Below are 60,980 nucleotides of genomic sequence, written 5' to 3' on the forward strand. Positions count from 1 at the left end.
TCCTGTCATAGTGATTCCGGATAGATGTTGTTAAGAAACTGGTGAAATTGTATGAGTGTATCCATGGATCCTAACCAGATGCAAAAGACATCATCTGTATATCGTTTCCTTAATCGGCTATATTGTTGGAAAAGTGGATTTTGATAGATATCTGACTCCTCTATATCTGTCATGTAACTGTTAGCGTACGTTGGGGCTACGTTAGACCCCACTGCCGTTCCTTGTATCTGCATGTAGTAGGTATCTTGGAAAAGGAAAAAATTGCTATGTAGGACAAGAGTCAGTAGGTCTATGCTAAATGAGATGATGTCTTTGTCTATCTGGTTGCTCTGAAGTAGTTTGTGCACTGCGGAAATGCCTTTGGGCTGTTGTATCGAAGTATATAAGCTTGTGACGTCCCACGTCACTAATAGATTATCTGGGAGAGTGGTTCTAGACCGTGAATGATTTTAAGAAAAGATGTGGTATCCAAGAGAAAGGACTTAGTATTTCTGATCAGAGGGGTGAGTATCTTTTCGAGAAATATAGCTAAAGGAGACAATAGTGAGTCCGTTGAAGCCACTATTGGTCGCCCTGGTGGGTTGGTCAAATCTTTATGAATTTTGGGAATTACGTAAAATACTGGAGTGATGGAATGAGATTTTGTTAGAAAGGTAACTGTCTTTGTATCAATTATGTTATTGGTTTGGTAATGTTTTAGAACATCCTGTATCTTCTTAGTGATTAAGGATGATGGGTTACTGTCTAGAATTTTGTACACTGTAGTATCTTGGAGTTGACGATGAATCTCAGCGATGTATCTTGTTCTATCCATTATCACTAATGCACCCCCTTTATCTGCTGGCTTGATTATTATTTGTTTTGACTTTTGTAAAGTGGTAAGTGCTTGTCTTTCTATGTTATCAATGTTGTTTTTATATTTATATCTCCCTTTTCGGACGTCCTGTTTAAATGTCTCTACTTCTATTTGTACTAGCTCAATTAATGTTTCGATAGCAGAATGTGTTTTTGGCGTTGCAGAGGTGCTCTTATTACGCAATCCTAACTGGGTGATGGAGATTTTTGTAGAAACTTCCTGTGTAGTGTGTGACATAGTTTTTGAGAAATGAGCTTTTAGGCGTACATTTCTAAAAAAGCGTTCCAAGTCCAAGTCCAGCTGAAAGGTATCCAGATGATATGAAGGGCAGAAGGATAACCCTTTCTGCAGCAACTCCAATTCAGCTGGACTTAACAGTTCCGATGAGATATTGGCTAAGGAATGTGTTTTCTTATCTAATGTCACTACCTGTGATCTGGTTATCCTGGTGGTATTCAAGTTTGCATTTGGTTTCTCTGCCTCTGCTTCCTTGGTTGGTACCTCGTGTTCTCCGAAAACCGCGGTTTGGTTGTCTTGATTGTTCATTGCTAGAAGTAGACATTTGTGAGTCTCTAGATGAGGATCTGTCTCTAGTGCGTTGGTTTCCCTCTGACCAGTTGTAGACATTATTATTTCTGTAATCATCCCAATCCCGTAGGAATTTCTTCCTTTTGGTTGTTTCAATTTTCTTTCTGGCTGTCATTAAGGTTGAAGAGATTTTGTCTTGGAGCTTTTTATATTCCTCAGAGGATATAATTGAAGTTCAATAAAATGGATCTTCGTTTTTGTATCTGTTATAGCCATTTGTAGGTATTTGAGGGTAAGTGGCCACAATAGTGATGGAAAAGTTGTTTCAAGGGGACTAACACCTAGACTGTGGCATGCCGGAGGGGGATCCATGCCAAAACTCCCATGGAAAATTTATGCCAGTTGACGCAGAGTTGGGTTTTAATCCATAAAGGGCGTAAATCACCTAATATTCCTAAATTGTTTGGAATAACGTGCTTTAAAACATCAGGTATGATGTTGTATCGATCAGGTAGTGTAAGGGTTACGCCGCTTCACAGTGACAGACCAAACTCTGACAGACCAAACTCCCGGTTTAACGCACCGCAAACAGTCCATTTGCACAACCGCAAACTCCCCATTTGCACAAGGTTGGATACCAAGCTAGCCATGTCCCGTTCCTTGTCCTCACTGACATCAGTGAAGGTCTCTTCCTCCACCCAGCCACGTACAACACCAAGGGTCCCCGAAAGGTGACAACAAGCCCCCTGGGACACCTGCTGTGGTTGGTCTTCCACCTCCTCAAAGCCACCTTCTTCCTCTGACTCCTCTTCTTCAGACTCCTCTCTCTGCGTTGCCGCAGGTCCAGCAATCGACGACGACAAGGCTGCTTCTGGTGGTTGATGGTGACCACAACTCTTCTTCTTCATGCTCATCTACGGCCTGATCCATCACTCTTAGCAGGGCACACTCCAGAAAAAAACGTATATGGGATGAGGTCGATGATGTTGCCTTGGGTTTGACTGACCAGGTTTGTCACCTCCGCAAAAGGATGCATGAGCCTACAGCCATTGTGCATGAGCGTTCAGTAAAGCAGCCAAAACCATAGCCATACCCAGCTCTGCAGCGGCTGTCTTTTTTTTTTTTATAAAAAACAATCTGTTCTTACCGTCCAAGTTTAATCTGTTTTGTCCCGTTTTGCAACGCGTGCGCCGTGCAATGTACTGTGCAATCCCAATATGAGTGGTATGTTAAGTAATACTATTCCTATCTGTTTAATCCCCATTACATCCCCTATCAGGGGCCGGTCTATGGAATAGATTTTAGGAACCAGGAGATGGAAAAATATGCTTGGTTGGTCCTCCTACTTCCAATTTGGGGCACTGCACGTACGCCTTGCAATGTACTGTGCTACCAGATATGAGTGGTATGTTAAGTAGTACTATTCCTATCAGTTTAATCCCTGTTATGTCCCTTATCAGGGGCCGGTGTATGGAATAGATTTTAGGAAACGGGAGATGGAAAAAGATGCTTGGTCGGTCCTCTGCGCGTGCGCTGTGAAATCCCAATATGAGTGGTATGTTAAGTAGTATTATTCCTATCAGTTTAATACCTGTTATGTCCCCTATCAGGGGACGTGTATGGAATAGATTTTAGGAACCGGGAGATGGAAAAAGATGCTTGGTTGGTCCTTCTACTTCCAATTTGGAGCACTGCGCGTGCGCCGTGCAAAGTACTGTGCAATCCCAATAGGAATGGTATGTTAAGTAGTACTATTCCTATCAGTTTAATCCCTGTTACGTCCCCTATCAGGGAATGTGTATCGAATAGATTTTAGACAACCGCAAAGAGTTGTCAATAGTTGCCACACTCATGACATAAATTTTATTCCGCTATGCGTCAATCTTGGTGTAGTGATGACTGTGCTCGTGCGCACGTTTGGGAGATTGCAGGCGATGACGGGTTTTCAAAGCCTATGGCCGTGCTGAGGTAGTTTAGTGACAGTTAAGTGACCCAGAAAACAATGATTCTGCAGTGTGGGCCCATTGTTGGCCTAGTAGGCTTTAATGATCACCTTAGATGATCACAAAGAAAATTAATGTTTTTTCTATGCAAAATTATCCAGCCGATCGCTTTTGGTCTGTTTACAATGAAGCAACGACCTTATAATCTGGGGTGTGCCAACATTGCTATTGCCAACACACTCATAGAGGTGATCGCTTCATTGTGATACGCAAGTCCCTTCACCACAACAAGGTAATGATCACGAAGGGGAATTGACACATGTATGTGCCTTTTTTTTTGTTTTGGTTTTGCAGCCACAGTGCAGCACCAGAGGCCAGAAAAATTAGGCATGTACACATGCCTGAAAAATCTGGTATTGTTGCAGTCGCTGCTGTAGCAGCGGCCAGAAAAATTGATGTTTTCCAGGCAGAAAGTGCACTAAAACATTGCGGCTTGAACCCTAGTTGGTGGTAGAGAAGTCACGCAAGTCATCCGGAATGCAGAGATAAAATACAGCAGCGTGTGGACCATTTTTAGCCCAAGTCATCTCTTATCATCAGGCCTTTTTTAGTCAAATGTATCACCCACTATCAGTCCCTTCGGGATCCATGCCTCATTCATCTTAATAAAAATGAGGTAATCTAGACTTTTTTGACCTAGGCGACTTCTCTTCTCAGTGACAATACCTCCTGCTGCACTGAACGTCCTTTCTGACAGGACACTTGAAGCGGGGCAGGCCAGAAGTTCTATTGCAAATTGGGATAGCTCAGGCCACAGGTCAAGCCTGCACACCCAGTAGTCAAGGGGTTAATCGCTCCTCGTAGTGTCGATATCTGCAGTTAAGGCGAGGTAGTCTGCTACTTGTCGGTCGAGTCGTTCTCTGAGGGTGGACCCCCGAAGGGCTGTGGCGATGCGTAGGACTTAAAAAGCTCTGCAGGTCCTCCATCAACAACACGTCTGTAAAGCGTCCTGTCCTTGCCGGGGTGGTCGTGGTAGGAGGAGGATTACTTTCACCTCTTCCCCTGTTAGATTCCTGTTGAGCTGTGACATCACCCTTATACGCCGTGTAAAGCATACTTTTTAACTTGTTTTGGAACTGCTGCATCCTTTCCGACTTCCGGTAATTCGGTAACATTTCAGGCACTTTCTGCTTATACCGGAGGTCTAATAGCGTGACCACCCAGTACAGGTCATTCTCCTTCAGCCTTTTTATACAAGGGTCCCTCAACAGGCACGACAGCATGAAAGACCCCATTGGCACAAGGCTGGATGCCGAGCTACTCATGTCCCGTTCCTCGTCCTCACTGATCTCACTGAAGGTCTGTACTCCCCCCCCATCCACGTACAACACCACGGGTACCAGATAGGTGACAACGAGCACCCCGGGATGCCTGCTGTGGTTGGTCTTCCTCCTCCTCAAAGCCACATTCCTCCTCTGACTCCTCTTCCTCAGACTCCTCTTCCCTTGTTGCCACAGGTCGAGCAAGTGATGCTGACAAGGCTGTTTCTCGTGGTGATCGTGACCACAACTCTTCCTCTTCCTGTTCACGCTCATCTACGGCCTGATCCAGCACTCTTCGCAGGGCACGCTCCAGGAAGAAAACAAATGGGATGATGTTGCTGATGGTGCCTTCGGTGCGACTGACTAGGTTTGTCACCTCCTCAAAAGGACGCATGAGCCTACAGGCATTGCGCATGAGCGTCCAGTAACGTGTCAAAAAAAATACCCAGCTCAGCAGTGGCTGTCCTAGCACCCCGGTCATACAAATACTCGTTGACTGCTTTTTCTTGTTGGAGCAGGTGGTCGAACATTAGGAGTGTTGAATTCCAATGTGTCGGGCTGTTTCAAATCAAGCGCCTCACTGGCATGTTTCGCCGCTGAATATCTGAAAAGTGCGCCATGGCCGTGTAGGAACGCCTGAAATGGCCTCACACCTTCCTGGCCTGCTTGAGGATATCCTGTAAGCCTGGGTACTTATGCGCAAAGCGTTGTACGATCAGATTCAACACATTTGCCATGCATGGCACATGTGTCAACTTGCCCAAATTCAATGCCGCCAACAAATTGCTTCTGTTGTCACACACCACTTTGCCGATCTCCAGTTGGTGCTGAGTCAACCACTGATCCACCTGTGAGTTCAGGGTGGACAGGAGTGCTGGTCCAGTGTGATTCTCTGCTTTCAGGCAAATCAACCCCAAGACGGCGTGACACTGTCGTATCCGGGATGTTGAATAGCCCCTGGGTAGCTGGGGGGTGCAGTTGATGTGAAGCAAGACGTAGCAGCAGAAGAGGACTCAGCCGAGGAGGTTATCGAAGTAGGAGAGGTGGCAGCAGGCCTGCCTGCAAGACGTGGCGGTGTCACCAACTCCTCTGCAGAGCCACGCATTCCATGCTTGGCAGCCGTCAGCAGGTTTACTCAATGCGCAGTGTAGGTGATATACCTGCCCTGACCGTGCTTTGCAGACCAGGTATCAGTGGTCAGATGGACCATTGCCCCAACACTGTGTGCCAGACATGCCATAATTTCCTTTTGCACAATAGAGTACAGGTTGGGGATTGCCTTTTGTGAAAATAAATTTTGTCTGGGTACCTTCCACTGCGGTGTCCCAATAGCTACAAATTTTTTGAAGGCCTCAGACTCCACCAGCTTGTATGGTAAAAGCTGGCGGGCTAAGAGTTCCGACAAGCCAGCTGTCAGACGCCGGGCAAGGGGGTGACTCTGTGACATTGGCTTCGTACACTCAAACATGTCCTTGACAGACACCTGACTGTAGGCAGATGAGCACGAACTGCTCAAGGCGAGAGACGGAGTGGCGGATGGTTTAGAGGGGGCAAGGAGGACAGTAGTGGTTGACGTGGCTGAAGATGCTGGACCAGGAGGAGGATGGTGGCTTTGAGCTTGTGTGCTGCTTCTACTCGTCATCATGTGTTGATCCCATAGGCGTTTGTTATGTGCGATTATGTGCCTTCGCAAAGCAGTTCTACCTAGGCGAGTGTGGGATTTTCCACAACTCAGTTTCTTTTGGCACAGGTTGCAAATGGCATTGCTGTTGTCAGAGGCAGACAAAAAAAAATGTCACACTGCTAAGCTTTGCAATGACGGCATTCTGGTGGTGGCAACAGCATGCGTTGATTGCCGTGCTGTCTGGCTGACCCCGGGTGCCGATACATGCTGTCTGACTGTGCCACTATCGCCTTGCGACGACCTCCCCCTGCTTCCAACTCGTCTCCTCCTCCTCTCTCCGTCTCCCCATCTGAACTTTCCCCCTGTTATTCTTCTCTTCAAGCGGGCACCCACCTGACATCCACAGACACATCGTCATCATCAACCGCTTCACTTGTATCTGACGACTCAGCAAAGGAAGCAGCAGCGGGTACAACATCATCATCACCGCACCGTATGTCCATGTGTGTAATGCTGCCTGACTGAGACATATCCCTGTTATCTACATCCTTTTGCAATAATGGTTGCGCATCACTCATTTCTTCCAACTGATGTGTAAATAACTCCTCTGACAGATCAAGTGAAGCAGCTGTGGTGCTAGTGTTGGTGGTGGTGGCAGGTGGGCGAGTGGTAACTTGAGAGGTTCCCGAAGCTGAGCTGGAGGAGAATGATGCGTCAAGGTTCCGAGCGAAAGCTGTAGAAGATTGGGTGTCCTGTGTTAGCCAGTCAACTATGTCCTCAGAACTTTGAGTTCAGGGTACGTGGCCTCTGAACACTGGGCATTATTCAAGGCCCAAAGGGAATCACAGCACCATGACCACGACAGCCCCTGCGGGGTGGCCTGCCTCTGCCGGTCAGTTTTTTTTTAGATTAGTTTAGTTGTACTATGCGTGCAAGCTACTGTGACACCAGATATGAGAGGCACTGTGCACTGGCAAAAGTTGGCAGAGTAGACGCTGTAGGCCTGACACACACGCTTGCAAGCAACTGACTGCTATTCTATTACAGTCAAAATTGTTGTTGTTCTTTTTAAATGTAATACACTCTGACACCAGATAGGAGTTGCACTGGTGAGGTGACACTCTGCACTTGCAGGGCCTGAAACACACACGCTTGCAGGCAAATAAATGCTATTCTATTACAGTCAAAATTGTATTTTATTTTTTATGTAATATACTGTAACTCCAGATAGGAGTTGCACTGGTGACACTCTGCACTTGCAGGGCTTGAAACACACACGCTTGCAGGCAACTGACTGCTATTCTATTACAGTCAAAATATTTATAATTTTTTTATGTAATATACTGTGACACCAGATAGGAGTTGCACTGGTGAGGTGACACCCTGCACTTGCAGGGCCTGAAAAACACACGCTTGCAGGCAAATAAATGCTATTCTATTACAGTCAAAATTGTATTTTATTTTTTATGTAATATACTGTAACTCCAGATAGGAGTTGCACTGGTGACACTCTGCACTTGCAGGGCCTGAAACACACACGCTTGCAGGCAACTGACTGCTATTCTATTACAGTCAAAATAGTTATCATTTTTTTATGTAATATACTGTGACACCAGATAGGAGTTGCACTGGTGAGGTGACACCCTGCACTTGCAGGGCCTGAAAAACACACGCTTGCAGGCAAACTGCTATTCTATTACAGTCAGAATTGTAGATGTTTTCAAATGTAATATACTGTGACACCAGATAGGAGTTGCACTGGTGACACTCTGCAGTTGCAGGGCCTGAAACACACACGCTTGCAGGCAACTGACTTCTATTCTATTACAGTCAAAAAAAATAATTTCATGTAATATACTGTGACACCAGATAGGAGTTGCACTGGTGACACTCTGCACTTGCAGGGCCTAAAACACACACGATTGCAGGCAACTGACTGCTATTCAATTACAGTCAAATTTATATATATTTCTTTATTTTTCAGTTTTCTTTGTATAATCACGTAACAAAGAAGCATTAGGATGATACATAAATGAGAGCAAAAGGTAACAATACATGGAAATGTCAGCATTCAAGTGCAAATAGTACCAGTCAGTGCTGATTGGGTGCATAGTAGGGTCACCTCCAGCATTCTCTAAACTGGTCTCATATACTTTACAGCACCATGGTAACACTTAATAGGAGAAGAAGGAGAATAAGAGAGGTAAAAATAAAAGAAGAAGGTAGAAAGAGAGATAGGTAGAGGAGGGAGAGGGAGAAAGACAGAGGAGGAGGGGGGGATGCTACTAGGCAGCTACGTCATAGATATAGGCGACATCGCCACCGTTTGGCTAGGATCCATCTACGTCAGGGCTCTCCAAGGGCTCCAGACCTTAGTGAATTGGTCATGCGTTCTGTCGATCCAGCTGGTCATTTCTTCAAACCTGCAAATTTGAGTAATCTTAGCTTTCATCTCCTGTACAGTTGGAGGGTGGACATCTAGCCAATGCAGAGGGATTAATGCTTTGTCCGAAGCTATGATATGCGAGATAAGATTATTTTTTGAGGGTGAATACTGGGGTGTTGGCAGTGCCAGTACCACAATTTCTAGAGTGAGCTGCTTAAAATTTGAAGTTGCTAGTTTTTGAATCAACGCTTCAATCTCTTTCCAGTAGAGTTTGGTCTTAGGGCAGTGCCACCAGATATGTGATAAAGAACCCACATCAGTTCCGCACCTCCAGCATTCCCTTGTAGGTGTCAGTCTTCTCTTGTAGAGGAAATCTGGAGTTTTGTACCACCTCGTCAGGAGCTTATAGTGACTCTCCTGTAGGCGAATGCAGCGGGAGAAACCGTGAGAGCATCTCAATATATGCCTCATTTCGGTGTCAGTTATAGTCCTATCTAATTCTTTCTCCCACTCTCTGATATAAATTGGCCTCCGAAGTTCACCCTCGCCTCCCACCACCTGGTAGAGTTTTGAAACTTTTCTAGCAGCGATGAGTGGTGATTGTATTAGCTTCTCAAAATCAGTCAAGGGCCTCTGGAGAGGGTACCGCGCCTTCATCTCCCCACACACAGCTCTAATATGCGGTTTTACAAGGAAGAACCCTGTATACATGCATTAAATCTTCCTATAATCGGCATTAGACATGAACTACTGCCCAGAAGGTGAGTATATTCGCATATGCAGGCAAGTAAACTGAGCAAAGCTTAAAGTGGGGAGGGGGAGGGGAAAGAAAGGGAGATTTGTTTCTAGTCTGCGCAAGAGTGTTTAGCGCACTAAGTAGGGAGAGGCCGGAGTCAATACCAGTTAATCGCATATCGAGTATCTTATATGCAATTTTCCGTCTGCGATTCTCTGAGAAGAAATAGCAAGCGCAATTAAAAGAGATTTTTTTTCTCTGATTATTGCTTCCCAGTAATCGCGTCGGAAAGATACTAAATAGGCGCTTGCTACTAATGGTCTTCTAGGTCATTTTCACAGGCGAGGTTAGAAGATTGGCATTAAGATCAATTAATGACATAACTTGCGAATTGTTTTTGTAAGCCATCTCCATTATGCAGACGTCATGGATCAGGTGGATGCAGTGAAGTCTGTAGTTACTATAAATGAGTCGGAAACATGGAGCCTGGGCACGCTAAGAAGCCTGATCCGGGTCATACCAATGATCAGCAAAAGGAATTATTAATTCGCGTACGTGTCCCAGACTTCACGCATGCGACTTTTCAGGACAACATGCAGTAAAGATAATATAGACATTCGCATCTAAACTTTGAACTGAAAGTTATAGTTAAACGAGATACAAGGGTACCAGAACACTTAATTAAGATAATGGTTATCATGAGCCCATGATAAGTATTGCGACTAAGTCGCATAGCCTACTGCTGTAGGGAAGTGGAATATTCCACTATACATAGAATGCAGGCTAAAGTAAATGCACATGCGAACATAACCTGAACAAGATAGGGATAATCAAGAACCCTCTCGTGTCCTGAAAACATACTGGACCCGCACTCAGCGTGAATGTCCTCAGGTTGGGAGTTCAGCGGATCCCGATAGATGCTTGGCCAGCTTCCCGGGCTTGGGACGGTGAACCTTTCTCCATGGCTCCAGCTGCAGCAGTTTCTGCAGCGACGTCGGATAGCTCACCGGCAGCCATGTAGGTATGTCCATGGGCTGTATTTCTATGTGTTCCCATGCTTTATCCAGATCTTCGGGTGGGTGGAATACGATGCGCTTTCCATTCTTGTTTATGCAGAGTCCGAACGGGTACATCCAGCTATATGGGATCTTTTTCTTTCGGAGCGAATCAAATAAAGGTTTAAGTATGCACCTTTTTGCTAGTGTCGAGGGCGCGATGTCTTGATATAGAGCGATGTCTGAGTCGCCATATGTGATCTGTCCTTTAGCGCGAGCCGCTTCCATGATGCGCGCCGTGTCCACAAAGGACAGCAGACCGCAGACCACATCTCTTGGTCTCTCGTTGGGTCTCGGCTGGGGTCTCAGCGCCCTGTGGATGCGTTCGATGACAATTGATGTAGCAGAGTCGGAGTCTAAGATGCTCGCGAATATCTCCATAGCCACCGCAGGCAGAAATTCAGTCGCCCAAGTTTCGGGAAGACCTTTTATGCGGATGTTACGCCGTCTGCTTCGGTTCTCTTGGTCTTCTAACAGCAGGAAGGCTCTATTAAGTTCCTCAGCGTGAACGTTAAGGCACTCTGTCACTCCGTTCGCATGCAATCTTAGCTCTTGCGTCGTTTGCTCTAGGGCCTCGACCCTATATCCAACCTGGGAGATTTCAGTTTTAATATCGGCCAATTCAGTTAGGACTGGTCTTAACAGCCTTATCCAGCGCTTGGCTGAGCACTTTAGCGAGGCAGGATTTAGACACTGGTGTTGGGTCTTGCTCTTCTGCTGTGCCGCCACGTTCCACGTCCTCTACTTCCGTCTCCTTCATGCACGCCGACGCCATCTTGGCGCCATGTCCCGGCGAGTGAGAACTTCTTTTTTTCAAGAATTTCTGCATATCTTGCTGTCCCTTATGGAATCGAGGTGTGTCTGGGGGGTCTAGTCCCCTATCTCTGCCATATTTGACCATTTTTGGTCCGGTCACCGCTACTTATTAAGCTGTAGATGTTAGGACGTGGAGGAGCAGTTCTCTCACACAGTCATCCACGCCAGCAGCCAGGCTCCGCCCCTCAAATTTATATATTTTTTTAATGTAATCTACTGTGACACCAGATATGAGTTGCGCTGGTGACACTCTGCACTTGCAGGGCCTGAAACACACACACTTGCAGGCAACTGACTGCTATTCTATTACAGTCAAAATTGTTGTTGTTTTTTTTTTAAATGTAATATACTGTGACACCAGATAGGAGTTGCACTGGTGAGGTGACACTCTGCACTTGCAGGGCCTGAAACACACATGCTTGCAGGTAAGTGACTGCTATTCTATTACAGTCAAAATTGTTGTTGTTTTTTTAAATGTAATATACTCTGACACCAGATAGGAGTTGCACTGGTGAGGTGACACTCTGCACTTGCAGGGCCTGAAAAACACACGCTTGCAGGCAAACTGCTATTCTATTACAGTCAGAATTGTAGTTTTTTTCAAATGTAATATACTGTAACACCAGATAGGAGTTGCACTGGTGACACTCTGCACTTGCAGGGCCTAAAACACACACGCTTGCAGGCAACTGACTGCTATTCTATTACAGTCAAATTTATATATTTTTTTTTAATGTAATATACTCTGACACCAGATAGGAGTTGCACTGGTGACACTTTGCACTTGCAGGGCCTTTAACACACACGCTTGCAGGAAACTGACTGCTATTATATTACAGTCAAATTTATTTATTTTTTAAATGTAATATACTGTGACACCAGATAGGAGTTGCATTGGTGACACTCTGCACTTGCAGGGCCTGAAACACACACGCTTGCACAGGCAACTGACTGCTATTCTATTACAGTCAAAATTGTTGTTTTTAAATGTAATATACTCTGACACCAGATAGGAGTTACACTGGTGAGGTGACACTCTGCACTTGCAGGGCCTGACCCTGGGTTCACACCTGAGCGTTCTGAAAGGAGCGCTCTGTATGTGCGATTGTAACGGCGTTTGCAATCGGTCATACAGAGACAAGCGAACGCCTATTGTCGCGCATTCCCGAAAGTCTATGTACGGGAACGCGCGACAAGACGCCCCAAAGAAGCTCATGTACTTCTTGGGGCCTAGGGCGTTTTACAGCGCGATCGTACGCGCTGTAAAATGCCCAGGTGAGAACCATTCCTATTGGGAATCATTGGTTTCTCCTTGTTGAGCGTTTTACAGCGCGTAGGAATGCGCTGTAAAACGCTCAGGTGTGAACCCAGCCTGAAACACACACACTTGCAGGCAACTGACTGTGACTGCTAATCTATTATAGTCAAATATATATATTTTTTAATGTAATATACTGTGACACCAGATAGGAGTTGCACTGGTGAGGTGACAGTCTGCACTTGCAGGGCCTGAAACACACATGCTTGCAGGCAACTGACTGCTATTCTATTACAGTCCCAATTTTTATTTTTTTCAATTTAACCATCTGCTGTTACACTAACACCGAAAGGCGTCAATGCGGCGGCTCTCCCAGGTCACACTAACGCTGATTGGAGTCAACTCGTGTGAGCCGAGATTTCCTGTGAACGCGCGCACACAGGAGCGCACGTTCACAGGATCGCAAGGTAAACAAGTCGATCTACAGCCTGCCAGCGGCGATCATTCGCTGGCAGGCTGTAGATGCGATTTTTTTTAACCCTTGAAAGGTATATCAGACACTGTTTTATTAACAGCGTCTGATATACCTGCTACCTGGTCCTCTGGTGGTCCTTTTTGCTTGGATCACCAGAGGACCAGGACCACCAGAGGACACAAGCAGCTCTGTAAGTAGCACCAAGCACCACACTACACTACACCCCCCTGTCACTTATTAACCCCTGATCACCCCATATAGATTCCCTGATCACCCCCCCTGTCATTGATCACCCCCCCTGTAAGGCTCCATTCAGACGTCCGTATGTGTTTTGCGGATCTACGGATCCACGGATCCGCAAAACTCGGACACCGGCAATGTGCTTTCCGCACATTGCCAGAACTATATAGAAAATGCCTTTTTGCGGACAAGAATAGGACATGTTCTATAGGCTCTGCAAAAAACGCAGTGTTTGCCCGATCAGGCCTGATCTTGTGCGCACACTTGCGTTCAGTCCGCCCCACCGCAGTGACAGAATCTTTTTTCTTCTGATCACTGCAAAAATACTGGAAATTCACTGCGGCGCTATAAAGGTTCACTTTTGAGGGTCATGGCGAGTTCATAGAAGATTTTTTTTTGGGGCACAAGTTAGCGGAAATTGATTTTTATTTTTTTGTTTTTTCTTACAAAGTCTCATATTCCACTAACTTGTGACAAAAAATAAAATCTCACATAAACTCACCATACTTCTCACGGAATCCAAATGCGTAAACATTTTTAGACATTTATATTCCAGACTTCTTCTCACGCTTTAGGGCCCCTAAAATGCCAGGGCAGTATAAATACCCCACAAGTGACCCTATTTTGGAAAGAAGACACCCCAAGGTATTTCACAAGGGGCATGGCGAGTTCATGTAAATTTTTTTTTTTTTTGTCACCAGTTAGTTAGTGGAATATGAGACTTTGTAAGAGAAAAAAACATATGTATATATATAGTTTTCCGCTAACTGGTGGCAAAAAAAATATATATTCTAGGAACTCGCCATGCCCCTCACGGATTACCTTGGGGTGTCTTCTTTCCAAAATGGGGTCACTTGTGGGGTATTTATACTGCCCTGGCATTTTAGGGGCCCTAAAGCGCGAGAAGTAGTTTTGAATCCAAATGCATAAAAATGCCATCCTAAAAGGTACTCATTGTAATTTCGGCCCATTTGCGCACCCAGGCTGCAAAAAAGTGTCACACATGTGGTATTGCCGTACTCAGGAGAAGTAGGGTAATGTGTTTTCAATGTGTTTTTGGGTGTCTTTTTACATATACCCATACTGTGTGTGATAAATATCTCTGTAAAAGACAACTTTAAAAAAAATGTTATACAAAGTTGTCACTTTACAGAGGTATTTCTCTCACCCAGCATGGGTATATGTAAAAATCCACCCCAAAACACATTTCCCTACTTCTCCTGAGTACGGCGATACCACATGTGTGACATTTTTTTGCAGCCTAAGTGCGTAAAGAGGCCGAAAGTCCAACAAGTACCTTTAGGCTTTACAGGGTTGCTCACAATTTACCCCCGCCCAAAATGCCAGAACAGTAAACACACCCCACAAATGACCCCATTTTGGAAAGTAGACACCGCAAAGGTATTCACTTAGGGGCATAGTGAGTCCGTGGGAGATTTTTTCATTTTTTTTTGCCAGAAGTTAGCAGAAATGGAAACTTTATTTATTTTTCTTTTTTCTCATAAAGTGTCATTTTCTGCTAACTTGTGAAAAATTATTGAATCATACATGAACTCACCATGCCCTTACGCAAATACTTCGGGGTGTCTTCTTTCTAAAAATGGGGTCATTTGGGGGGTATTTATACTATCCTGGCATTCTAGCACCTCAAGAAACATGACAGGTGCTCAGAAAGTCAGAGCTGCTTCAAAATGCGGAAATTCATATTTTTGTACTATAGTTTGTAAACGCTATAACTTTTGCGCAAACCAATAAGTATATACTTATTGGCTTTTTTTTTTATCAAAGACATGTAGCACAATAAATTCTGACACAAACTTGTATAGAAATGTAATTAAATATATATTCATTTGGGTGCCAAGTTGCATGACCGAGCAATAAACCGTTAAAGTTGTGAAGTGCCGATTTGTAAAAAAGATCCTGGTCACTAGGGGGGTATAAACCTGTGGTCCTTAAGTGGTTAATATACTGTGACACCAGATAGGAGTTGCACTGGTGATACTCTGCACTTGCAGGGCCTGAAACACACACGCTTGCAGGCAACTGACTTTGCGTGGTTGCTGACTCCAACCCACTCCTTACTATTCAATGCCTTTGGGGTGCATGAACATAGGTGTATTACAATTGGAACTACCGTGATATGGGATCTAATTAATTCTATATGAACCCCTAGTTAGTTAATGTCATCCAACTTTATTCATGAGGATGGTTATCACTATATTTGCTATATTGTTGATAAATTTCCCTCTAACAAGGGGACTCCAGAAAGATTTATCAACAATATAGCAAATATAGTGACAACCATCCCCATGAATAAAGTTGGATGACATTAACCAACTAGGGGTTCATATAGAATTAATTAGATCCCATATCACGATAGTTCCAATTGTAATACACCTATGTCCATGCACCCCAAAGGCATTGAATAGTAAGGAGTGGGTTGGAGTCAGCAACCAGTAGTGATACAAGTAATAACCTCATACCTCACTGCATACTGATATTTTTAACTGTTTTTTATTTTGTGTGTGTTTGTCTTTAAATGAACTTAATAAAGATAAGATTTTAAATATCAGTTAGAAACCCCTAAAGGGATTTTTGGTCCTATAGACCACTTTAGTATTGCAGATATGTCGAAGCCCTAAATTAAGATTTGGTGGAAACAGGTATATAAATCCACTTAATCAGTATTTTGCGGAAGCAGGCATCTCGTAGGCCTCAATCAATATTTGGTGGAAGCAGGTATATCAATCCCCTTAATCATTATTTTGTGGAAGCAGGTATATCGTAGGCCTCAATCAATATTTTGTGCAAACAGGTATTTTAACCCCTTAAGGACCGAGGACGTACCGGTACGCCCTATTTCCCGAGTCCTTAAGGACCGAGGACGTACCGGTACGTCCTGACTAAAAAATCTGAATTCCGGCGCCGCGGGGGTTAATCGAAACGGGATTTCGGCTGAAATCATTCAGCCGGCATCCCGTAACAACGCAGGGGGGGGTCATTGGACCCCCCCGTATCGGCGATCGCAGAAAACCGCAGGTCAATTCAGACCTGCGGTTTTCTGCGTTTCCGGTCCATTCGGGTGTCCTGTGACCCGATGAACCGGAAAAAGACTGCGATCGGTGGCGTAATTTTACACCACCAATCGCAGTCCGAGGATTTGCAGAGGCGGAGCTGGCCCTGGTGCTGAACGCCGCTGTCCAGGGTGCTGATTGGTGCAGGGGAGAGAGGTGCGAGATTCAAACTTCCTGCGCTCCTCTCTCCCCTCCTCTTCCTGTCCAGCACCCTGACCGTGCAGCATCGTCCAGCACCAGCTCCTGTGTCCCCCTAAATCGGCATCCATCACCCTCCTGCACCCATTGCCACCCAGGTAGGTTAGGGTCAGTGAGGGAGAGGCACCTTTAGGCAGGGATAGAAGGGAAAAGTTAGAAAAAAAAAAAAAAAAAAAAGCACATTTATTCCAAACTTTTTTTTTTCAACTTTCAGACCCCAGACCCCCCCACTTGCCCCCCCCGCATCCCCCCCACCACCAAGTCCTCACGCCATATAACGCCATGCGCAAAACCCGGGCATGGTACAAAAAAGTTGCGGTCTACATGGTGCAGGTTGCCATGTACAACTCTTTTGTACTATCCCGAAGCGCTGGCAGCACAGGGACATTCCTCCAATTCTATGAGGCAGTCCTCAAAGACCTGATCTTTTCGGACCGGGAAAGAGCAGGCCGGAGTACCTCGGGAACTGGAGGCGCCCGGATCGTCCCTGGCCAACACTTTCCAGGTGTGGTCCCCCATACTGGAAAGAAGGGACGAACCCAAAAAAAGTGCAGAGTGTGTCACAAGAGGGGGATACGGAAGGACACCACAACTCAATGTGACACGTGCCCCGATCATCCGGGCCTCTGCATTATCGATTGCTTCAGGGAGTATCACACTTCCATGGAGTACTAAATTTTTATAATCCCCAACAGTTCACTAGAGAACATAAAACACTATGGCTCTCAGACTTTGGAGACACGAAAACAATTTTTCTTTCCCCAAAAAATATTAGTTTTAGTGCAGGCATCCTCAAACTGCGGCCCTCCAGATGTTGTAAAACTATAACTCCCAGCATGCCCAGACAACCTACAGCCATCATCAGGGCATGGTGGGAATTGTAGTTTTACAACATCTGGAGGGCCGCAGTTTTAGGATGCCTGCTTAGTGTCTCCAAAGTCTGAGAGCCATACATATTGGGCATCGTCGCGTGCGTAAAAGTCGTCGCTATAAAAATAACTTTTTACCAAACGCCTCGGATGAACGGTGTTAAAAATATAAAATAAAAACGGTGCCAAAACACCTATTTTTGGGCAAAATTTAAATTTAAATCCATTTTGCCGGTAATAAAGCAAGGGTTAACAGCCAAACAAAACTAAACATTTATTGCCCCAATTCTGTAGTTTGCAGAAACACCCCATATGTGGTCGTAAATGGCTATATAGCCGCACGGCAGGGCATAGAACGAAGGGAACTCCATACGGTTTCTGGAAGGCAGATTTTGATGGACAGTTTTTTTTTTTACACCATGTCCCATTAGAAGCCCCCCCTGATGTAGCCTAGACTAGAAACTCCAAAAAAGTGACCCCATCTAAGAAACTACACCCCTCAAGGTATTCAAAAATTACTTTACAAACTATGTTAACCCTTTAGGTGTTCCACAAAACTAAATAGCGAATGTAGAAACAATTTTAGAATTAAATTTTTTTGTTACATTGCCTCAAAAAAGAGTAATATAGAGCAACCAAAAATCTAATTTACCCCAAAAATTGTCCCAAAACAACAACCACCTTATCCCGTTGTTTCCTAGATGGGGTCACTTTTATGGAGTTTCTACTCTAGGGGTGCATCAGGGGGCTTGAAAGGGTACATGGTGTAAATAAACCAGTCCAGCAAAATCTGCCTTCCAAAAACCGTATGGCGTTCCCCTTCTTCTATGTCCTGCCGTTTAGCCAAACAGTAGTTTACGACCACATTTGGGGTGTTTTTGCAAACTACAGAATCAGGGCAACCCATTTTGAGTTTTGTTTGGCAGTTAACCCTTGTTTTACTCCTGGAAAAAACTGATTATATTGGAAAATTTTCCAAAAAATATAAATTTCTAAATTGTTTCTCCATCTGCCATTAACTCTTGTGGAACAGCTAAAGGGTTAACAAAGTTTGTAAACCCAGTTTTGAATACCTTGAGGGGTGTACTTTCTTAGATGGAGTCACTTTTTTGAAATTTCTATTCTAGGGGTGCAACAGGGGGCTTCAAATGGGACATGGTATAAACAAAACCAGTCCTGCAAAATCTGCCTTCCAAAACTCATATGGTGTTCCCCTCCTTCTATGTGCTACCGTTCGGCCAAACAGTAGTTTACGACCACATATGGGGTGTTTTTGCAAACTACAGAATCAGGGCAACCCATTTTGAGTGTTGTTTGGCAGTTAACCCTTGTTTTACTCCTGGAAAAAATTGATTATATTGGAAAATTTTCCAAAAAATTTAAATTTCTAAATTGTGTCTCCATCTGCCATTAACTCTTGTGGAACACCTAAAGGGTTAACAAAGTTTGTAAACCCAGTTTTGAATACCTTGAGGGGTGTACTTTCTTAGATGGAGTCACTTTTTTGAAATTTCTATTCTAGGGGTGCAACAGGGGGCTTCAAATGGGACATGGTATAAACAAAACCAGTCCTGCAAAATCTGCCTTCCAAAACCCATATGGTGTTCCCCTCCTTCTATGTGCTACCGTTCGGCCAATCAGTAGTTTACGACCACATATGGGGTGTTTTTGCAAACTACAGAATCAGGGCAACCCATTTTGAGTGTTGTTTGGCAGTTAACCCTTGTTTTACTCCTGGAAAAAATTGATTATATTGGAAAATTTTCCAAAAAATAGAAATTTCAAAATTGTTTCTCCATCTGCCATTAACTCTTGTGGAACACCTAAAGGGTTAACAAAGTTTGTAAACCCAGTTTTGAATACCTTGAGGGGTGTACTTTCTTAGATGGAGTCACTTTTTTGAAATTTCTATTCTAGGGGTGCAACAGGGGGCTTAAAATGGGACATGGTATAAACAAAACCAGTCCAGCAAAATCTGCCTTCCAAAACCCATATGGTGTTCCCCTCCTTCTATGTGCTCCCGTTCGGCCAAATAGTAGTTTACGACCACATATGGGGTGTTTCTGTAAACTACAGAATCAGGGCAACCCATTTTGAGTGTTGTTTGGCAGTTAACCCTTGTTTTACTCCTGGAAAAAATGTATTATATTGGAAAATTTTCCAAAAAATAGAAATTTCAAAATTGTTTCTCCATCTGCCATTAACTCTTGTGGAACACCTAAAGGGTTAACAAAGTTTGTAAACCCAGTTTTGAATACCTTGAGGGGTGTACTTTCTTAGATGGAGTCACTTTTTTGAAATTTCTATTCTAGGGGTGCAACAGGGGGCTTCAAATGGGACATGGTATAAACAAAACCAGTCCTGCAAAATCTGCCTTCCAAAACCCATATGGTGTTCCCCTCCTTCTATGTGCTACCGTTCGGCCAAACAGTAGTTTACGACCACATATGGGGTGTTTCTGCAAACTACAGAATCAGGGCAACCCATTTTGAGTGTTGTTTGGCAGTTAACCCTTGTTTTACTCCTGGAAAAAATTGATTATATTGGAAAATTTTCCAAAAAATAGAAATTTCAAAATTGTTTCTCCATCTGCCATCAACTCTTGTGGAAGACCTAAAGGGTTAATAAAGTTTGAAAAAACAGTTTTGAATACCTTGAGGGGTGTAGTTTCTAGAATGGGGTCATTTTTGGGAGGTTTCTATTATCTAAGCCTCACAATATGACTGCAAACCTGAACTGGTCCATAAAAAGTGGGATTTTGAAGATTTCTCAAAAATTTCAAAATTTGCTTCTAAACTTCTAAGCCTTGTAACATCCCCAAAAAATAAAATATCATTCCCAAACATGCTACAAACATGAAGTAGACATATGGGGAATGTAAAGTCATCACAATTTTGGGGGGTATTACTATGTATTACAGAAGTAGAGAAACTGAAACTTTGAAATTTGCTAATTTTTCAAAATTTTTGGTAAAAAATGTATTTTTTTATGCAAAAAAATTAACTTTTTTGACCCAATTTTAGCAGTGTCACGAAGTACAATATGTGACGAAAAAACAATCTCAGAACGGCCTGGGTAAGTCGAAGCGTTTTAAAGTTATGAGCACTTAAAGTGACACTGGTCAGGTTTGCAAAAAATGGCCTGGTCCTGAAGGTGAAAATGAGCCTGGTCCTTAAGGGGTTAAACCCCTTAATCAGTATTTTGTGGAAGCCGGTATATCGCAGGCCTCAATCAATATTTTGTGGAAACAGGTATATATCATACCCGTTAATCAGTATTTTGTGGAAGTAGGTATATTGTAGCCCTTATTCAGTATTTTGTGAAAGCAGGTATAGCAAACCCCTTAATCCTTATTTTGCAGAAGCAGGTATATTGCAGGCCTCAATCAATATTTGGTGCAAACAGGTATTTCAAACCCCTTAATCAATATTTTGTGGAAGTAGGTATCTTGCAGGCCTCAATCAATATTTGGTGGAAGCAGGTATATTGTAGGCCTTAATCAATATTTGGTGGAAGCAGGTATATAAATCCCCTTACTTAGTATTTTGTGGAAGCAGGTATATCGCAGCCTTCAATCAATATTTAGTGCAAACAGGTATATCAAACCCTCTAGGAAGCTGTTTGATGGTGGTTTCTAATTTGTCTATTGTAAATGGACCTTGTAGTGATTGTGCCTGTTGGTCAGATAGGGCAGGAAGGGAAAGAGAACGCAGGAAATATGTTATGGGCCCAGAAGGTGGGGGGGGGGGAGTCCGATTTGACAACTCTGTTTCTTTTAGGTTATATAGGGAATAATAAAATTCTCTGAACTGTGTGGCAATGGCCAAGGTGGTAAAAACCTCTCCGCCACCTGGTATTTTTATACGATGGATATAGTTGTGGGGCTTTCTTTGTTTGATGCGTTGCATCATGAATTTGGAAGCCTTATCGCCATGGGCATAGTATTTAAATTGTGAGTTAAGGTAATACTTAGCTGAGGCATTATTTAAAATCTTCTTTAGAGCTTCACATGATTCATTAAGTTCAGCAAGGTAGGTCTCTAATAAGGATTGTTTGTGTAGGGTTTTTAGCCGCTGAATATGGGAAAGAAGGGTATCTGTGCTCTTTTCCTTCTTAAGTTTAGATCCCATACATATGAATTGTCCCCTCATATATGCTTTATGGGCATCCCATATAACCTGGGGTGAGGTCTTCGGTTTGGAGTTAAGACAAAGTATTCTTCCAGTAACTTTTGAATATGAATGAGAGAGAGTCACCCAGGGATATAAGCTGCTTATTCAGGTGCCATTTCAAGGGGCAAGGCTCCAGGGTGGGTGCCGACAATGTCATGAATAGTGTTGAGCGCGAATATTCGAATAGCGAATTTTTTTCGCGAATATCGGCACTTCGCTAATTCGCGAATATTTCGAATATGGTGATATAAATTCGATATTTCGAATATTCGTTTTTTTTTTTTTATATTTTTTTCTTTCCCACTTCCCTAAAGTTGTTCTACCTGTCCCTTGGATTCCGGGCTTCCTGGCTGCTCCAGTCAGTGCCCGTTGCCGCTTCTGCCGACTTGCGTGCTCATGGAGCGTCCCCATCACCATGGGAACGTCTCCATATACTAGAATGTACTGTCGGATTTGAGAATTACGTTGAAATCGCAATTCGATTATTTCAAGTTATAAAAATCGAATTTCGATTTTTAACTTAGCACTGCTATATTCCATATTCGTTAATTCTAGCCTAATATGGACTATAGCAGTGCTAAGTTAAAATCGAAATTCGATTATTATAAGTTGAATTAATCGAATTGCGATTTCAACTTGGACCTGGTTTACTATGGTTGGCTTGGTAGAATTAGCGAATATGACGAATATATTCGTTATATTCCACAAAACGAATATGGCGAATGTATCCGTTATATTCCACAAAACGAAGATAACGAAATATTCTCCATCTCTAGCTAGCTACCTACCTATCCATCAACTTCGCTAATTCTAGCAATCATATAGCAAAGTTTACTATAGAGACAGCTAAGTTTAATTCGCTATTCGATTATATTATATATTTTTTTAAAATAAATACAATAATTATGATAATTATCAGGTATTATAATTATTCTATTTACTTTTCTAAAAAAATCAAAGTAATTTTCGCATAGCGAATTAAACTTAGCTGTCTCTATAGTAAACTTTCCTATGATTGCTAGAATTAGCGAAGTTGATGAATATGGAGCTAAAACGAAGATGCTGAATACTTCGTTATCTTCGTTTTGTGGAATATAACGAATATATTCGTCATATTCGCTAATTCTACCAAGCCAACCATAGTAAACCAGGTCCAAGTTGAAATCGCAATTCGATTAATATAACTCGAAGGAATCGCATTGCGATTTCAACTTAGAAGTAATGCTATATTCCATATTCATTAATACTAACCTAATGTATTTTGCTAAATCGTAATGCGATTACTTCAAGTTATATTAATCGCATTGCGATTTCAATTTGATGCTGCTGCTGCTGGGTCTTTAATGGAATGGGTCTAGAATTAACGAACTTTAACTGATATTGAATCTTGCAGTGGTAATTTTTAATCACAATGTGATAATATTTTCTATCATTAGTAACCACATTGTGAATCCAAATTTTATAATGCACTATTCTGACATACAGTAATATATTGGTTTTATTAGTTAATTCTACCAATACCACCTATAGCAAAATCTCCAAAGCAGGAATTGCAATGCAATAAAAATAAGTTGCATTTTGAATTCAACACTATTGCTAAAATATTCGTATTGCTGGTATTGTTATAGTTAACAAGTCACCACTACATCTTATGGGTTAAGATGTCCACCATCGGTATTACTGGTGGTCACGCACATTAGCCGTGGGTGTATGCAGCCACACAAAGCAGGTGGCCACTGCGCCCGCATAAGTATTAATCCATGTTTAATTATTCTGCTGGATGAAGTATAGCTACGTCATTGGGTGTGAAGCGGTAAATGATTATGGCACAAATTATGGTGGTTACATCACACTACAATGTCTGTAACATGTATGTATGGAGAGCAGACAAATGTCTCTCATAAGCACATAGCACCTCTATTTACGTGCTACACACTGTATATCCAACGCTATAAAATCCACACCAACCCCACCTCCCCCCTTAAACCCTCCACCACCTTAAACCCCCCTCCATCATGTCCCCCCCCCACCTCCTCACTCACACATACACAGTTTATGAGAAGTAAAGATTGACCTCCAGTATTTCAGTATTCGCTGGTTCATTTACCATAACCCAGGGTGCACAGCGTAGAGGCGAACCAGATGTACACCCCATACCGTACCGTCACCTCACTACACAGGTACACCTCTCCTCAGATGGCCATTGGCTAATACCCCATTGCTCATACCCCACACACAATGGAATGTTCTAACGGTAACCTAAAATCAATTTTTCTTCATTCATATATTTTTTTTTAATTTTGATGACATGATCACATTAAGTACAAATACTTGTATTTCCAAAGTTTTTGATTACATGTATGCATGTTGTGCAAGGTCTATGATTGGACCTGGTCCCGTCACGCGTGTTGCTAAGAGCGCCACAGTCCGCAGTATTCGGTTTGAATTGTGGCACACACATGACCACCGGCACAAGAAAATAGTCATAGTGAATAAGTGGTGCGACCATAAGCGGCGCCATGTCTATTACCCTGTTTCCATGTAACGGCGGCTGCTGTATGTAATGATAATGAATTATTACTTTGGCCCAGACTAAATTGTCCGTACTCTAACCCCATTGGTTAAAATAAAACAAAACACAATAAATGAGATAGTCAATAAATTTTTCAAAAACAATCTTTAAATAAAGAAAAATATTATTAACAAATAACAGAAGTAACGTACAAAAATAAAATGAAAAAAATTATGGAAGCCTTTTCATGTCTATCAGCTCTTGGATCCCTTCCTCAAAGGCCTTTTGGTTGGCCATCTCCATCACCGTTATCTCATGTGAGAATTGGAGCTTCAGCTCCCTCATCCTCCTCATTTGATTTGCCCTCAATTGCTTCATCCTCTCGAGCTGCTCCTGCTTCATCTTTTGAAATTTCCGTATACACCTGTTAAGCTCTGTAAAAGTAAAGGAAATGTACATTTTAAATCTACTTTAAAAGACAATCATTGATTGGTGTATAAAGCAGATGAATTCCTGTCTGACCCAGTAAGAAGTACATCAGCGACTTAAAAAGATTAAAATAGACAAATCGCCAGGACCGGATGGCATACACCCCCGTATCCTAATGGAATTAAGTAATGTCATAGCCAGACCCTTATTTCTGATATTTGCGGACTCTATACTGACAGGGAATGTCCCACAGGATTGGCGCATGGCAAACGTGGTGCCAATATTCAACAAGGGTCTAAAAACAGAGCCTGGAAACTATAGGCCGGTAAGTTTAACATCTGTTGTGGGTAAACTGTTTGAAGGTTTTCTGAGAGATGCTATGTTAGAGCATCTTAACAGAAATAAGCAGATAACGCCATATCAGCATGGCTTCATGAGGGATCGGTCATGCCAAACTAATTTAATCAGTTTCTATGAGGAGGTAAGTTCTAGACTTGACAGCGAAGAATCAATGGATGTCGTGTATCTGGACTTCTCCAAAGCATTTGACACTGCACCACATAAAAGGTTAGTATATAAAATGAGAATGCTCCGTCCAGATGGAGTGAAGACGTGATGACGTAGTGGACGTCACGCTCCCGGCTCTCCCCGCTGCTCTGCTACCTCGCTGCCGCTTTGAGTATGCCGGCGTCTGTGTGCCGAATTCTACATCTACCTTCTCTGTGACCGGGACCGCGTGATCTGCGCTGCTGCTCTTTGCCCAAAGCCTGCTACGGTGCCGATATCGGCTGTTGGGTTCAGGCTGCCTCCGGTTCCTTCTTGACTGTGCCGTGTCTGATGCTGCCGCTCCTGCCTCCTCTCCTGCTCTCCATTTCATTGCAAACAGTTTGCTGTCTGGAGGTTTTCTCTCCTCTACCTCCATTGAGTGTGCCTCCGGTTCCTGCCTGATCCGTTACCCCCCCTGGTTCTGATGTCAGTGAGTAACCTGCTGTTCCCTCATATTTTGAGGAAGCTATAAGTTTCTCTCCTCTAGTGATTAACCTCCCCATGACCGCTGACTCCAACTAACCTTGAATGGACTTTGAGTAAGTTGTGTATGTATGGTTACATATGATTATAAGCTGCACTTGATCATAAGATCACAAGAAAGCTAACTTTAAAGTCTAAAATATAAGCTGGAGAAGGGGAAAAAAAAAAAAAAAGGAAATAAGAGGAGAAAGAGTATAAAGAAGAGTGGACATAAAAAGAAAAATAAAAAAAAAAAAAAAAATAGGGAGGAGCGAAAAAAAAAAAGGGTTTAAAAAAAAAAAAAAAAACAAGAACTAAGAAGAAGGCACTGGAAAAAAAAAAAAGGGGGGGATAAGGAAAAAAAGAAAAAAAGGAAAAAAAAGCAAAAGAAAAGGAACAGAAAAAAAAAAAAAAGAAAAAGAGAAAGAAGGAGAGTAAGGAGAGTATAGGAGAGTACAGGAGAGTAAGGAGGCGGAATAAGGGAAAAAAAAAAAATAAATCAAAAATCAAATAAATATCCAAGAAAAAAATATTTAAAGAAAAAAATTTACAAAAAAAAAAAAAAAAAAGGCGGAATAAGATATGGGCCCAAAAGCCCCAAGGCGTTCGACCGATCTATCAGGTCAGAAACAGGGGTCTAGAACGGCTGAACCAACAAAACTTGACCAGTTTCTGAAATCCCCAAGGGTCAATACGAGGGGCGGACAAAAGGAATTCTCTGAAAAAAAGAATTATGAATTGGAGGTAACTGAGCGAGAAATACAAAAAGGCGCTAGTTACCCTGAGGAGGAGGATGGAATAATGGGGGAAGTTATCCCTGATGACAATTCGTCCCCGCTGGAAGAAATACTCCTAGCGGTTAAACAGAACGGAGATTTGATACAGGTGGTTACAACCCAACTTGGATCTATTCAAGTTGATGTGGGACTAATAAAAGAGGAATTGACCAAAATGCGAGTCAGACTCAACACCCTTGAAAGCTCTGTTACTTTTATACAGAAGGAATCCAAAAAAATAAATACGGAAGTTTCTATACTTAAAGTGGAAAATAATCTCCTGAAGAAAAAGGTAGTGGACCTTGAAGATAGGTCACGAAGATATAACGTGAGAATAATAGGCATTCCAGAGGGTGAGGAAGGAAAAAATCCAACTGAATTCGTACAGAAATTAATTCTTGAGAACTTTGGTAAAGAATCATTTTCTCCTCTTTTCATGATTGAAAGAGCTCATCGGGTCCCAGGAGGAAAACCAATTCCAGGGAGACAACCTCGGACAATTCTTGCTAAGTCACTGACTTCAGGGGACAGAGATGTCCTCTTGAGAAGGGCGAGGGAATCCTCACCGGTTGTTTATAATGGGATTAGACTGGCCTTTTTTCCTGACTTTTCGAAAGAAATACAAGAAAAGAGACGCACATTCATGATTGTTAAAAAGAAGTTAAGAGAGAGGGATATTAAATATTCTCTTATATTCCCGGCCAAACTGCGGATTATTTTTGAGGATAAAACTTTTTTTTTTGATACCTCAGAAGAAGCCGCGGACTGGATTGACCGAAACAATCAATGACTCAATTGGGTTATGAAATGACGGGAATAACTAGTAATATAGGGGGCTCACACCCCTAAATGAGTCTTCTTTGCTTCAAAATGGCGGCGGGGGGGTGGTTGACTGGGGGGAGGGTCGAGGGTTGGTCTTAGGAAAGAAATCTACTACAATATGTGGTGGGTTGCCTGTGGGAGAGGGGTGGGGGGGGGGGTTGGGTTGTGGTGCGTCAAAGTAGGTGTGGTTCCCTTTTTTTCAGTTTATTATTTTCCCTTTTCATCTTGTCTTCTCCTTTTTCCCTCTCTCCTAATCTTCCATTTAACCACTGGTGATGACGATGATTAGAATTTTTTCCTGGAATGTACGTGGTTTGGGGGAAAGAGGTAAGAGACAAGCGGTTTTTGACTTGACTCAGGTCCATCTACCAGCAATAATATGTTTGCTCGAGACCCATCTTACTGAGGAGACCACTAGAGTGGTCGACAGGGGATGGGCTGTGCATACGTATCATTCTACCCTCTCCAATTACTCGAGAGGGGTTACGGTGCTGATACATAGACTTATTGACTTCGTTTGCGAGGCATCCTCTGTCGACCAACAGGGAAGATTTATTTTTCTATACTGCAGGTTAGGGGGAGAGTTATGTATTTTGGCCTTTGTCTATATTCCTCCGCCATTTTCTCTGCTGGTTCTTAATTCTCTTCTAGTATTCATGGATAAATGGCCAGAATGTCCAACATTGATTATTGGGGATTTTAATTGTGTCATCGATCCTTTACGTGATAGGGTCTCTATGAGTGCTAAGGGGGACAGTACGGTTCAGGGGTCCCCCCTCGCACGATTCTGCCTGGAGGCTGGATTTGAGGACGCTTGGGAATATCTGGGACAGGGGAAAAGGGTTTTTTCATGTTCTAGTAAAGCAGGTAAATCATTGTCTAGAATTGACCTAGTACTGATAAATAGCAAATATATGAAATTGATAAAACGAATGAAATATGAAACAAGGTCAATATCCGATCACTCCCCGTTAGTACTTGAACTATGTTTCTCTCAGGTTAGATATATATCAAAACCTCCCTTTAGATTAAACCCCTACTGGCTATCAGTCATAAAGACACATGAAATAATTCGAAATGAAATAGGCCGATTCTGGGATATCAACGACGGCTCGGCAAAAATTCAAGTGGTATGGGATACCTTTAAGGCCTACATGAGGGGATTGATGGTTAGTAATATCACGAATCTTAGAAGAGAATATGGGAAAAAACAGAAGAATCTAGAGAAACATGTGATCACAGCGACAGAATCCTTTCATATAAATAAGACGGAGAAAAATAGGGAAAATATGCAAAAAGCTACACAAATATATGCTAATTTTTTACTGGATAAAGCTCAACAGAATCTTTTCTTTAAAGGGCAAAAATATTTTACAGAGTCTGGGCGACCCGGTAGGCTACTCTCCAGAGTAATCTCCAATCAACAACCTAAAAAACATATGGAGAGGGTTCGAGTGAGGGATGGTAGAATAGCTATTGGTCAGGGTCCGGTGGAGAAGGCCTTTTTTGATTATTTTCTTGATATGTATAAGGCTGATTCTAATATTACAGACGATAAGATAGATCTTTACCTAGATAGGATCAACTTTTCAACTATTAGTGAGAACCAAAAGAAAGCATTAGAACTGGAGGTCTCAATTAAGGAACTTGAGGGAGCTATTAAATTATGTTCACCCAATTCTACTCCTGGTTCAGACGGGCTTCCATATGAATTTTATAGCAAATATGGGGACTGTATTTTTCCTAGATTACTGGAGGTCTTTGCTGAATCAGTGGAGGATGGGAGGTTGCCGGATTCAATGATGGAGGCTACAGTGATATTAATTCCAAAAAAAGGCAAGGACCCTCTAGATTTAGAATCTTACAGACCAATTTCACTGCTTAATGCAGATGTAAAACTTTTGGCGAGGGTCCTCGCTACAAGGCTCTCTGGGGTCATCTCCTCCATAGTCCATCCGGATCAGAGCGGTTTTATGAAAAATAAGGGTACACATTATAATCTACACCGGCTCTTTTCTAATATCCAGGCCCCTGGGGGGACCGCCCGCTCCATCCTGTCATTAGATGCCTCTAAGGCCTTTGACAGGGTGGAGTGGCGCTTCCTCTGGAAGGTTCTTGCTAGGATGGGCTTTGGAGAGAGGTTTATACGCACTCTTAGGTTGTTGTATGGATCTCCAAGGGCTAAATTGAGTCTTAATGGAATTTTGAGTAGCAGTATCGAGTTAAATAGAGGCACCCGTCAGGGTTGCCCACTATCTCCCCTACTATTTGATATATATATCGAACCCCTTGCGATGGCCATTAGGCAGGACGATCAGATCAAAGGATTTGGTACGCTGGGAACACAAGATCGTATCTCACTATATGCAGACGATGTTCTGTTTTTTATAGACCATACGGAAACCACTCTCCCTAGGATTATTCAAATGGTTAAATTATTTGGTGAGGTGTCTGGTCTTCTCATAAACTGGACCAAGACTAGTCTGCTTCCAATAGACCCCCTACCACAGAAAGAGATTCCTGTTACACAGTTGGATATTGTTGATACCTTCCAATATTTGGGTTTGACGATATCGCCTCGGGTCGAAAATTTTGTAGAACTTAATTTGATTCCCATCATGGTAAAGATTAGAGCTAAAATAGGAATTTGGCTGAAACTTCCCCTATCTAGAGCTGATCGAGTTTCACTAGTTAAAATGGTGATATTACCACAATTGCTCTATGTGCTCAGGAATACACCTATTTGGATACAAGACAAACATTTTAAACTTATAGAGAGTCTAATTAATGATTTAATATGGGGAAGAAAGCGAGTTCGACTTAAGTTGGAGTATTTGTATAGATCAGTGGAGTGTGGGGGTTTAAATCTCCCCTACTTTAAGGGATACTTTATTGCAGCCCAGCTATTGAGGTGCTATGAATCAGAGCATAGCGCACTTCTGGGGAAGTTGGTAACTAGTCATGCCCACAATAATATTTTTTCCTTGTTGGAATCTGGCCTATTGAAGAGTTATGAGCAAGGCTATAGAGAGACTATAAAACTACTCCTTAAGGTGTGGGCTACAACTAGGACATGGTTGAAAGTTAAGGGTTCACTTACATTTACGCCTCTTTGGCACAATTTGTATTTAAAAAGGCTGGATGAAATTGCAGCTGACACATTTTGGCAGAAGAATAAAATTTTATATATTTCACAGGTAGCTAAAGATAGAGAAATTAAATCCTATATGGAAATGACACAAAATTTAAAAAATCTTTCATGGTTTAGGTATTTCCAATTGCGTTCTGTGTTATCCAGCTTGGATGATAAGCGGCTGTTGGATATAGATAATGTTTCCTTTCTGAATGATTGGGTAGGAGGTACACATTCTAGAATAAAAATCTCAAATATATATAAGTTATTAATTAAAGCACGGTTTAGTGATATACACTCTCCAGGACAAAAAGCGTGGGAGGCGGACTGTCCGAATGTACAAATAGAAGGGTGGGATAATATTTTTGGGAACCTATCTTCACTATCCCAGAACTTTAACCATGTCCTGATACAATTTTATATCTGCCACAGATTATATATTACTCCACTGTGGATGAACAAATGTGGGTTAAGAGACACGTCCAATTGTCCCAAATGTGACACTGTAGGAGCAGACTTTCTCCATATAATATGGACCTGTCCAGAACTTATAAACTACTGGAACGGTATCAATAACTATATTATGTGTAAATTAAAAATTCTAATCCCTTTTGAACCACAAGTATTTATTCTCAATGATCTCTCCAAATTAAAAATTCATAGTTATCAAAAGATTTTCTTGAGTAGAGTATTCATGTTGGCTAGAGTTTTGATCAGCCGCACCTGGTTTGCCCGATCCACTCCAAATAAAAACACATGGATAAATTTAATCGATAAGGTAAAGAACTACGAAAAAATTTTATATAGACGGAGGGAAAATGAATACCAATGGACCAGGATATGGGGTGGTTGGAGGTCTGGTTAGCTGAGATCAAGTTGTTTTATTTATAAGGGGTCCTACTTTGACGCACCACAAACTGGGAGGGAGGGAGGGGAGGGTTTTTCTAAATATTTTGAAAAGATGAGTGGAATATACGCACATATAATTACTTGGGTTACTAAGAATTGAGAGATTGTAATAAATTTTTTATTGTAAACGTTATGTAGTTTTCCCAATAAAAAGGAAAAAAAAAAAAAAAAAAAAAAAAAAAAAAAAAAAATGAGAATGCTCGGACTAGGAGAAAACGTCTGTATGTGGGTAAGTAACTGGCTCAGTGATAGAAAGGGGTGGTTATTAACGGTACACACTCAGATTGGGTCACTGTCACTAGTGGGGTACCTCAGGGGTCAGTACTGGAGGGGTCACTGTCACTAGTGGGGTACCCCAGGGGTCAGTATTGGGCCCTATTCTCTTCAATATATTTATTAATGATCTTGTAGAAGGCTTGCATAGTAAAATATCAATTTTCATAGAACACACTAAACTGTGTAAAGTAATTAACACTGAAGAGGACAGTATACTGTATATATACTACAGAGGACAGTATACTGCTACAGAGTGATCTGGATAGATTGGAGGCTTGGGCAGATAAGTGGCAGATGAGGTCTAACACTGACAAATGTAAGGTTATGCACATGGGAAGGAATAATGCAAGTCACCCGTACATAGTAAATGGTAAAACACTCGGTAACACTGACATGGAAAAGGATGAATGAATTTTAATAAACAGCAAACTAAGCTGCAAAAACCAATATCAGGCAGCTGCTGCAGAGGCCAATAAGATAATGGGTTGCATCAGAAGGGGCATAGATGCCCGTGATGAGAACATAGTCCTACCACTTTACAAATCATTAGTCAGACCACACATGGAGTACTGTGTACAGTTCTGGGCTCCTGTGAACAAGGCAGACATAGCAGAGCTGGAGAGGGTCCAGAGGAGGGCAACTAAGGTAAAAACTGGAATGGGGGGCGGTGGGCACACACACGACTACAGTACCCTTAAAGATTATGAAAATTAGGGTTATTCACTTTATAAAAAAGACGACTGAGGGGAGATCTAATTACTATGTATAAATATATCAGGGGTCAGTACAGAGATCTCTCCCATCATCTATTTATCCCCAGGACTGTGACTGTGACTGTGACGAGGGGACATTTTCTGCGTCTGGAGGAAAGAAGGTTTGTACACAAACATAGAAGAGGATTCTTTACGGTAAGAGCAGTGAGACTATGGACTCTTTACGGTAAGAGCAGTGAGACTATGGAGTTCTCTGCCTGAGGAGGTGGTGATGGTGAGTACAATAAAGGGATTCAAGAGGGGCCTGGATGTATTTCTGGAGTGTAATAATATTACAGATAGAGTAAAATGGTGGTTGGCTCACACTTAGATAATTACGGGCGGGTGCTGCAAACTCACAAATTGGGTGCCCGAACCCAAAAATAGATAGACAATATAGCAGAAAGAAAAAAGGAGTGAGCACTCACACTATCTGGACCATGGGGATAGATATTATTTAATTCTTAATTAATAATAACACCACTCAAATACATTAAAATCACATAAAATAACATAAAATAGAAAATGGTACCAACGTAAAATCACACTGGTGGGTGATAATAGCGCAAGCCTTATATGATAAATTCACACTTGTCACCACCTCAGATTGAATGGTGGCAATAGAACCGCAGACCGTGAATACAAAGTCCCAATATAGATTCGTATGGCTCCGGATTAAAGTGTCCACGTGTATAAAAATGTCTCTCAAACAAACAATCTCTCCACGGCTGGTACAGTATGTCCGCAAGGGGCTATAGGTATTAAATGCCCAAATCAAGTTCCTACCTTAGTCCAAAGTTCAAAGTTTTGCCAGCTGTTCTCCGCTGGGCTGTCCTGCCACGAGCAGCGAGTGTGCCGGCCGCTTCGGCGTCTCACGTCACAAGTCTCGTGTCGCTGACGTCACAGTATCGCGGGAACACAGAGTTTGGCTGGTATGGATGGTAGGCAAATAATCAGACCTGTATTCAGCTTCTATGTTTTGGTGGAGTATTGATAGGATTCCTTATCGCATGGCCATGCAATGTATTATCTCAGAATCCAGTAGATTGGGTGGGCGCTTCTTCCAGTCACCAGACGCGTTTCGGGGCGTTCTACACCCCTTCCTCAGTGGTAAGAGCGCAAGACCTCCCACTCCACCCTTTATAGTCCTCTCGGCACTCACAAAAATCCGGATTTGGGACAAATGCATTCCATTGCGGTTTCAATCCGATAATGATGCGGTTTTCCATAACCTCATTGCGTTTTATCATCAATCCAGTTGCAAACATGTTAAAATTTATATATACCCCATTCAAAAATCAAAATGACATGATATTATCAATGAAAATTATAAAATAGAAAATTTATGAAAAATTATGGAATAAAAACAATTGGTAACATTAATATACCTAAAACACTAAAAATATAAATAAGTCCCTAATCATGCAGATTCATATATATTACGCTGAGAAATCCATAGTACAAAGTCATATGTATACATTTTCATGGAGAAACTGATAGCAGCATGGGAAGATCAAAACGGACGTGTTTAGTGTGGGAGCCCCAACTCCGAGGGAAAGTCCCAGAACCCAAAATGGTAAACTCTGGGACCCACCATCGGAGACGGAACCCCCACCTTATAGGAAGCCGAAAATCTCCAAATCCGAATTCAGGCCTGCCGGTAGTAGGCAGCCAAATTCATAGATTAGTTTAGATTCGGCTCTGGACATCCTCTTTATATAGTCCCCACCTCTCCAGTGTTTATTGACTTTCTCTAACGCTGTAAAAAATAATTTAGACGGGTCCCTATTATGTACCTCATCATAATGTTTCGAAACAGAATGTTTTGCATAACCCTTTTTGATGTTGGCAATGTGTTCACTGATTCTAATCTTTAGTGTTCTTTTGGTTCTACCAATATACTGGCGTTTACACGGGCACTGTAGTAGATATATAACTCCAGATGTGTTACATGTGAGACAATCATTTATCTCCCATGTAAATGTATTGTGTGTCGAATGTACAGTAACTGTCTTTCTTTCTTGGAGGCTCATTTTACAACCTATACATCTCCCACATTTGAAGAACCCCTTTAGATTTAGAAAAGAACCCATAATGGATGTAGATTTTTTCTCTTTTACTGATGGGGCAATTTTTAGTTTTAGATTCATGGCCTTTGTATATATTATTACCGGTGTACTTGGTAACTGTGGGCCAATCACCCTATCACTCAATATGTGATGCCAATGTTTTGTAATGATACTCTTGATCTTCTTGTAATTACTACTAAATGGTAGGATCATCTTAATATCAGTTTTGGAATCCCCAGATGTTCCTATAGGTCCTTTTATTTCAAAAAATGACTTTCTTTCAAGAGTTCTCACTTTCATCAGAGATTCATCCAAGATAGAGGTTGGATATTTCTTCTCTAAAAATTGGAGTCTCATTTTAACGGCTTCTTCCTCAAATCTAGCTTCTTCTGTACAATTCCTTTTGAGCCTTCGAAATTGGCCTAAGGGGACATTTAATAGCCACCGTGGTAGGTGGCAGCTGCTAAAGAGGATGAAGCCGTTCTTGGCCGTCGGTTTTTGGTATGTGCTACACACATAACGGTCATCCACTTTCTTAATTAAAAGGTCTAGAAACTCCGTTTCTTCCTTAATATTTGGTGTGAACACCAGATTACGATCATTGTTATTAATAGTTTCCAAAAATTCAGATAATTCAGTGTCTCCCTTCTTCCAGATAAAAATTATATCATCAATGTAGCGCCGCCATAGGACCAGATCCACCCCAAGTCTGGGCTCAATGTTGGTATATTCCCATTCTGCCAAAAATAAATTAGCATAACTTGGGGCGAATCTGGTCCCCATGGCGGTGCCACATTTCTGTAAGAAGTATTCCCCCTCAAAATAAAAATAGTTGTGCTCCAAAATATATTGGATACCTTCCAATATGAGTTGGATTTGGGGATCCTTAAATGTGCCATTTTTAATCAGTTGTTGCTCAATTGCATCCAACCCCTGCTGGTGGTCGATGACCGTATACAGGGATTGGATATCCAGGGTCCCCATTACCCAACCAGGCTCAATATTCAATCCTTCCAAAATTTGTATGACCTGAGTTGTATCCTTCAGGTAGGATTTTATGTTCTTCACTAATGGTTGGAGCTGAGTGTCTATATATTTAGACAAATTAGAGGTAATGGATCCTATTCCGGACACTATGGGGCGTCCCGGGGGGTTAATTAGACTTTTGTGTATCTTGGGCAGACAGTAGAAGGTGGGTAGCCTTCCCTCTGTGCCCAAGATAAACTCCGACTCTTGTTTGAGGAGAACACCCTGTTCCAAACCTTTATTACAGAGGTCCTCCAGCCCCTGACTAAATCTTTGTATTGGATTGTCTTTAAGTTTAACATATGTCCTCTGATCTTCCCAACAGTCTGAGACCCTCAGTATTATATGGTCGGTGTCCAAGATAACTGTTGCTCCGCCTTTATCGGCCGGACGGATGGTCACATTGTTATCCTTCTGGAGCAATTTTATGGCCTGGATTTCCCTTTTCGTTAAATTGTTATTATTAGGGGGTCTAATTTTAATTCTCCTCAAATCATCCTCAGATAGTGTGAGTGCTCACTCCTTTTTTCTTTCAGAAACAAAAATGTATTCATAGAATGTATAAGAGGGTATACAAATGAGCTCTTAGCAAGCTCTGCCTTTAATGCCATCAGATGTGAGGTAGCTAGTGGATGTCAACTTTTTAAACAGGCCTTGGATACATGACTTGGATAACAATGGGGGGAAGATTGCTCCTCATCGGTGCAGAGCAGAGAGTAATGACTTAACTGGGTGAAAATGATATATAAGAAGCATTTATCATAGCCTCAAAGAATAATCTATATAAAAAAAAGCTCATTTTTTGTTTCCAGCTGAATATAATACATTGTGCCCTGGAGGAGAAGGCTTCAGACCTAACCCTATTACCATTCTTTTAGAAGGTAAGAATTTTCATGAACAAAGTAGGTCATGGTAATTAAACACATTTCTGGGACTGAAATATTGATTACCCATGTGTAGAATACATCAATGATATCAGATTGGTGGTCTGACTCATTGCACTCCTGCTGATCATCTAAGGGGCAGCAGGTGCTTGGGTAAACACTGTTGGCTTCTTTTTGGGGTCTGTGATGTCATGTTAATTGGTCCTATTGCCTTTCTGCAGCTCAATCAAGCTAATGGTATGGAGCTATAATACCAGGCACAACTGCTATACAATGTTTAGTGGTGTATCTGGTATACAATAAAGAGCGCTCACCCAAGGGCCACTGATCCTTCAAACAGCTGATGTAGAGAAAGGCCAGCAAATTCTAAATTATAAATATAATGAATACAATTTACTATAATAATATTTAAAACACAACAAGTGAGGAACATGAAGGCAAAATATATTTTCATTTTAAAAGTTTTAATTACTGCAAGTTGTAATGTATGGGGTTTTTCCACAGTTGGATAGCCCCTGAAGCTTCCAAATAGAAAAATAATAAAGACTGTAAAGTCAGTAATCCACTGAGATGGCCTCCGGAGACAATATTTTTAACACACAATTCAAGTTGAAACTATACTGAACATACAATGCCTCAGACTCAGATCCAACCAATCAGAATGGCCATTTCACTGGTAAAACACCTTTATTGGTTGTCTAGTAGCTCCTCTGTGGTACTGGATGTTCTGTACTGCTCCCTGCCTGTGCCAAGAGGAGCTGCGCCATTGGATACCAGGTGTATCTACTATGCAAGATGGTGAAGAAGCTCCTGCCCCCGCCATAAAAAGTGATTTACAGCTTCCAGCATCTATTCCTGACTGCTATATGTAAGGACTTCACTTTTTCTTATTTTTGATATTTTTGGGGGGTTTTGGAACCAGCTACTGGTTTTCAATAGAGTTGTGGACTCAAGTTAAAATGATTTTCACATACTGTACAATGGTCATCATGGAAGCAATTAATATTGTAACTTGAGCAAACACTGTATATATAAGCATATCACCCACAATATAAAGTAGAAACCATGACATTATATTTAGGTCTTGTGATCACTGGGGACCCCAGTGTTCAGACCACTTCTGCTGATCAGACACTTATCCCCTATCCTCTGGATTGAGGATAAACCTTTGTAATGAAAAAGCCTTTCACTACCTTTACTTTGGCAATAACACAAAAGAAAACCTGCACAATGTAAAATCAGGCTACAGCTGCAGCTAGATACAATGCTACAACAGTCCACAGAACTTTCTACTATATAATCCACAGAAACATAGTAGAATATGAAAAAATGACTTTAGTATTAAACAATTAGTCTTGAATCTTTTTCATGTATTAAAATTAGGTGGAAATACATTAGCAAAATATTATTCAATCTTTTAAAATTATGATTAAAATATTACTAAAAGTATTCTACAAACAAGTTCAATAACCTCATTTATTTAAATCAGTTAATTATTAGATGATACGTTGATAATTAAGCAAATGTGTTTTCTGTATTGAGGAAAATGAGTCTATGTTGTTTCCAGTAACAATTCCCCTCTGTCTGTATTGCAGCTTAGTCTCTTTCATTTGAATAGGGATTAGCGGCAACACTAGACATAAGTGGTACTGTTTTTGGAAAAAGTTATTTTTTTCCCTAAACCTGGAAAATCTCTTCTTAAAGGTGTTGCACAGAGGACATTTATCACCTAATTACAGGATAGGGGATTCTGACTGCTTGGGGCACCACTTATGGACCCCAAAGATCACTAGAACCAGGGTCCTGAGTTCCGTGTTCCTTCTCAATGCACGACTGCAGTGAGGAGGAGTTTGAATGGTGACCCATGCACCCCGCCACTCCATTCAAAGTCTATGGGACTGACAAAAAAGGAGAGTAGATCACTCTGTTGTTTTTCGTCAGCCCCATTGGCAACTCCTTTATTTAAGCAGCTAAACAACTATTGCACACATTTTGTAATAACATTGCATTTCTATTTTTAATCAATATTCTTGTTATTACTTTAGATATTGATGAGTGCCAGGAATTACCAGGTCTGTGCCAAGGTGGTAATTGTATTAATACATTTGGAAGCTTCCAGTGTGAATGTCCACAAGGCTACTATCTCAGTGAGGAAACTCGTATATGTGAAGGTAACTGCATTGTATAAATGAAGAAGATGAAGATAAAAGCATCTTACAGAAGCTATAAAGAAGCACCTTTTGGGAATATTTACACTTAACTATTTTTTTATTGTAGCCTCTGTGTAGTATACAGTATTCAACATGTCACATAACGCTATGCAATATTTACAATATGGCTCTTTTGGCATAAAATAGATATGTAAGGCCCCTTTACATGGGCCAATGATCTGTGCAGTCATTCGGAAACAGTGTTCCTAGGAACAATCATTCCCAATAATTGCCCTGTGTGAAGCTGCCGCAGGTTACCCAATGAATGACCAAGCGCTTGTTCTTCGGGTGAAAGCATCGCTAATGCAGTCACCTAAATCATCATTTCTGGGCAGCAGATCTTCCTGTGTAAACAGTTATCTACTACCCAGGAAAAGTCATTCAGTATGGGAACAAGTGATTACAGCAGTGATTCCTTGTCTCTGTACTGCAGAGGTGAATGTAAATGCAGATCTCACCTCCTCTGACGAGCAGACGGTTATCGGGTACAAGCAGATCGTTGGTGATTACCTGCTGTGCCTGCTAATGTAAAGGGGTCTTTACAAACACACAGTCAATAATTATGGATTTCCATGAAGCTAAATTATATGTGAAAAGTGTATTTATTACCCATGTTATCCTACATATTTGTTTCTTTATATTGAATGTCTCTTGCGTTATCCTTTAGATATTGATGAATGTGTCACTAATCCCGGAGTTTGTGGACCAGGAATATGCTACAATACTTTGGGGAACTTTACATGCATATGCCCTCCAGAGTACATGCAAGTCAACGGTGGACACACTTGTATGGGTAAGCTACTGACAATCAGTCTTTGCTCAAATGGGCAAAATGTCCTAACATATAAATAAAGGAGAAATTAAAGTTCAGAAATGTAATCGTTTTACTCATACAGTTCACATAATTTTTAAGTGATGGCCTATCAGGATAGGCCTAGTAAAGTTGAGGCACACAATTTTCAGTGTTGTAATCTCAAAAGGATTTATTCATTCAAATCATATAGTAGTTTCATCCGTTTGCCCAATATTTTTTTAGTGAATGTGAACAGTATTCTTAGACCGGACGTTTCGGTCACATAAGACCTTCATCTGCGGTCACATTTTTATCTGTTATAGGGTATAGAGGCATGTGGGACGCTAGATGCATGGTCCTATGTGACCGAAACGTCCAGTCTAAGAATACTGTTCACATTCACTAAAACAAATATTGGGCAAACGGATGAAACTACTATATGATTTGAATGAATAAATCATTTTGAGATTACAACACTGAATATTGTGTGCCTCAACTTTACTACATGTATACTGGCTGCTTGCAGCCCTTGGTTGGCACCAGAACCTATTAAGTAGAGTGCAGTTCTCCATCTTTTCAAAATATCAGGATAGGCCATCACTAGCTGATCGGCAAGGATCTGGCACCCTGCATTCGCACTGGTCAGCTGTTCTGTTCATTGTTGGAAGTCAGCACTACAGAGCTACAGAGAACCTTTAACATTGTAGCGGACAGCGCTCTTCACTGCAGCACTGCTACCATTGCAGATTGTGAAAAAGGTCAGATTACATCATCTTAGACATAAAACTTGTTATAAGGTGAAACATTATGTGAATTGGTCTGTTAAAGTACAGTATTTAGTTAGGATAATATAAATTAGTAAAAATGCTAAAAGAATTACAGAGACAAAGTTTAGCTAAAACATTTCTGCTATGATTCAATTTTAGAACAAGTTTATTAACTGTTCCTGAACAAAAATTTACTTCAATAATATATGCAAAAATGTGTTATGATTTGTTATAGATATGAGGAAGAGTTATTGTTACAGAACTTACAATGGAACCATGTGTGAGAATGAACTGCCTTTTAATGTCACAAAAAAGATGTGCTGCTGTACATATAATATCGGCAAAGCCTGGAGTAAACCTTGTGAACCATGCCCAACTCCTGGAACAGGTACAGAATATGATGTCATTAATCTCCTTCTCCAAATCTGTCTTTAACATTTCCACTCTTCGTCGTCTTAGGCCTTGTCAAATTCTCTTCCCCCTTCAGAGGTCTATTAATCCAGGAAAAAAATAAATACTGCTTAATCCTTACATTTTTTTGAGGTGCAATGTACTGTAGCATGGCCAAGTGTGCCAAACTCTACTGTAGGTTATCATACAATGTGCAGTAGGTAAAGAGGCACCCTATTATCAGCTACCATGGGAGACCCCGCCCATTTTGTCCGGGGAGGGAAGAATTTAGGGGAGAATAAATCAATATATATGGAGTATGACTGATTATTCTACATTTTTGTCAGATGTATCCAACAGAAAAACACTTTGAAATCAGAGGTAAAGTAGATGCCTCATGGACTTTTCCGGCAAGCTCTATTATGGATCAGTACAAAATATAGCCATAGTATAGCCATGTCTATGAACCAAATAAGTGAGAGTTTTTAAGTAGAAAAATCCTAAAGAATGTTGTCTTATTTTTAGTTTTACAATTAGATTTTGCAATACGTCTTCTGAACTTACTCACTTGTGTTCTTAAGCTGTTCTTTACAACTAACCCTTACAATTTGGCCAAATAGGCCAAATAATTAAAAAAATGTTTCTGAAATACATCTTATTACTGTCAAAATGAGTGGTTGCCCATTGAAAAACGGATGCATTTTATAAACCAGCTGTCCAATTTCAAGTTCATTTACCTTAAAATTGTTTTCCGAGATCTTTATACAGATGACTAGAGATGAGCAAATTTCTTTGTTACGAAGTGCATTTCTTTGTATGTAGTGGGCGCAATGACGGCGAACGGCGATCGCACCCCCCTCCTCCCCCGTCATTGAGCCCCTCAGATGTCGTGTTCATCGCTAATCACGGCATCTGAGGCTACCATTTAGGCCTTTCAGGGGTTAATAAGGGTAAAAAATAAATAAAAATACTCAAGTTATCCATTTGAGTGGCGTCGCGGGCATCTTAATTGAAAATACCGTGCAAAATCTTGCGCGGTGACGTGATGACTTCATTATGCTGGCCGGCAGGGTGAAGTCATACGTCACCGTGCATGAGATTTCACGCAGTATCTTTCAATCAAGATGGCCGCAACGGCCACTTTGCATGTAAATGGATGAGGTGAGTATGTATTTTTTTTAGTTTTTCCTGCCATTTCAGGGAAAATTGATTCTTTGCCATAAAGGGTGAGGAAATTCAGATTCACAGCGAATAGAATTTTTCCTGAAATTCGGATCAAAGTCAATTTGTTTGACTTCGATTTTCTCAACACTACTGATGACCTATCCTCTGGGTGGGTCATCAGTATCTGATCGGTGGGGTCTTCCCCCGGGACCTCCACCGATCAGTTGTGAATAGGTACCAGCAGGGGCCAAGTCCTGGGAAAAAAAGTGTGGGAACTCACCCAAGATCCACTGCAACCCCCCCCCCCTCCAAAAAATAAAAAAGCACAGAAAATCTAGCATGCTGTAATTTGTGTCGCTGCGGACAAAAAAAAAACACTTTTAGAAAAGTTTGTCCTGGGATTCGATCTCATGACCTCTACACATCAGAGGCAAGGCATATGCCCTCACAGCTATAAGACTTCTACTATAGGTAACTTTGCCCACTGTGTATGGATGTAGCAGAGCTGGGTGTGTTGGGGCAGCTGTCATGTGTATGGTTGTACACTAGGTATCAGTAAACTAGGTATCAGTAGAAGTCTTATAAAAAAAAAAAAAACTTTTCGAAAAGTTCATCCTGGGATTTGAACTCATGACCTCTACACATTAGAGGCAAGGCATTTACCCTCACAGCCATAAAAGCTGTCTAGGTAGTTGTTTAAAAAAAATAAAATAAGACTTCTACTTATACCTAGTGTACTGATACCTAGTGTACAACCATATACATGACAGCTGCCCCAACACACCCAGCTCTGCTACATCCATACACAGTGGGCAGCTGTCATGTGTATGGTTGTACACTAGGTATAAGTAGAAGTCTTATATTTTTATTTTTTTTATTTTTTTAAGCATCTACTTAGACAGCTTTCATGGCTGTGAGGGTGAATGCCTTCCCCTGATGTGTAGAGGTCGTGAGTTTGAATCCCAGGACAAACTTTTCTGAAAGACATTCTAAATGATCTCGTGTGTCAGCTGCGAACGCTCTGCCCGAAGTGACTGAACATACTTGCAGCGTATCTGGCTGACAGAAGAAGTGAAGGAGATGATGTCAATAGGGGGTGGGGCGCCATGAGAGGAGTCACAGTGAGGCAGTCGCAGGCAGCAGCACCGCACAGACAGCTTCCTCTCAACTGAAGCCGCTCCTCCTCCCTTAGCCTGCCCTGCACAGTGTGCTCCGTCTCCCCCTGTGAATCTGATTCTAATTCAGCCTGATTCTGGCTTGAGGCTGAAAGGGAACGGCGTTCCTGCCATGAAAAAAGTGCAGGAACGCCGTTCCCACGCGTTCCCCCTCCACTCGACCCCTGGGTACCAGTGCTCACAGTACCACCGGGGCCTTCGCTCAACTCACCAAGCACATTTGATAGCGGTCCGAGTCCATTTGATAGTGGCTGTGCTTGGTATTGCAACTCATCCCCATTCACTACTAATGGGGTTGAGTTCTGCCTAGGCCATGTGACAGGGAAAGCTGTGAGAAGGCCTTGGTGCTACTACTAGTGCAGGCTCCTTCTCAAACAGCTGATCAGCAGGTGTTGGACCCCTACAGATTAGATACTGATGACCTATCCAGAGAAACCCCTTTAAAGAAACACTAACCCTAGAAAGTAATGCTAAATATAAACACTTTATATGTAGATCAATTTGAGTCATATAATTCCTTTAAAATCTATAGAAAACAATTATGCTCTTACTGCCTTCTAATGTTATCCATACCCAGGTAAGAACCTCATGATCATCAATCTCTGGGACACATATCTAACTATACACTTCTCCATTGCAAATGAATAAATCCTCCATGTTATGCATGACAATGCTAAATCCATCCTGATTTATAGGTGGTCCCGAGCAGCAGACCCCTTTCTATGATATCCATATGCTTGAATATTGTATTCACATGTAATACAATTAACATCATTTAATATCTACCAAAACTATAGCATCCAATGCTATGAGCAAATAGTAAATGATAGTTGAGCATTTTACATTCACTGCTTTAGTTTCCTTTTATTGCTAATAGCAGCACAGTTAATGCCTATATGGCCTAAATCTAGACCAAATAAATGCATTTATGGTCATCATTTCCATACATGTACCGATACTGATTAACATTCCACATCAATAACCATATGGCTGACAGGAAACCCTGAGCTCTTATAGTCATCCTTACAAATTGAAACGTCTTTATAGGAAACATATTCTTCAAGAAATTGAGATTAAGAAATAATCCAGTAAATATAGTAATGGATTTTGTAAATTAATTGTCAGCATATAGTTTGGGAGCATTTTTGAAGTTGTAATGATTAGAGGCAAAATATCTGCCAACACTGCTGAGATTAAAAATATCAGCTTCTTAGAAATCAAAACTAATGGTAGCCTGGAAACATTTTGCGTTGAAGACTTTAAAGATCCCTGTGGTGCAGACGCTACTTTATTCTGTCAGATGACTTTAAGAGGTTTGTTTATTAGTCTACAAAAAATATTTAAGATGCAAAAAGGAAGTTGTAATCTCAGGAAGAAGAGGAATTTTCAGTTTTACTCTTCTTATTTTTAAAGTTTCCCTTTCTATACACACAAATTATTACTGCATGATCTGAAGCTCATGGGAGCTTCAGACCTATAGATACAAGAAGACCCCAGACCTCAATTTGTTTGTTAATAATACTTAGTCCCGTTTGTCCAAAACAGTAGAGCATTAATGGTTTCCTTTAGGGACACTTATTAAGACCAGCTAGGAGCTGGCACAGATTTGTGGTATAGCTTACACAGGTTTTATGGTGTAAATTATAATGTACTGTATGTGCCTGGCTAGAAAGTTCTAACCCTTCACCACCTAGTCCTCGCCCAGCGCAGCCCATTTTTTTGTAAAGTGTCAAACACCACACAAAACCCACACTCTGCAAATATTTTGTGACTGTTTTACACCAGAAAGATGGCCTAGGGGAATTTAAAATGTTCCCCTATGTCCTCAAAAATAGGACAGGATCCTAATTGCCAAAATGTTAACACTGCAGTATATGAAAGCTTTGTTGCAACAGGGTTTGATTGAGTAGCTATTGAATTAAGGGTTTACCTATAGGGGATGCGGTAGTTGCACTTGGGTCTTGGAGCCTGAGAAGGCCCAAAGACCCCGGTGCTACATAAGAAAGCCACAATATTATGAATGGCACTTGGCAGCTGGGGATCCTGTTACCCTGCATTATGACCTCAGAGCTCTGTGTAGGAAAAATACACTGTAATAAATACACAACAGAACAAAGCAATAATCTTTGTATTGGTTGTGGCTGCAAGGGATTCAAAGGACTTTATTTGTAAATAAAAAATTGGAAACCATCTAGTGTGCTAGTTTTCCCCCACCTTTATCCACAAGTTTTTGGTGGTAGCCTTGAACAATAAATGCTTTTTCTTAATAAGACTTTTCCCTGGTGGTAGCTTCAAACTTTTCAATAAGCGATTTTTCATAATAATATTTTTTTTATCTGTTGCTGTACTTGTGCAAGCCAATCTCCTTTCCAAAGGAAAATAAAATGGGGTGCTTCATACGTGGAACCCAGCCTTTTACCAGAGCTGAGCAAAGGAAATTTGCTTGGTTGCCTAAGAGGCCTTTATTGGAATACAATTTTTCCTTATGGACAGTGCCTCATGTGTATGACAGTACACATGAGAAGTATTGTAAGATAGTCGACGCTCCTCCGGGTTACTGCAAAAAAAAATAATAAAATTTTAATTAGCACATCTTACATCTGCTAGCAACAGCTAGGCTTAGCTAATTTGAAAGCTAAATTGAATATCTTTAACAGAAACCCAGAGGTGCATTGCGTAGCCTACAATACTACGTACATGTACTACTAGGCTCTCTCCATAATGAGTAATATTGCCCAGAAACCCAGAGTAGTAGTAGTAGTAGTATGAGACCAGAGAGGGTTATATACCAATTCTCAGGGTAATTGGAGCATATTTGATTTGGGCTGAATCGATTAGGATCCGAATCAAATTTTATTATAAATTCACTAAATTGGAAACTAAACAAATTTTAAGACATTTGCTTGTTTCTAGTAGGCATATTTAGGCTGGTGTCAGGAGAAATAGTTTTAGTGGTCACCATATTTGTTGTCTGCAGAACCCAATTTTTGCTAAACAGAATTTTCAAAACTTTACAGAGGCGTAACATTGGAAGGATAAAGTGGCACATGACTTAGAGAAGAACTCTGGTCATTTTTTGCACATAAAATGCTAACTAACCACCAATATTCTAGCAGCATCATTTGTTTCAGTTCAGCTCAACTGAATCCATACATTTTGAACACTTTCATTATGGTTTATAATGGTCATGTAAATTCCAGCCTGACCACTATTCCAGTGCCTACTTTTCCGTGAACTACAGGTTTACATCATCACTAGGGATATCATCTCATCAACCATAGTTCTTCACCAGTGAGCGGCTTTCCTCATTGGTAAAGAATCTTTCCCTGCCACTTGATTGACGGGGCTGGACATCCTGCCCTGACAGTCTTACACCTACACTGCTGTACCAAGAAGCAGCACAAGCACAGAGACCCTGCTTCCACTACTGGAGCAGCAACAAAGCATGCACCACTGCACTTTCAGTAGTGATACATGAACAGTTGGTGATACTGAAGCAGAGCCTCTGCACATGTGCCACTACTTGAAGCAGCAGCGCAGGTGCAAGATTGGCCGGGCGTGATATCCAACCCTGTCGATCAAGCAGCCTAACAAGATTCTTCACCAGTAGGAACAGGCCCTCAAAGGTGAAGAACACTGGTTGATGAGATGAGTCGATCTCTAAGAATTAATTCACTCATTCCTAATCTTAACCTATCAAATCCCTCCTGGTGCTTTCAGGCACCGTCCCTCCCCATAGTATGTCCTGTAGAGTGCAAATGAAGATATCATTTCTGCTCTAAAAGACAAGGAGTACAGTGATATGGTGAGTCCCTACAATTATTAGTTGCAATGTTAAAGAACTCCCTTGACTCACACTGGCTATACTATCTGTGTGCTGTGTGTAGAATCGCCATTTCTATAAGATGCATCTTCATACTTCACTTCTCTGCCTCCTGCTTCTTAGGCAAGGTGCTGAATCTCCTTGAAAAGACCAGTCCTGTATGGACACTTTTTGGCAATGCCCCATGGGAAATGAATATGCAAAAGGGTATCTCCCAAAGAAGAGAGCCATGTCGCTAGCGCCAACTTTCAAACGAGCCTTGAGATTTGACAAGGGAATATAGCCAAACCAGATATTCAGTAGTAGACAGTTGTTTTGGGGTGCCTTCCCCAGACTAGTCTCTTTAGGAGATTCCGCACCCTGCCTAAGCCACATTCAAGGCATGGCAGACAGAATCCTACACCAGAATTTTTTTGACTCATAGGAAACCACTTCCAAAAGGTGGCACCAGCTTGCTTCCTGCTTGTAAGACCTAACAAGGGATGGACTGGGAACTTAATGTGGCCCTGGAAAAATGAAATGAAAGTTGCCCCATGTGGTAGGCGGGAACAGACTGGCAGAAGGCAGGGCCAACACAAGTAAGCAAAGACAACAGAAGTAGGCGGGGTGCAAAATACTGCCCCAGCAGAACCAAATACTACAGTGGAACACAAACTGCTGCCATCTCAGCCACAGTATTCAACTGTATCACTGTCCTGAGGACAGCAATACAGTTAAATTCAGTAAGGCACCTGCGGCCGCTGGCCAGATGCTTAAGTCCCTGATGATCCTAGCATTAACACTGATCTCAAATCATAATGTGCTTGGCCAGTGTCCATGAGGAAGGACACCCCTGGGCATCAGCCTACTGGGAAGTTTCCCTGTAGGGTCTATGGCTAGTCCACCCCATGGCCGTCACAGGGAGAAACCTATCACAAGCAGGAGACAGGACAATCAGGCTATAGCAATGTCACATATGTAAGATACACTGAGTCTCTGCAGTGTGAGTTAGGGGACAGAAGTTTTATACCACTACTCTGTCACTGCTGCCTGTAGTGTGATTAAGCTCCAGCATCCCCCCCCCACCCCCGTCTCTGCAAAATCAAAGGCATGATGGGACATATCAACTAAAACAGGTATACACAAGGCATACAGAAGAGACGTTACATTATTCTTGCTGCACTGTATAGACAATTATTTTATACACTGTTATCTTTGTTAATCTATATCCCCTTATAAAAATAATGGTAATTTTTTGGTAATTTTTTTTTTCACTTGAAGTCAATTTCAGAAACCTCTGTGGAGCTATCCCTGGATTCACCTTCGACATACACACTGGTAAAGCTGTAGGTAAGACCTCAAAAAATATAAAATTACAGAAGCTAGCTGTAAATATTTGATCATAATCTAGTTTCTATTTCCTTTATTTATTTCTACAATTATTTTCTAGACATTGATGAATGTACAGAGATCCCTGGAATTTGTGCAAATGGGGTATGCATTAATCAGATAGGCAGTTTCCGTTGTGAATGCCCAACAGGATTTAACTACAATGATTTACTTCTAGTTTGCGAAGGTAAGTTCAACAATGCAAGTATACATATATACCAAATTCTTATATTCTTTTTTTTGATTCATGCGAAATAGTATAAGTAGTAACTGTAAGTCAAATGTATGTAACATACGGTACACATACGGTGACATCATATAAAAGGGTTAAAGGGTTATCCAATATAATTTTACTGATGAACAATTCTCTCAATGGGTTATTAGTATCTGATCGGTGGGGGTCCAACACCCAGGACCCCTGCTGACCAGCTGTTTGAGAAGGTTGCGGTTCTTGTAGTAGTGTCGCTGCCTTCTTTTTGCTCACCAAGCACAACGCTCTACATTGTATAGCAGCTGTGCTTGATATCGCAACTCAGCCCAATTTCACTCCAATGGGGCTGAGCAGCCCTTATGCCATGTGACCGGTGGTTGTCCAGGGTGTTGGACCTAAACCATTCAGATACTGATGACCTATCAAGAGGATAAGGTCATCAGTAAAAAATATCTCGGAAAACCCAGTGATGTCAGAATCTGGGAATAATGCACACTACTGTCACAGAAGTGGGGTAATATAATGAAGAAGAAGAAGCATAGTGGATAAGAAACACAACATCCCAATTCAAGAGTAATGCGCACAATGATGTCACAGACAATGTTTGCTATAAAAAAAAAAAAAAGCTAAATGCTAATGGCAAAAGAGATTCCACAGTATGGAGGAAGTAAATGAGCACAGTGATGTCACAATCCGAAAACATACAAAAGTATTATTTTATATCGCAAGGTGGCCGTAGTCATAGCAACCCTTATAGCTTACAGATTAATTGTCTTTCCCTTTGATAATATTTCTCCATATACATTAGAAATCTTTTACACCCTTGTGTAAAAATGTTAAAGGGGTTTCCTGGGACACTGATATTGATGGTCTATCCATCGATATGCCAACAATGTCAGATCCATTATGGTGCTACTCCTGGCATCCCCGCCGATCAGCTGATTAAAGAGGCCGTGGTGCACTGACTGTACATTCTGTAGCGGCCACAACTGGTATTGCAGCACAGTCCCATTCTCTTGAACTGGACTGAGTAGCACTGAACCGCAGTACCAGACACAGTAGCTACAGAATGAACAGGGGTAGCACTATGGCTCAGTGGTTAGCGCTGGTGCCTAATAGCGCTGGGGTTCGAATCCAACCATGGGAAACATCTGCATGGAGTTTGTATGTTCTCGCTGTGTTTGCGTGGGTTTCCTACAGGTACTCTGGTTTTCTACCACACTCCAAAGACATACTGATAAGGACCTTAGATTGTGAGCCCCATTGGGGCTGTGGAATATAGTAGCGCTATATAAGTCTATAAAATAAATAAATAAACTGTGCCTGGTGAAGGGTTCATGGTGGTCATCAGAGCACTGTGCCCCCTTCAGCCAGCTGATCCATAGAGGTACTGGGGATTGGACTCTCACCGATCTGATATTGATGGCTTAGTTTTGGAGAAGCCATAATATGAAAGTCCTGGACAGTCCTAATGATAGAGCCCCGCAGTGAAGACAGAGGTCACTTATGCTTTTCTTAATCCAGGCCTGCCCAGTATGACCTGCTAGTCTCTACTAGTATAATAATAATATAGCCACTTACCTAAAAATAATCTATTCTACTTCTGATTTGTAAAAATAAAATAAAAACTATTACACTATGTGTACTAAGAATTAAATTGTGCCTGAATAAAAGTGTTGATATGATAGGAGCATAATAAAAAGGATATTTGTACTGACTGAGGTGTTATTTAACATTTTAGACATTGACGAATGCTCCAGTGGTGATTATTTCTGCCAGAGAAATGCAGATTGCTTAAACAGTCCTGGGAGTTACCGCTGTGAATGTTCTGCTGGGTTTAAGCTGCTGCCCAATGGTGCTTGCATTGGTAAGACACTCTTTTTTTCATTCAATACAGTGTGTACCGTTCATATACACCTTTCACAATGCTGACTAAACCCTGTGTCCAATGCTACTTGGAAACAAAATGACTCATCCAGGCCTCCACCTGTACCTATTTCAAAGCCTATATTGAAACCAGCGGCAAGGCATCTGGTGAAATTGGAGTTAGTACAACTATGCCGGATCAATTTTTCATCGGATTCTGGTGAATCCTAATGGACCTACTAACCTTAATAAGGACAGACCTGAAGACCGGCTTTTCCTCTGCTAGTGGCAGAGTGAAAATCCAGCCGAAGGAGATCTTTTGACAAGAATACAATATGAGGCTCAGTGACTTCAGAGCCCTGCCAGTTTCAAAAGGAAAGAAGTCTGTGATGGAAATTGCAGACGTTGCCAAGAAGGTTGGGGCTGCTATTTCACGTGCCCAGTCCTTTCCTTTTGGAAAGCACTTTTGTAAACTGGCAGATGACAGAGGGTAAGGTGTAAAACAACAGGGGAGGTATTCTCCAAAGCAACTTACTGGATCTTCCATTCCTATTTTACTCAGAATGTGAAAGCTGTCATCTAGCTATGTGTGACCTTCTAAGAGCCAATGGGCTACCGACAATGCAAGTACGATGTGTAGAAGACAGATTAATTTCTCATCCATATTCAGAACACTATATTTAGTATTAGTAATACTAACAGGGATGCAATCTATAAGCTACCAAATGGTCTGTATTTTCAACTATGCACATACTCTACATCTTTCATATACAGTATATAAATACACAAAGAACCTGTCCAAAATGACTAGAAAAATTCTCAAACTGACATAATAAATCCCAGTCTATACCTCATGACATACTCTAGTTGAGGTCTTCAAAGAACCATTCATTGTAATGCTACCATTCCGTTTATGTACTTGCAAAGTGGATGTATGCTTCCATTAGGTCATATAACCCTGAGGGTTGTACTAGTATCCCATTATTTATTAACATGTGTTTTCGATGTACATCCATTTTGCAGATCGCAATGAATGCCTGGAAATTCCCAATGTTTGCAGTCATGGCATATGCGAGGACACGCTGGGCAGTTATTACTGTGAATGCAACAATGGCTTCAAGGCGTCTTCAGATCGTACAATGTGCATGGGTATGTTTCATATACTTCTTTAGTAATATTGCTGGGCTTATAAGGTATTAAATTATATTGGCATCCATGTTAGTGAGTTTGTGACTGCTGACATTTTAAGTGCGCCCTGCGGCAGTTTAGTAGCAGTAGACAAGTTGTAGAGAGTCAATTATTGTTGGGTACGACTGCTTTTATGTTAGCCATCCAGTATTTAGGAAAAAATATCCAACTGTCAAGAAAATTAAACCACAGAAGGAAGAATGTTTCCTCCTGTTTCATGTGCATCTCTTTGGCAGATATCGATGAATGTGAGCGTCAGCCATGTGGAAATGGAACTTGTAAAAACACAGTGGGATCATATAACTGTCTCTGCTATCCTGGATTTGAGCTTACTCATAATAATGACTGCATGGGTAAGTTCTTTATTACATTGATGTCTCTGAGCGGCGTTAATGGCATCCTGGTGGATTTTCATGTGGATAAAGTTAGTAATCGATATGCTTCTATGAGAAGCATAAATTTAAAAATGTACAGTATGTTATAATCCTGCCACAAGTTCGGCTGAGATTTTAGACAAAAAATACAATAAAACCAATATGAATACCATTCATAGAGCTTTGCTCTGTTATAGTATCTTCTTCTAGAGGAGAATCTGGTTCTTATGCCAAAAATGAATTTGAAAATTAAGTTCTTTATGTACTAAAAGGTGGCATATGTAACTAATGAGTGGACCACTAAGTAAAGATCAGATCGTGAAACTTGAATGTCTAGATCCTCTTTAAAATACAACCTACAAAATTTAATCAGAAGTAGCAACTACACTCCTCAACATTGAAAGTGCAAAACCAAGAAGGACAAGCCACTGCAGTTAAGCAAATCGAGGAAGTGGCAGGTGTTGTTGAGATCTGAAGATGATCAATTTTTCAAGCAACTAGCTCCAATCTGTAGCAAGTGGGAAAAAACCTGATTGTGTGATGCCTCATTGTTCTCATTGTTTATTGTCACATAGTCACATAGTAACATAGAACATAAGGCCGAAAAAATACATTTGTCCATCCAGTTCAGCCTGTCGGTTGGTGACCGCATGCAGTTTAGCAGTTATGGGGGTCTGGAGATCCTGAATCCATATATATACAAGGTATTCCCTATATCCTCTGATTATCACATTGTCATCTTATGTATCACTAGTCTCAAGGGACGATACATGGTATTGGCAATGTGAGTATATCTACTTTTGTACTGGTTATAATTGTCCTATAGTCACCTCTGGAGTCGGCACTAATTTTCAGTGCTCCCCCTATATGGCAGGCAATTCTTGCCCATGTAAGTTTACCCACGATAGCGGTTAGCATAGGAGATTAGGCAGTGCGGAGCAACAGGACGTCTCACCCCCTTTTGGTGACGTAACCGCTTGCTGAGGAAGCTCCGCCTAGTGGGAGTGGTGATCTTGATATGAGATCGGCGGCCAAGCGGCCGTGCGACGGCCGCAAACAAGTGCCGGGGGCTGTTTATCTTGAGCTGCACGCGCGCAAACAGGAGCGTGCAGCGTCCTCCTACCAGCAAGCATAGTGCAAGTTCTGAGATTAGATGAACTGCACTAATGCTTATTGTAACTCTGCTCCTGAAGATATGTCACTGGTTGTACAGTGATATAGAAACGCGTCGAGCAGACGCATGATTAGGCAGGGACAGTCTATTTTTTGTTTGAGATAGTGATGGGATATTTGAGATTAAGAGAAGCAGGGTTGTAAGTAGAGCTTAAACAAAAAAGCTCTCACCCGCCACTTATCTATCCCAATCACTACCATTCATACTGCTATTTGATTTATACTGTTGCAACATATTGTTATAGTTGCCACTAGTGTATTAGTTGATGATTTTGATACATCCTAAATAGATCCAGCGCATCTAGCAAGTATTCTCAGTGTATCTGGGAAATTCATCAGGAGATCTACACAGACAATATAATCCTGATATATCCAGAGTTACACGTTTTTCAAGTGTGGAGGCAGTGGCTGCACCCATACAATTGTGGGGTGAGCCACCCTTCCAGACTTAGCCTGACGAGTTCACTATGTGGTAGATTGCCACAATTTTAATAAATACCTAAATAAAGTTATTTTTAAGCATTTATTCAGGCAGTTACCGGTAAATACACTTGTTCACAGGAGCCCAGAATTGTACACAGAACTCCATGTGTGGTCTGACTAGCAATTTGTAAAGTGGTAGGACTATGTTCTTATCACGGGCATCTATGCCCCTTTTGATGCAACCCATTATCTTATTGGCCCTGGCAGCAGCTGCCTGACACTGGTTTTTGCAGTTTAGTTTGCTATTTATTAAAATTCCTAGATCCTTTTCCATGTCAGTGTTACCGAGTGTTTTACCATTTAGTATGTATGGGTGACTTGCATTATTCCTTCCCATGTGCATAACTTTACATTTGTCAGTGTTAAACCTCATCTGCCACTTCTCTGCCCAAGCCTCCAATCTATCCAGATCGCTCTGTAGTAGTATACTGTCCTCATCAGTGTAAATTACTTTACACAGTTTAGTGTCATCTGCTAAAATTGATATTTTTCTATGCAAGCCTTCTACAAGATCATTAATAAATATATTGAAGAGAATAGGGCCCAATACTGACCCCTGAGGTACTCCACTAGTGACAGTGACCCAATCTGAGTGTGTACCATTGATAACCACCCTCTGTTTTCTATCTCTGAGCCGGTTACTTACCCACTTACAGACATTTTCTCCCAGTCCGAGCATTCTCATTTTATATACTAACCTTTTATGTGGTACAGTGTCAAATGCTTTGGAGAAGTCCAGATATACGACATCCATTGATTCGCCGCTGTCAAGTCTAGAACCTACCTCCTCATAGAAACTGATTCAATTAGTTTGGCATGACCGATCCCTCATGAAGCCATGCTGATATGGCGTTATTTGCTTATTTCCGTTGAGATGCTCTAAGATAGCATCTCTTAGAAAACCTTCAAACAGTTTACCCACAACAGATGTTAAACTTACCGGCCTATAGTTTTCAGGCTTTGTTTTTGGACCCTTTTTGAATATTGGCACCACATTTGCTATGCGCCAATCCTGTGGGACATTCCCTGTCAGTATAGAGTCTGCAAATATCAGAAATAAGAGTCTAGCTATGACATTACTTAATTTCCTTAGGATACGGGGGTGTATGCCATCCGGTCCTGGCCAGTTATGTGCCAGTTGTGCCAGTTATCACCAGTTATCACAAACTGAGAGGGACAGTATCCTTGAACTGAGAGATCTTGGTTTATCACTCTGGCAGATCACTATGCTACTAGGCCAAGAAATTGGCCTCTGCATGAAGGGATCATCTAATGAGAATAATGTTGCGTAGTGAGCTATTCTGTACTGCAAGTGAAATTGGTCATCATACAGCATCCCAAGCCTAGGGTGGCAGTGTCTACAAAAACCATCAGAAGGAGTTTGCATGACATTGGCCTATGAGCCAGACGTCCAGCTACAGGTGTTCTGTTGACCTCATGCCACTGCTCTCATAGGCTATCAGAGTGCACAGTAAGACAGCAGTGGAGACTGGAGTGCAGGTCTATCCTCTTTAGCAAGCTTTTGTCTTGGATAGAATGATAGATTGATCTGGAGATTTTGTGGCCAATGCCATGAAGAGTCCTTAACAATGGAACGTTAAACCGATCCTACTCCTGGGATTATGGTGTGTGATGTTATGTACATAATGTACAGTAAGCAATCCCTTCTAGTCATCATTTAAGGTACACCAACAGCTCAATGTTAAATTGATTTGGTCATGGAACCAGTAGGACGGACATTTCTTCATAGCGTTCTAGGAGCAGTATTTCAACAGGACAACACTAGGCTACATATTGTTCATGCGGCCTGCATAGCATAAACATACCTATGGCCTGAAGCATATCAGCACTTGTATCCCATCGAGCACATCTGGATGTCATTGATTGGCAATCACAAAGAGAGCAGCAGCCAGCAGCAGATCTTGATGATGCAGCATGGTGGCTCAGTGGTTAGCACTGGTGCCTTGCAGCGCTGGGGTCCTAGGTTTGAATCTGACCAAGGACAACATCTGCATGGAGTTTGTATGTTCTCCCCATGTTTGCGTGGGTTTACTCCGGGTACTCCGGTTTCCTCCCACACTCTAAAGACATACTGATAGGGACCTTAGATTGATAGATGCCCTATTGTGGACAGTTGGATGCTAAAGTTTGTAAAGCACTGCGGAATATAGTGGCGCTATATAAGTGCATACAATAAATTTGCATGTCCAAGTGCATTATGCGTGGAAAAACATTCCTCAGAAAACCATTAACCTCATTTATAGCATGCCAAGACATGTAAGTGTGTATATTTATGTGCTCTTACTCAATGCTGAACAAATCAAGATGTTTTGAGCCTTCTATTTCTATTTTTTATCATTTGCATATGATTAACATGTCTATCAATCCTGTGAGTTCCATAATTCCACAACTTTTCCTTCTTGGTGTTACAATATCAGTGTTGAAGAGTGTAAAATAAATCTCAAGACAATTAGCTGCAGTGGGTTGACTTTTATGCCCTCCGCCTTCTAGATTCTGCTAGTTAGGGTTTCACTTCTAATTTCTTCATTGTTGTTTGGAGAGGAGTTCCTAGTTAAAAAAAAAAGGTATCACCTACCACAACCACACTGACACTGGATACTATCTACACTCAAAATGTCATGTGTACCCCTGTATATATTTATGACAATGACAGGCACAGGTTCTTTAAATGTATCACTGTATAAATTACAGTTTACAAAAATGTTTTTAATTCATGCAACTTTACATTACAGATTTTATCTTTATAGTCATCTACCTAAGGGCTCATGTGCATGTAGCCTATGCAGCATCGGTGCATAAAGCGTGTATATTCTTCTAGGGAGCATACCTCCAAAGACACTGTCTGTTGGAGCATGACACCATTTGTTTTCTATCTATTCATGATCTGGCTGAAACATCTTCCATATGCCTCTGTATGAAATTAGAGGTATAAAAAAGCATACTAAAGGGCTCATAAACTCTTATGTAAGATCTATTGTGTCTCCATACAAAATGGACTGTGCATTAGCACTTAGTTATATGAAACTATCGTCATCTGGAAGCCTTATGTCTACATTTTGTGCAAAATGTAACTAATACAATGTGTTGTAAATTTTGAAATTAGTAAAAGATATAGTTGGCAGTGACAAAGTATAAACAATGGATGCACGATCACTTCCAGTGAAGCCTTTGCATAGGCATTATATAATCCACTGTAATCCAGTAATAATAACAGTGAAGAATACAAAATGACATTGCTTGCCCTGCAGACTCATCAGCAGACTACAGACTATAGTTTGTATTGGCAACCAGTACTCAATGCTTGTCTAAAAACTTTCTGTTTGCTCACAGATATTGATGAATGCAGTTCCTTTCCTGGTCAGGTATGCAGAAATGGCCATTGTCTTAATAATATTGGCTCCTTCATCTGTTTGTGTAATGAAGGTTATGAACTCACTGTTGATGGCAAGAACTGTATTGGTAAGTCTAGGGAAGTTTTACAATGAAATCCCAAAGGGTAGTTAATTATTGTTAGTTTCTATTTAGGTTTTCTGCAGTTTTTGTGGCAGTTTTCAACGAGCTTGTTTGATTCCCATACGGTCTTCATATTGTCGGCAGCCCATTCCTCAGTTTACGTGGGGATATATGTTTCAGACACAATGATTTTTAAGCCTTTATAAAAGATTGAAGCAGGCGACAAATGAGCCTCAGTAGATCTTTACATCAACCTAAGGGCTCATTCACGCGACCGTGGTTTGGTTCTGCAAATGCGGCTCAGTGCGGGCCCATTCACTTCAACGGGGCCGCAAAAGATGCGGACAGCACTTAATAAAGTTCAGCTGCTCTAGTTGGTCTTTCCTGAAATTTTCTTAGTCATAAAAAATAAAATTAAATTAGAAAAAAAGGATGTGTGTTGCTATCCGATTTTAACTGGCATATAACATTTTTGCTGACATGTTTCCTTTAAATGCCTACCCAGCAAATCCAGTGGTAAAAAGCTTCATTAAAGGTTAACTAATGTATGAGCTATGCACAACACATCAAGGCTTTCGCCATAATAATGCTTTAACATATTTATATGTATTGTTTATGTATGATGGACTGTTTTTCCTTCATTTTAATGTAATCGTATAGCATGATAGTCTACCTATTTTGTGTCTTTTTTATACTATGCACACGGAGCATGCAGTGGATTATATGTTACAGTATTAATAATGATGTATGTACTGTTTTAAAGACATCAATGAATGCATTGCTTATCCTGGATCATGTGCTCCTGGAACCTGTCAGAACTTGGAAGGCTCATTCAGATGCATTTGCCCTGTGGGGTATGCAGTCCAGGGTGATAACTGCATAGGTAAGTCTATGTAATACAATCTTACCTTACAGAGAGATTTCTGGATGTCACTGTGTGTATTTTAGATCTTCTATTCTATTACTTAAAACATGACTATAATTGCTTTTCAGCAATTTTCCCCTTATGCCCCCTAAAACATTATAGATATAGATGTCCACCAGCATTTAATATTTTTAAAATGAATCCCTTGAAGCATTAGGCCCCCTTCACACGGGCGTCATGGGTGAGGTACCGGATGCGTTCAGGGTGCATTGCGGGAAACCCACGCAAGTAGGCACACAATTGCAGTCAGTTTTGCCTGCGATTGCCTTCCAACGAGTTTTGCACGCGCGTGAGAAAAAACTGAATGTGGTACCCAGACCCGAACCCGGACTTCTTCACTTAAGTTCGGAATTGGGTTTGGTGTTCTGTATATTTTATTATTTTCCATTATAACATGGTTATAATGGAATATAATAGCATTCTTTGATACAGAATGCTAAGTATAGTGTCAATTGAGGGTAAAAAAATAATAAAAACATAACTCACCTCAACTCAGGACATGTTCTATTTTTTTTGCGGAACGGAAATATGGACATACAGAAACGGAATGAATAGTCCGCAAAAAAAAACTGAACAGACACGGAAAGAAAATAGAAGAAATGTTATTTACCCCTGAAGCTGGATGGCTTTCTTTCACCTGTACTGTGATACACTGTCATAGTGGAATCCATGCACCAGGGTTTGCTCTTCACTCTACGTGCATCAGCTGGTCTTTCCCTGTTATGCTGCCAGATGCCATGGGGTGCCAAAAAGCCACTAAGTTTTGGCTCAGGTATTTAGAAACAGAGCTGGAACAATGAATTAGATATTTGCCCTGGGTACCAGAAAGTCTAGCTTCTAATCTAATTGTGTCGTGCACATTGAGTAGTTTAATGCATTCTTGGAGGAAGACAGCAGAATAGAAGAAGCTATCTACATGGCAAAACTCTGCTTTGATTCTATTCACAGCTTTCTCCGAACATACACACCAAAGTTGAGAATTTATCATGAGGGGAAAATTTGAAGTCAGTTTTGCTTGAGTCTGCATTGGAGTACTTTATGCCACATTTATCAAATGTCACGTTACTTGAAAAATTTGGCTTATCCTTAGACCTAATACTTTTGTCTAGAAAAGCTACTCCAGTTCTCCCTCTCCACCCTCCTCCTGGAGTGAGATTGTGACTTTTTTGTGAAAAAAAAAGCCTCAATGATAAATCTGGAGTTAAACTAATTAACCCTTAGGATACCAGAGGGTTTTTTGTTTTCATTTTGTTCCCCATCTTTCTTGAGCCATAACTTTTTTATTTTTCCATTCACAAAGCCGTATGGGGGCCTATTTTTTGCAGGACATTTTTTTTTTCTTTCTAAGGCCACCTTTTATTATGGCATACAGTATAGCGGGAAAAAAATTCCAAATGTGGTGGAATTGGGAAAAAAACTAACAATTCCTGCATCGTTTTATGGATTCTGTTCCCACGGCGTTCCCTTTGTGGCAAAACTGACCTGTGTCCTTTATTTTCTGGGTCAGCACGATTACAATGATACCGCACATGTATAGGGTTTTTTTTATGTCACCATATTCGGAAGCCCCATAACTTTTTTATAGTTATATCTACTGAGCTGTGTGGGCACTCATTTTTAGCAGGACGAACTGTAGTTTTATTGATACCATTTTGGAGTGTATCTCATCACATGTTATTACATTCTTTTGGGTAAGAGAAGCGATAAAAAAAATGGCAAATCGCCCATTTTGACCCTTTTTTCTGTTACGCCATTCGCCATATTGGAATTTTTTTTATATTTTTATATTTTAATAGTACAGGCGTTTTTTTATGCGGCGATGCCCACAATATTTATATTTTTGGTTATTTATGTATTTATCTTTTTATTCTACGGAAAGGGGGTGATTTAAACATTTAGATTTTTTTTATATATTTTTTAACGGCTTTATTAACTTTTTTATCATTTTGAAGTTCGGATTTGAGCCTACAAAACTATTTTTTTTATTTTTTATTTGTATGTTGCATGCCACCTGCTGGCCAAAATAAGAATTGCAGCTTCAATAACCTGGACTCTTCAGAGAGACCCAGTGTATTGAAGTCAATTACTGGCATCCTCATTGGCCGCAGAGGATGCTGGTAAGAAGCCTGTAAATGCCACGATCTTGATAATGGCATTTAAAGGCTTTAATGACCGCAATTGGCATTATTGCTGGTCACAGTCATTAGCCACGGGTCTCTGCTGTTTGAAACATGCACGAGCCGGGTGCCATGTTTGCATTTCGCTGGTAGCAAATATGTTAAGGATTTTAGGATTCATTTTTTTTTTACTGAATAGGAAAGCACAGCAGACTATGCTTCCTTATACAGTGGGCCACTGCCAAAAAAATTCAATTTTTTTCATCTTGTAGCCAATAGCCAACTTTTAGCACTATATTTATTGGCATGCCTGTGAGGTATGTTGGATGTCAACTCTGGGAAATGTTCCCAACGTATATCTCTGATATATGAACCAACCATGATGTGAACAGAACTTAAAAGATGGGACATTTTAAAACTACAGACAGAAAATATATAAAGAACAAACATATAGCAAAAGATTTCTACATCCATTATCCTTTACATATTTCTCTGCTCAGGGGCAGAGCTACAGGCTCATGGGCCATGGTGCAAGAGTTCAGCTTGGGCCCCCTTCCCTCACTGCTTTGAGGCCATGGGCAGGGAAGCACATAGCCTTCATGCTGCCTGAGGCAAACATTGAAATGGCACCCCTCCCCCCATGCCAAATTTTTGACCTTACCCCTTCCCTCCAGCCAGAGGTGTAACTTGACCAGCATGCACCTTCTATAATACCGGTGTCTTTTTATGCGGCACAAGGGTCTTTGGGCCCCTCAGGCTCCTGGGCCTGGTAGCGACTGCCACCACTGCGCCCCCTATAGCTACACTCCTGACTCTGTTTTATCTAATACATAAATATCAGTAGAGACATATAGTGGACATATAAATGATTATGTACAGTGCTGTACAAATGCTTGTATTACATAATGGGGGTTGTAGTATTGTGTATTCCCAGACATTGGTTGCAGTAGAGCATTGTGGGATCTTAACAGCAGCTGGCAAGCAATGACAGAATCTGCTTTATTCTTCATATTCTGTGCACAGGACAATAAACATGTCTTTCACTGTCTGCTCAATGTCCACTGACAAATTAAATAAAACAGGATATAACATTACACATCAGGTCTAGCATCAATTGCGAAGACCCGGCAATTAAAATCTCTCACAAATAGAAATGGACACTTTAGCATTTTTTGAGATAATTGCTTCTGCACATGTCATAATGCAGACAGTCTACTTAATGTCAGTGTCTACAGAACTGTAATGCTTGGCAAACACCAGTTTGATGTTATAGCTGTGTCTACACGTTATTCAGGATTGGGGGAAAGTCTCAGATCTTTCAGAACGATTTT

The 60,980-nt window shown here is 41.3% G+C and overlaps 1 protein-coding gene across 1 annotated transcript; it reads left to right on the forward strand.

Annotated features, from left to right (window-relative positions):
* Nucleotides 1-35,941: 35,941 nt before the first annotated feature.
* On the forward strand, nucleotides 35,942-60,680 carry LOC122924799 (fibrillin-2-like). Its single transcript, XM_044276237.1, has 13 exons — nucleotides 35,942-35,966; nucleotides 36,077-36,145; nucleotides 38,194-38,319; nucleotides 39,026-39,151; nucleotides 40,154-40,306; nucleotides 47,731-47,799; nucleotides 47,900-48,025; nucleotides 49,791-49,916; nucleotides 50,939-51,064; nucleotides 51,340-51,456; nucleotides 56,485-56,613; nucleotides 57,371-57,490; nucleotides 60,673-60,680. Exons 1-13 carry the CDS (start codon nucleotides 35,942-35,944, stop codon nucleotides 60,678-60,680), a joined length of 1,320 nt encoding a protein of 439 aa, XP_044132172.1.
* The last annotated feature ends 300 nt before the right edge of the window (nucleotides 60,681-60,980 follow it).

Source organism: Bufo gargarizans, chromosome 1 (genome assembly GCF_014858855.1).
Source record: "Bufo gargarizans isolate SCDJY-AF-19 chromosome 1, ASM1485885v1, whole genome shotgun sequence".
Taxonomy (NCBI): domain Eukaryota; kingdom Metazoa; phylum Chordata; class Amphibia; order Anura; family Bufonidae; genus Bufo; species Bufo gargarizans.

What these genes read in the sequence shown, in the direction of transcription:
- LOC122924799 (XM_044276237.1), top strand. Translation starts at nt 35,942, where the DNA reads ATGGGGGGAAGATTGCTCCTCATCG. An exon ending in TTTACTTCTAGTTTGCGAAG is followed by an intron (nt 48,026 to 49,790) that starts GTAAGTTCAACA and finishes TTAACATTTTAG; the next exon opens with ACATTGACGAATGCTCCAGT. An exon ending in AGATCGTACAATGTGCATGG is followed by an intron (nt 51,065 to 51,339) that starts GTATGTTTCATA and finishes TCTCTTTGGCAG; the next exon opens with ATATCGATGAATGTGAGCGT.